This window comes from Sturnira hondurensis, unplaced genomic scaffold (genome assembly GCF_014824575.4).
Source record: "Sturnira hondurensis isolate 20B ecotype Veracruz unplaced genomic scaffold, ASM1482457v3 Scaffold0025370, whole genome shotgun sequence".
In the NCBI taxonomy this organism is placed as follows: domain Eukaryota; kingdom Metazoa; phylum Chordata; class Mammalia; order Chiroptera; family Phyllostomidae; genus Sturnira; species Sturnira hondurensis.
The window spans coordinates 8,128,468-8,200,556 of NW_028098001.1; the positions used below are offsets into that span (position 1 = coordinate 8,128,468).

At 38.6% G+C, this 72,089-nt stretch overlaps 1 protein-coding gene and 1 non-coding gene across 2 annotated transcripts; both read left to right on the forward strand.

Annotated features, from left to right (window-relative positions):
* Positions 1-30,948: 30,948 nt before the first annotated feature.
* LOC118982411 (U6 spliceosomal RNA) lies at positions 30,949-31,050 on the forward strand. Its single transcript, XR_005065538.1, has one exon. It is a non-coding gene; the product is annotated as a U6 spliceosomal RNA (small nuclear RNA).
* Positions 31,051-33,999: 2,949 nt separating this feature from the next.
* Positions 34,000-38,933, forward strand: LOC118982382 (60S ribosomal protein L32-like; the record flags this gene model as incomplete). Its single annotated transcript, XM_037039445.1, has 2 exons — positions 34,000-34,011; positions 38,565-38,933. Coding segments are annotated over 2 exons (381 nt in total), but the record flags the coding sequence as incomplete, so codon positions are not given.
* Between the last annotated feature and the right edge of the window lie 33,156 nt (positions 38,934-72,089).

Genomic DNA, 72,089 nt, shown 5'->3' on the forward strand with positions numbered 1-72,089 from the left:
TGGTTTTGTCCATGTGTCCTTTATAGATGTTTCTGAAAACCCTTTCCCCTTTTCCCATTATCCCCTCCCACCCCCCTTCTGGTTGCTGTCAGTTTGTTCTTTATTTCATGGTCTCTGGTTATATTTTGCTTGCATATTTGTTTTGTTGATTAGGTTCCACTAATCAACAAAACAAATCCACTAATAGGTGAGATCATATGGTATTGGTCTTTTACCACCTGGCAGCATCACTAGCCATTAGAGAGATGCAAACTAAAACCACAGTGAGATACCACTTCACATCAGTAACAATGACCATCACAAACAAATAACAAGTGGTGGAGAAAAGGGAACCCTAGTACACTGTTGGTGGGAATACAGACTGGTGCAGCCACTGTGGAAAACAGCATGGAATTTCCTCAGAAATCTAAAATTGGAACTGCCTTTTGACCCAGCAATTCCACTGCTGCTGGGATTATACCCTAAGAACCCTGAAACACCAATTCAAAAGAACCTATGCACCCAAATGTTCATAATAGCACAATTTACAATAGCCAAGTGCTAGAAACAACCTAAGTGCCTATCAGTAAATGAATGGATAAAAAAAACTATGTACATTTACACAATGAAATACTATGCAACAGGAAGAAAGAAGGAGCTCCTACCCTTTGCAACAGCATGGATGGAACTGGAGAGCATTATGCTAAGTGAAATCAACTGATGAGCTCTTTAAGCAAAAATAGCAAACACCCAAATAACTGACATCTTACAACAGTATTCAACTTAGGATATCATACACTTTTTCAATTTTCCATTGTTTAAACCATGGATGGAACTCCTCTTTTGGAAATTTCACCTTTGTTCTCTAAAGTTTCTCCCTAAGAGAGAGCACATCAGTTCCCATGAGCTTAAATATTATCTTTCTATTGCTGACTTGCAAATTTCTATCTCAAACCCCAAACTCACTTCAACCTCTAGATTGTACTCCAGTTGCTGCTTATGTGGCATCTCCTCTTAGGTATCTCAAGACTAAGATAGCCTACTGAATGCACAATATGTCCCATGGCAAACTTCCCCATCTCAGCAAATAGCCTCAGCACTTAGCCCATTATTTAAATTAGAAACGTAGGACCAATCTTCTTTATAGGGTGTGTGTGTGCACACATGCACATGCATGCATACCTGTACATGTGCCAGAAGAGGTAATTTTTCAAAATGTAAATATTGAAGGGCATCTTGGTAATCATCTGTTCTACTACTAGGCATTCTCAATGTTCCAGAATAACACTCTGGAGGGAGAAATGATTCTTGCACAAGTTCAGTGCTCAGTTATCAGCAGAATAGTGACTAGAACCCAAGTTTTAGAACCTGGCTTCAAATCTAAAAACCTCTTTCTTTTTCATTAATTTGACTCTTGAGGTGATTCCATACACCATACCAGTTACTAGGTTTTTTCTATGGCCTTGCCTAGCTATTTCAAGGCAAACTTTGCTATCCTAGTTTACTGTTAATTGTGTAGCCTACAAGAACATTTTCAAATTTTTAGAAAAACTCGAACTTGACCTGAAGAAAATGCATACCAATAAGAGAGTTGTGTTCCCTCTAAATCTCAAGCACCCTTGAGATGTTGCTCAAGCCATTCCATCATTTTAATTCATAGGCACAGATGCTGCACATATTTTACACATTAGAGATCAGTTCTTCAATTTTGAATGCAAGCTGTTGGAGGTCTAGTGGCACACTACAGTTAGTTCACATCAGAAGGATGACTTCTACAGTTAGTTCACATCAGAATTTAATATATTGTGATTAAACTGAACATAGTAAGTTTTTGATTGCTATAACGAAAAGAAAAGCTGGAGGGAAGATGGCAGCAACATAGGAGGAAGCAGAGTCCACTTCACCCTGAGCATAGGTGCAACACCTAGCCAATCTTCTGAAGAACAGAGAAAACAGTCAATGGTATCCTAGCATATATGAAGTTTGGAAATCAAAGATTGCAGAAGACATTAAAAAATCAGTCAGTGAGACAAGAAAACCTGGAGCTGTGCAAAGACCAGAGTTAGACACAAAGAGGGATCATTGTGTCTGAGACCAACAACTGAGACAGTCAGACAAATTTTACTCTGCTATTCCAAAGAACTTGCAAGGTGGGAGCTGTGAACACTAGTACATATGCTGGAAGAGGAAACCTACCAACAAAGGAACCACCAACAGATAACAACAGAAGAAGGTGAAGGAGAAAGTAGAAGCCACACTGACTTTAATCCAGGACAGATCTGGAAATACAACTAAGTGGTGGAGAAATTACCCAGAGCAAACAATTGAACAAGAGCAAGAGAGAAGCCTTGAAACCTTGTACACATAGGAGAATCAGTTTCAACACACCCTGTCCACACCTGCACAACAGAATAAAAGGTGTGGTGCATGAAGCAACCCTCAGTTAACCAGCTTGAGGGAAGGGCCCACCAAAGAAAGACCCAACAACAATCAAAACCCAAAGACATTCAGAGAACCAACATAAATGACAGCCCATGAGCAGCAAGCTCAGGAGATTAAGGAGACTGCACCACTGAATCCCACAGATCTTCTACTGTAGAAGTTCACACCAGAAATCCAGGGAGTCAGAAGAAATCAATTTAAAAAGCAGAGGCTAACAAGAAGAGTCTCACAAACAGTGGGAAGACAAAGAAACAATCCCCAAATGAAAGGAAAGGAGGAAGCCTCAGAAATAATACTAAATAAAATAGAGACAAGTCAACCATCAGATATTGACTTCAAAAAAATGGTTATCAGGAAGCTCAATGAGCTCACAGAGAATTACCAGAAACTACAGGGAAAATACAATGAACTCACTGCAGGCTATATCAACACGAAAAAGAAAATAGAAACTATCAACAAAGGCGAAGAGGAAATGAAGAATACAATTTCTGAACTGAAGAGTAAAAGAAATCAAAAGTAGGTTAGATGAAGCAGAGGATCAGATCAGTGAGCTGGAGGACGAGATAGAAAAAAGCACCCAGAAAGATCAAGAAAAGGAAAAGGGGCTCAGAAAGAATGAAGAGCAATTAAGGTAAGTACAGAACAACACGAAACATAATAATATCCATATAATAGGGATACCAGAAGAAGAAGAGCAAGGGACAGAAAAACCTGTTTGAAAAAGTAATGATGGAAAACTTTTCTAATTTGATGAGAGGAAAAGTCACATAAATCCAGGAAACACAGAGGTTCCCAATCAAGAGGAACCCAAAGAGGCCCACTGCAAGACACAACATAATTAAAATAGAAAAATTCCAAGACAAAGAGAGAATCTTAAAGGCTGCAAGAGAGAAACAGGAAGTAACATACAAGGGAGTCCTGATAAGGCTAGCAGCTGACTTCTGAATGAAAATACTCTAAGCAAGAAGAGAATGGCAAGAAATATTCCAAGTAATGAGAACCAGAGGCCTGCAACCAAGGTTACTATAACCACCAAGGGTCTCAATCAAGATGGAAGGCCAAATAAGGAGCTTCCAAGACAGAAAAAGTCTAAAAGAATACACACCCCACAAAATCACTCTGCAAGAGATGCTAAAGGGACTGCTTTAAGAAAAGGAAGAAAACTTGAGAGAAAGGAACACAAGTACAAAAAATGGCAATAAATAAGTACCTTTCAATAATAACCTTAAACACAAATGGATAAAATGCATTAATCAAAAGACATAGAATAGCTGAATGGATAAGAAAGCATGATCCACACATATGCTGCCTACAAGAGACCCACCTCAGGACAAAAACCCTACACTGACTGAAAGCAAAAGGCTGGCAACAATTTTTTTAAGCAAATGGACAAGAAAAGAAGCCGTAGTAGCAATACTCATATCAGACAAAGTAGACTTCAAAAAAAAAGCTATAAAGAAAGACCCAGAAGGTCACTTCATAATACTCAAGGGAAGAATCCACCAAGAAGACATAAACATTGTAAATGTATATGCACCCAACATAGGAGCACCCAAATACATAAAGAAAATCTTGGAGGACCTCAAGAAAGATGTTGATAGCAACACAATCATAGTAGGAGATTTTAACACACTATTGTCAAAATGGACAGATCTTCAAAACAAAGATATTGTGGCATTGGACAACACCTTAGATAAAATGGACTTAACTAATATATAATGAGCCTTTTATCCCAAAGAAGCAAAATACACATTCTTTTCAAAGGCACATTGAACACACAAAATCATGGAAATTGAATAGCATGCTACTAAATATTGAATGGATCAAGAATAAAATAAGGAAATATATCATAAAGCTCCTGGAAACAAATGAAAATGAACTCACAACAACCCAAAACACAGCACAGGCAGTCCTGAGAGGGAAGTTCGTAGTGATACAGGCCTACCTAAAAAAGATAGAAACATTTCAAATAAACAACTTAATCCTACACCTACACGAACTCAAGGAACAACAACAAAGACAGCCCAGAGCAAGTAGAAGGAAGAAAATAACCAAAATCAAAGCAGAATCAAATGACATAGAGACAAAAGGCACAATTCTAAGGGTCAATGAATCCATGAGCTGGTTCTTTGAAAAGATAAACAAAATCGACAAGCCTTTAAGCAGGCTCATCAAGAAAAAAGAGAGAGGATCCAAATAAACACAATCAGAAATGAAAGAGGAGAGATTACAACTGACCCCACAGAAATACAAAGGATTGTAAGAAAATGAAGAACTGTGTGCCAAGAAATTTGAAAACCTAGGTGAAATGGACAAATTTCTAGAAAAATATAATCTTCCAAAACTCAATGAAGAAGAAGCAGAAAGCCTGAACAGACCAATAACAGCAGATGAAATTGAAGCAGTAATCAAAAAACTCCAGACACACAAAAGCCCTGGGCCAGATGGTTTCACAGGAGAATTCTTCAAAGTATTTAAGGAAGTGCTAACCCCTGTTCTTCACATACTATTCCAAAGAATCCAAAATGATGGAAGACTCCCAAACTCTTTTTATGAAGCCAGCATCATCCTAATCCTCAAAACAGATAAAGACACAACAAAGAAAAAAAACTTCAGGCCAATATTGCTGATGAACATAGACACTAAAATCCTCAACAAAATATTGGGAAACTGCATCTAGCAATACATTAAAAATATCATACATCATGACCAAAAGGATTTTATTCCAGGGATACAAGGATAGTACAGTATTTGCAAATCAATAAATGCAATACATCACATAAACAACAGCAAAGACAAAAACCACATGATCATATCAATAGATGCAGAAAAAGCTTTTGATAAGGTACAGCACCCATTGATGATAAAAACACTCAGCAAAGTGGGGACAGAGGGAGCATTTCCCAACATAGTAAAGGCCATATGTGAGAGATCTACAGCCAACATCATACATACTCAATGGGCAAAAACTAAAAGCTTTTTCACTAAAATCAGGAACAAGACAAGGTTGTCCACTTTAACCACTTCTATTCAACATAGTATTGGAAGTTTTAGCCACAGCAATCAAACAAGAAAAGGAAATAAAAGACATCCAAGTTGGAAAGGAGGAAACAAAACTGTCATTGTTTGCAGATGACATGAAAGTGTACATAGAAAATTCTATAGACTCGGCAAAAAAACTACTTGACCTAATAAATAAATTTGGCAAAATAGCAGGATACAAAGTCAATATCCAGAAGTCAAAGGCACTTTTGTATACCAACAATGAAATATCAGAAGCAGAATTCAGGGAAAAAAATCCCATTTGATATAGCAAAAAGAAAAATAAAATACCTAGGAATAAACCTAACCAAGGAGGTAAAACCCTGTACTCAGAAAATGATACAACACTGAAGAAAGAAATCAAGAAAGACAAAACATTTCATGAAAAAAGGGGAAGGATTTACAGGAACTAGTATAAAGGACACATGGACAATAACTAAGGGGTGTGGAAATGGGAGGGAGGTGGGGAGCACTGGGAGAGTGGGCTGAGATGGGAGTAAAAGACAGAAAACTGTACTTGAACAATAATTAAATAAAAAAACTATTTGAAAAACAGAAACACACAAACAAATGGAAACATACACCGTGTTCATGGATCAGAAGAATTAACATTATCAAAATTTTCATACTACCCAAAGCAATTTACAGATTCAATGCAATACCTATTAAAGTACCAATGACATACTTCACAGAACTACAACAAACACTTCCAAAAATTCTGTGGAAACATAAACAACTGCAAATAGCTGCTGCAACTTTGAGAGAAAAAAGCAAAGTAGGAGAGATCACAATACCTTATACCAAACTGTATTACAAGACCACTATAATCAAAACAGCCTGGTACTAGAATAAAAACAGGCACATAGACCAATGGAAGAGAACAGAGAGCCCAGAAATAAACCCAAGTTTCTGTGGTCAATTAATTTTCGACAAAGGGGGACAGCAACATAAAACGGAGTAAAAATAGCCTCTTCAACAAATGGTGTTGGGAGAACTGTACAGCTACATGCAAAAAAATGAGACTTGAGCACCAACTTACACCATACACAAAAATAAATTCAAGGTGGATAAAAAATTTAAATATAAGCCATGACACCATTAAAGTTCTTAGAGGAGAACATAAGCAAGAAAATCTCAGATATTTCACACAGCAATATTTTCACTGATATGTCCCCTAGTGCAAGGAATATAAAGGAAAGAATAAACAAATGGGATCTCATCAAAATAAAAAGCTTCTGTGTGGCTAAAGAAAACAGTATTAAGATAAAAAGACAACCAACTGTATGGGAAAACGTGTTTGCCAATGATACGTCAGACAAGGGTTTAATCTCCACAACATATAAAGAACTCACATGACTCTGCTCTAAGAAGACAAGCAACCCAATTAAAAAAGTGGGCAAAGGACTTGAACAAACACTTCTCTGAGGAGGACATATAGAGGATCCAGAGACACATGAAAAGATGCTCAGTACTGCTGAGAAAGAGATGCAAATTAAAACTACAATGAGATACCACGTCACACCAGTCAGAATGGCCATCATAAACAAAGCAACAAACAACAAGTGTTGGAGAGGTTGTGGAGAAAAGTGAATCCTAGTTCGCTGTTGGTGGGATTGCAGACTGTTTCAACCACTATGGAAAACAGTATGGAATTTTCTCAGAAATTTAAAAATAAAAATGCCTTTTGACCTGGCAGTTCCACTGCTAGGATTGTATCCTAAGAACCCTGAAACACCAATCCAAAAGAACCTACGCACCCCAATGTTCATAGCAGCAATTTACAATAGCCAAGTGCTGGAAGCAACCTAAATGCCCATCAGTAAATGAATGGATCCAAAAACTATGATACATTTACACAATGGAATTTTATGCAGCAGAAAGAAAGAAGGAGCTCCTACCCTTTGCAAGAGCATGGATGGAACTGGAAAGCATTATGCTAAGCAAAATAAGCCAGGAGGTAAAAGACAAATACCACATGATCTCACCTTTAACAGGAACCTAATCAACAAAACAAACAAGCAAAATATAACCAAAAACACTGAAATTTAGAACATGCTGACAGTGACCAGAGGGGATAGGGGAGAGAATTTCAAGGAAAAAGGGTGAAGGGTTTGCAGGAACAATGATAAATTACACATGGACAATAACAGAGGAAGTGTGGAAATAGGGGAGGGAGATGGTATTGTGCTGGGGTGGTGGGAAAGGGAAGAAAACTGTACTTGAACAACAATAAAAGAATTTTTTAAAGAAAATCTAACATTAACTTATATGGATTCTTAAATAAAATTGTCCAAGATTGGCTTAGCCTATGCTTGTTGTAGGCTCCTAAATCACAAACCTAGGACAGATCACTGTAGAACCAACCTTATCTATTAAGAGGGGCCTCAGAGCTGAAGAGCAAACACTGAAGACTGTGTGATAAAGAAGAGAACGCTTTTAGTTCTCAGATATACTGACTCTGTAAGGCACAGATGCTTATTAGGACAACACTGTCCTATTAGAAAATAGTGCAGACCATGGATTCAATTCACATATGTAACATCAAATTTCATAGTAGCTACATTAAAGAAAAAGAAATGGAATTCATTTTAACCATACATTTTGTTTAACCTAACATATCTAAAATTTAGTTATCACTTCAGTGTGTTATCAATATAAAAATTAGTAATGAGGCATAGTGTATCCTTTTTGGTATTTAGTTCTAAAAAATCCAGAGTGTATTTCAAGTTTATAGTATATTTCTGTGTGAACCAGCTACATTTCTAGGGCTCAGTAGCCATGTGTAGCTAGTGGCTGATATATTGGGAGTATAGTGCCAGACAAATGTTCCTCTAAATCTCAGAGATTCCTAAAGCAATGTGACCACCTCTTTCTTCATGAAAGGAAATTCACACATTCTCCATTGGCAGGACTGGACTCTGGGCACTTTCTTTTTCCGCTCTCTAATTAAAGAGATATCAGAGCAGGGCTGTTTCTTAGGGTTCTGCTTTTGTGCTCCTGAACTTCTTATTTATTCTGCTTTGTGAGCATAAGAGGTACACTCGCTCTGCTTGTGTGGGAGTTTCTGGCCTTACCTGGGCTTACAGATAAAGCTAATAGGATTCTGCCACCACTACAAGGCTCACTCCCTCATCCTAACCCTGTTTCAGGCCCCAAACCAAGGGTAAAATGGCAAGTCCTGCATCTGTCAATAAATAGGCAAAGATATAACTCAGTTTTTCCCTCTGTAAGTGCACACAAATCACAAGACTTGTTCTCCAACTATGCTGTCCTGCATTTCCCTACTGACCAACTGTTTAGCTTACTAATTAGAACTAACATTTATTGTGTGTTCCATGTGTAAAATTTAATTTGCTAAGTTCTCATAGTATAATTTCATGGGTGCTATTATTAACCTTATTTGATAGATAACCATAAAAGAACTCTTTAGGTACATCAAGTACTTTGGCCAAGGTCACACAATCCAGGATAGAGCTGGAGTTAGGCCCAGCTCAGAAGCCTATACTTATAAGCACTATGTTCTACCCTGACCTGCTTTCTGGCTTCTGAAATTTCCTATTGGTTTCATGATCCACATCTTGTCCTAACTTCCTAGACTGGCAGCCACCCATCCAAACAAGCTCCAAATCTTTCCTGACCTAGCTCTCCTCCTGGTACTTTATAACATTTTCTAGCAGGACTAGATCCTTGTCTCTATCTTAATCAGCATCTGCAAGACTCAGATATACCAGATTCAAGACCTTTGGCCATCCACCTCTGCATGGGAAAACAGGGAAGAAGTGCTCAGAGCAGCACTCAATTAATATTTGTTTTCCAAGACTTGCTGACCAAGGTGCTGGAAGCTGGGGCTACAGCATGAAACAAAAATGACATGTCACCTGCATTCAGATAACTTATATTTTAGTGAGGGGACAAAGACAGTAAGTAAATAAACCCAAAAACTGAAGACAGTTTTATATAATAATAAGTACTATGAAAAAATAAAACAGTGTGTTATTGTAGATCCAGTTGACTCTTCCCTGAGGAGACAGAACCATTACATATCAGCCAACATGTCAAATGCTCCCCCATCAAACACCAGATCAGCCACCAAAACCCCTGGAAGGGCTGAGGATATTTTTGATTTGCAAGATCTAAATGTTATCTAAACCTACCTCATGCCCCAGGCAGCACAGCTGGGGCTACTAGTCAACATTGCTCAACACCCAGAACTTTGTACCAAAAGCTGCCTACAGTCAGCTGCAAGTGCCTTGGTCACTTTATTTCAGATCTCCTACAGGGCACAGAAAGTATGGTTGAAAAGGCATAGTCTGTGAGTCGGGCAGACTTGGCTCAGATGCTTACGAAGCTGTGTGGCCTTGGAAAAGGTCTATAAAATAGGTATGTGACATCCAACTTGCAGAGGCTAAGGTGAGAATTTTTGCCATACCTGTTTCGATGTAGAAAATCACTGCTTTGTTGTCCCTTTTTGTCACCAAGTAGTAAGTACAGCTATCGTCTGTTGCTCCATCCTGAACCCCCACTTTGACTATAGTGGACTTTTACTTTCTATTTTATTAACTTTTATGTAGTTGATATTTTTAACGATCAATTTGATCCTTTTATAGAGATGAAATTATATTACATACTGAATATCATTTTTTAAATATATTTTATTGATTATACCATTACAGTTGTTCTATTCTCCCCCTTCATTCATTTTTTTAAATGTGTGTTCTAATATACTCCTCTGGGAGCACTGAGATTCACTGCTCTAGTTTTTTCAACTGGAAATCAAAAAGCTTTATTATTAAGTAGGCATATGTGCTTACCAATTAAAACTCATGGAGCATGACAGGTTTTTGTGCTTAGCAAATGTGGTAATCATATGAATTCCACTTCCATGTACATTTGAGTGAGAAGATGCCTCTCCATCATCCCTGTCTGAGCCCTGCCTCAGAGTTGGAAGTTGGTAATGGTCTGTGACTCAGAGATAGAGTGCCAGTGACTTGAAAATAAATAAAATGAAAGAAATCAAATTTTGTTTATTTAAATGTTCATGAGCTGTGAACAGCTATATCAAAACAGCAACATCAAAATAGTTCAATCAAAATGTACAGTACCCTTCCATACAGTACATGTAGAAAATGGCACATATGTTTGAGCACATAGTAGGTGCACAATAAATAGTGAATGTCACTATCATTTTCTTTAACTGTTACAACTCTAGATTTCTGGTACTGGCAATGAACTCGGCAGACATTTTCCAAGCACCTAATATGTTCCTGATACTGGCCCTCCACCTGCAGGAGCAGATATGAGCAGAACTATGTCTCCAGCAGCTAGCTTTCCTTATTTCCCTGGAGCCTTCCACCAGCTGACCCAGCAATGAAAGAAACTCTGCCAAAGCTAGCATAAGGGATGCAAGAACTTGACTGGAATGTTTTGTTTGAGCTCCAACTCATTTGTTATTGTATTTTCATTTGTGTTCTCAGCTGCTGCTATAGTGTGCATTATTTTTAGAAGCTAAAAAATATGAGTAAGTAAGGAGAAAGAAAAGGTGGTTTACCCTGCTAAATTTTCAACATTTAGAGAACAACAAGATTCTAAAATGCTGGGGGACATTTAGAGAAAAAGGTTAAGACAGAAAAGATAGCTCTCTGCTTCTGGTGAATTTTGGAAATCGTTTTGAAAAATGCAATGCATAGACCTGGAGAGCAATTAAAAACTAAAACATCATGGCTATCTGATGGACTCCACATATCCTGCAGAGCCAGGGTACTTGGTTCTTAGAATTGATGGAATTTTATGTTCATGACAATAATCCGGGTCAGTTAAGGTATTTACTGAAGATGAAATATGCTTCTCATTATACGTGAGACCTAATTTATTGGAAAAACAAACCTGCCTTCAGACTAAATAAAATCCCCTCTAAATCCAGACTTTAAATATGCCTTAAAACATAGAAAATTCAGAATATCCTTGTGAGTAGAGACGAGGGAAAGTCATAAATCACAATCTGCATTTGAACATTGTCGTCTGATTACTTGAAGTATTTTTTAAAATTTTTGAGACTAAGGAAAAGATTTAGTGGAATATTAGCACATAGAGAAAGGATGGATAGATTAGGAAAAGCAAAAACTCAAAGTCCATATTTCAAAGAACACGGGGTAGTGATCAGCTGTGCAAAATCAGAGCAAAGTTAGAGTTTGGAGGAGGGTAAGGGATGGATCTAGGTTTTGTGGGCCATAAGATTCATATAAATGGGGCCGGGGGAATCTTCTTTAAAAGACAAAATTTTAAAATTACACATTAACAAAATTAGGTTCTGGGCTTTGGAAGGGGCTCATGCAACAGAGGGTCCCTGAAGCTTATGCTTCCTTAGCTCCATGTTAAACCTCCCGCATTTTAAAAGACAAAGAGAAAAGCATTCACAGACCAGAACTCAAGAGGCTATCAGTTCTGATCTCATCACTCACATTCATTCTTTGTAACTATGAGTGAGTTATTTATTCTCATTGTACTTCCATGTTTAATCTGGCAAATGATGCTTGTGATATCCAAAAAAATGAAAAAGAGAAAGGTGAGACTTCTAGTCAAGATGGCAGCTTGGTAAACATGGGTCAGCTCCTCTCACAACCACATCAAAATTACAACTAAATTATATAATAACCATCACTCAAAACCATCAGAAATAGAGTTGAATGGAAGTCTGACAACTATGGAATTAAAGAAACCACATCCATCCAGACCACTAGGAGGGTCAGAGACATGGAACAAGCTGGTCCCACATCCACGTGTGGTGGACAAAAATTCAGCAGGTATATCTCGTGAATGAGGAGTTCGAACCCCACACCAGGCACACCCGCCCAGGGTTCCAGTGCCAGGAATATAAATCTCCATAACTTCTGGTTGCACAAACCAGTAGAAATGGAGTTGGTGGAAGAAACTTCTTGAGTCCCAAGCAGTTTACCTAAGAGAACCTGCACACAGACTTATTCCCTTGGAGCTCTGGTACCAGGGAAGCAGCTTGAAAGTCACCAGTGGTATACAGGGAGGAACTGAAGTGTCTGCATCAAGGCAAAAGCTGAGAGACAGCTTTCTCCCAGGCAGAAAGAAAGGCAGAGCCACAGAGTCAGCAGGCATGTTCCACATTTGAGACTCCATCAACTTGGCTAACACTGTTTGCCACTGCTCTGGAGATCCCCTGAAGGTATACCTCACTCAATTTATGTCTGTTAACAGTGGCTTTTTACATACAAAAGACTGGTATTGGTTCATGCTCTATACCTTCCTAAATCCCTGCAATCAAGCAACAGCTGGCTTCAGAGAGCCCAAGCCATCATATCCCTTGCCAAGTGGCTCCAGGCCCAGCACTAGCAGCTGCCAGCCTAGATTCACAGCTTGGCCCCACCTGGGAATCTCCAAGCCTAGCACAAGTAGCAGCCACCTCGGATTGCTTTATAAGTCAAACAGGGTGCTCTGAACAAAACATAGGTTGGGCTGAAATGGCCAGCACCACCTGGGGAAACCCCAGGGTCTGTGAACCCAGTAGACAGCTACAGGCCACACTGAAGCACCATCACCCAGCCCCCGCACAGCTGATCCTCCATGGAGGAAAGAGGTTTGTGGTCAATGGTCACAGCCAATCCATGCAACTGATTGGCTTCAGTAAATCCCTCCCAATGATCTCCCAGCGGTAACCAAGGCTCAACTACAAGAGGAAGGTATATTCAGCCCACAAGACGGGCGAATCTTGAGTACCCAGCTTGGGTGATAGGGGAGGCTGTGCCACTAGAACCTACAGGACACCTACTACATTAGGCCACACAACCAAAACACAGAGTCAAAGCAGCTTTACCTAATACATAGAAACAAACACATGAACACTGCCAAAACAAGGAGACATGGCCCAAATGAAACAATAGATCAAAACTTCAGAAAAAAGCTAAACAAAATGTAAATTAGTCATCTATGACATGCAGAGTTGTTTTTTAAATATATTTTATTGATTATGTTATTACAATTGTCCCATTTTTTCTCCCCTTTATTCCCCTCTACCTTGTACCCTCCTCCCATCATCATTCTACCACCTTAGTTCATGTCCATGGAATATACATATAAGTTCTTTGGCTTCCCCATTTCCCATACTATTCTTAACCTCCCCATCTATTTTGTACTAATTGTTTATGCTTCTTATTCCCTGTACCTTCCCTGCCAATTGTCTCCCTCTCCTTCCCCTCTGATAACCCTCCATGTGATCACTATTTCTGTAATCTTTTCCTGTCCTAGTTATTTGCTTAATTTGTTCTTGTGGGTTTTTTGTTCAGTTGTTGACAATTGTGAGTTTGTTGTCAATTTACTGTCTGTACTTTTGATCTTCTTCTTTTTCTTAGATAAGTCAACATTTTATATAATAAGGGCTGGATGATGATGAACTTCTTGAACTTGACCTTATCTGAGAAACACTTTATCTGCCCTTCCATTCTAAATGATAGCTTTGCTGGATAGAGTAATCTTGGATGTAGGTCCTTGCCTTTAATGACTTTCAATACTTCTTTCCAGCCCATTCTTGTATGCAAGGTTTCTTTTGAGAAATCACCTGATAGCCTTATAGGAAATCCTTTGTAGGTAACTGTCTCCTTTTCTCTTGCTGTTTCTAAGATTCTCTCCTTATCTTTCATCTTGGGTAATGCAGCCATCATGTACCTAGGTGTGTGCTTCCTTGGGTCCAACTTCTTTGAGACTCTCTGGGCTTCCTGGACTTCCTGGGAGTCTATTTCCTTTGCCAGACTAGGGAAGTTCTCCTTCATTATGTTTTCAAATAAGTTTTCAATTTCTTGTTCTTGTTCTTCTTCTGGTAACTCTATGGTTTGATGCTGGGACATTTAAAGTTGTTCCAGATGATCCTAAGCCTCTCCTCATTTTTTTTGAATTCTTCATTTTGTTCTAATTGAATATTTATTTCTTTATTCTGCTCCAAATCATTGATTCAAGTCTCAGTTTCCTTCCCATCACTATTGGTTTCCTGTATATTTTCTTTTATTTCACTGTTCATAGCCTCCATTTTTTCCTCTATTTTGTGACCATACTCAACCATTTCTGTAAGTATCCTGATTACCAGTGTATTGAACTCTGCATCTTATAGGTTGGCTCTCTCTTCATCACTTAGTTGTATTTTTTCTGGAGGTTTGATCTTTATTTTCATTTGGGCCATATTTTTTCCTGGACTACCTGTTATGTAGTAAGGAGCAGAGACTTAGGTATTCGCCAGAACAGGGCAACCCACATCACTTTGTTCTGGTGTTGTATGCTGGGGAGGGGGTCTGAGAGGGAATAGTACTGCTTGCTCAGCTCTGCTGGCTTACAGTCACTTCCTCCACTACCCACAAGCATTTTGGACTCTTCTGGCACTGATTCCAAGATGGGTAGTTTTGTGTACATTCTAGGACCCCTTTTTCTCTCCAACAAACTTTGCTGTGAGGCTGGGGGCTTCTCCTGCGATCTCAACCTCAATCATTTTTTTCAGTCAGAGTTTCTGAGGCTTTCTTTCCCTATGCTGTAAACCTGGCTTGCATGGTCTGTCTTACTCCCCAGTTGTTTCTCCCAGTTTATCCACATGCGAATGTAGGGTCACCCAGTCCTCCAGCTTGCCACCTTACCTGGTGTGCCACCTGACACCTTTCCCACCCCAACCTCCAGCTGTTGCCTAGCCATAAGTCATCTCTACCTTGGCTACCCATCTCTATCCCTCCTACCGCTCTCAATGAGTGTTTCCTCTTTAACTCCTTGGTTGTCAGACTTCCATACAGTTTGACTTTCTGACAGTTCTGGTAATTTTTTGTTTTTAAATTTGTTGTTGTCCTTCTTTTGGTTGTGCAAGAAGGCAAAGTGTATCTACCTACACCTCCATCTTGGCTGGAAGCCCTCGATGCAGAGTTCTAAACACTCCTTGTAAGGATGGTCAAGGAACTTAGTGAGGACCTCAACAGCTAAAATAAGATCCAATCCAAAACAAAGGAAATGCTAATTAAAATAAAAAACAATTTACAGGGAAACAACAGCACAGTGGATGAAGCCAAGAATTAAATAGATGATTTGGAACATAGAAAGCAAAAAACAACCAATCCGAACAAGAAGAAAAAAAAGAATCCAAAACATAAGGCTAGTATAAGCAGCCTCTGGTACCATTTTAAGAAGTCCAACATTTGCATCAGAGGTGCCAGAAGGAAGAGAGAAAGAGTAAGAAATTGGAAATCTATTTGAAAAATAATGAAAGGAAACTTTTCTAATTTGGTGAAAGAAATAGATATGCAAGTCCAGAAAGTACAGAGTCTCAAACAAGATGAATGCAAAGAGGCCCACTCCAAGACACATCATAATTAAAATGCCAAAGGTTAAAGATAAAGAAATAATCTTAAAAAGCAGCAAGAGAAAGGAGGACTGGAAAGGTGACAGAGGAGTGAATGGAAGCCACACTATCCTCCTACCAGGACAAATCCAAAATTACAACTAAATTGTGAAGAAAACACGGGAACAAACAACTTCTATTTGACATAGTATTTGAAGTCCAAGTCACAGCAATTAAACAAGAAAAAGAAGTAAAAGGTATCCAAACTGGAAAAAGGAAAGTAAAACTGTCATTATTTACAGATGACATGATAGTATACACAGAAAACCCTATAAACTCCAACAAAAATATTACTGAACCTAATAAGTGAATTTGGCAATAGTGGGATGCAAAGTCAATATTCAGAAATCAAAGGCATTTTGGTACACCAACATCAAAATATCACAAACAGAAATCAGAAAAAAAATCCCACTTGTTATACCAACAAAAAAAATAAACTAAAGCACCTAGAAATAAACTTAACCAAGGAGTTAAAAGACTTGTACTCAGAAAACTACACAAAACTGAAGAAAGAAATGAAGGAAGACAAAATAAATGGGAGCATTTACACCATATTCACGGATTACAAGAATTAACATCATCAAAATGTCCATACTACCCAATGCAATTTACAGATTCAACACAATCCCTATTAAAGTACCAATGACATATTTCACAGATACAGAACAAGTATGTCAAGTATTTGTATGGAACCATAAATGACCCCAAATAGCTGTAGCAATACTGAAAAAGAAAAACAAAGTAGGAAGGATCACAATATCTGACATCAAACTATATTACAAGGCCACAGTAATCAAAACAGTTTGGTACTGGTATAAGAACATACACACAGATCAATGGAACAGAATAGGGAGCCCAGAAATAAACCCATGTCTCTATGGTCAGTTAATATTCCACAAAGGGAATACTCATAAGCAGTATTCCCATAATCTTGAGAATTGTCCCACATATGGAGAATCACACTTTGTTATATATCTTGGCATCCTTCTGGCTTTGTGTTCATTTATTACATACAGGAGTGAGACATCCAGTAGCATGACATGGGGCTTGCAGCATGCATGAATCACCTCAACCTTAAATAAAGGCGTGTTAGGCATTCCCTAACGGCTCTGAATTTTCTTCCATCTGCCCGAATCCCATGTGAATCTGCTGGCCTTAAAAGGCTGCAAGACAATTGGTGCCATTGGCAGGATTCCTTGCAGTATGGTATGAATGTGGAGGAGCCATTGGCCTCCTAGGAGACAGGTTTGAAGGGTGGCTGGTCACCAGTATGTGGTATTCAGTGATGAATCTCCTGGCAGCATGGGCTCCTCCCCAAAATTGGCCCGATGTTAGATGAAAGGCTGCAAAATGATCAGTAAAGATTATTGGGCCCCCAATATACCTTTTTCTCTATAATTTTATTGGCATCATTATATAATGTACACATCTCTACATTCAATTATTTATTTAACTCAGCCAGCAACTGCTGAGTGCTGGGAATAGTGAAGTGAACATGACAGGTAAGTTCCCTGCTCCTTGTGCTGTTTCATTTCAGTTGAGGGTAAGAGATGATAAATGAATAAGAAACAACTACTGCAAAATGCAGTGATTCCAGCTAGCAACAATGTCTGTGGAGAAAGTAAAACAGGAGACTTCTGGCCAAGATGGAGGTGTAGGTAGACACACTATGCCTCCTCCCATAACCAAAATAAGGATGACAACAATTTACAAACAAAATACCAACCAGAACTGACAGAAAAGTGAACTTGAATGGAAGTTGGACAACCAAGGAGATCAAATAGACACAATCATCCAGACTGGTACATGGGGCGGAGTCAGGCTGGTGGATGGAGAGGGGTCCTGGCACAAAAAGTGGTGCCACCGGGCATGAAGGACATCTTGGGCATGCAAGATGACAGCTTGTGGACCATGGGCATGCAGGTGAATGCCCTGGAAGACCCTGGGCACAGGGTGGCAATGGGCAGACCCAGAGAGGCAGTGATTGTGAAGCAAGGCACTACCTGCAAGGCAGCTGACCAGGCAGTCCCATATTCGCGCGTAGATAAAGCAGGAGAAATTGTGGAGTGAGACAGGCCGTGCAACCCAGGGTCCCAGCACTGGGAAATAAACCCTCAAAACATCAATTGAAAACACCTGTGGGGGTTGATGCTCATGGAGAGACTCCCAGCCTCACAGGAAAGTTTGTTGGAAAGACCCACATGGTCCTAGAATGTATACAAGCCCACCCACCTGGGAATCAGCACCAGAAAGGCTCAGTTTGCTTGGGGCAAGGTGGAGGGGACTGAGATTTAACAGAGAGTGGAGCAAGTGCCATTGTTCCCTCTTGAACCCCGCCCCCACATACAGTATCACAACCCAGCAACTGGGTTGCTCTGTCCTGGTGAACATCTAAGGCTCTGGCCCTCATATGTAACAGATGCCACAAGACGAAAAAAAAATGGTCCAAATAGAAGAACAAATAACAGCTCCACAGCAAATACAACTAAGTAATGAACAGATAGCCAACCTATCAGGTGCACAGTTCAAAGCACTGGTGCTCAGAATGCTCACAGAATTGGTTGAATTTGGTCACAAATTAGGTAAAAAAAATGAAGACTACACTAAGTGAAATGAAGGGAAATGCACAGGGATCCAATAGTGATGGGAAGAACACTGGGACTCAAATCAATAAAGTTGACCAGAAGGAAGAAAGAAACAACCAAACAGAAAAGAATGAAGAAACAAGAATTCCAAAAAAAAATGAGGAGAGGCTTAGGAACCTCCAGGACATCTTTAAATGTTCCAACATCCAAATTATAGGGGTACCAGAAGGGGAAGAGGAAGAGCAATAAGTGGAAAATGTATTTGGCCAAATAATAAAAGAGAACTTTCCCAATCTGGCAAAGGAAATGCACTTCCAGGAAGACCAGGAAGCTCAGAGTCCCAAAGAAGGTGAACCCAAGAAGGCACACACCAAGGCCCATCATAATTACATTACCCAAGATTAAAATGAAGGAGAGAATCCTAGAAGCAGCAAGAGATAAGGGGACAGTCACCTACAAAGGAGTTCCCATCAGACTGTCAGCGGATTTCTCAAAAGAGACCTTACAGGCAAGAAGTGGCTGAAAAGAAGTATTCCAAGTCATAAACTCTAAAGACCTACATCCAAGATTGCTCTATCCGGCAAAGCTTTCATTTAGAATGGAAGGGCAGATAAAGTGCTTCTCAGATAAGGTCGAGTTCAAGGAGTTCATCTTCACCAAGCCCTTATTATATGAAATGCTAAAGGGACTTATCTAAGAAAAAGAAGATAAAAAATATGAACACTGAAAGGACAGCAAACTCAGTTACTAACAACCACGCCTAAAACAAAAGCAAACCAAGAGGATAGCTAGATCAGGAGCAAAACCATAGAAATGGAGATCACATGGAGGGTTAGCAACAGGGGAGTGGGAGGAGGAGAAGGGGGGAGAAGGTACAGAAAATAAGTAGCATAGATGGTAGGTAGAAAATAGGCAGGGGAAGGGCAAGAATAGTAGGGGAAATGTAGAAGCTAAAGAACTCATGACACATGGACATGAACTAAAGGGAGGGATGTGGGTGGGGGGGTGTGCAGGGTGGAGGGGAATGAAGGGGGTAAAATGGGACAACTAATAGCATAATCAATAAAATATATATAAAATAAAGTGATCAAGCTTTTCAATTTAAAAAAAAACAGGAAATTGGATATGTGAGAAATTTATTAGTTAAATTAGCTTCTATATATCCTCATTGTGAGACATGCAGAGGTGAATGAAAAAATCATAACCCTCAGGGAGCTTATCTAGTATAATGAGTAAGACAAACTCTACAGTGTGAGGAAGCATCAAATATTTTGAGATAAAATAAAAGGTTTGGTGTTCAAAGGAAGGAGCAAGAATAAGAAAGTTCACCTCAAGGAGCTGACATCTGAGTGAGGATTCAAGGATGAAGAGGTTCTATCCAATTATAAGAGTAAGAGGATTAGCACATACCTTGTGAAGTTTTAATACTCAAATCTGGTGATATAACATCCCTGTCAAGAATTAACATCTTTTATGCCCAGACAGAACATTTTAATATTTTTCATTTTTAATAATGTTATCTATACATTTCACATAGCTATAGTACCATCATGAGAAAATTTACTACAGTGAATTTTATTTGATGTACAAGAGCTGTAAATACACATCAGCATTATTTTTCACTAACTATGACTTAGTTACAGGAGCTCCCAATTAAGTTGCAGTTTATGAATATGTTGAAATTGTTTCCCCTAATGTAAAAGCTCATTTGCATTGCTAAGTAGCTTTAATGTTATTTATTTTTTAAAGCATCTTGAATGTTTGGGCTGCAAGATTATTTGCCTGCAAGCCAAAATAATTTAAAGATAATGTTGCTGTGATATTTTAAATTGCCTTAAAACATACCAGAGAAAAATAAAATTATCTTTCTCTTCATGATAGAAGGTCCTTTTCATGACCCCCCCATCCACAATTTTAATAAATCTTTTTTTTCCTATTGACTATTCTTTGAAATTGAAGATATAAACCTAGTAAGAGTTCCATCATCCAAGGGAGGCAGTTTCTAATTCTGGAACATCTCCCCTTCTTCATATAAAGTATCAAAAAAGAATCCTTGAACCAAGTGTTTGGGAGGCTTGGTCACTTTTTAAAACTGTTGATGTTGCCCTTTTCTGTTGCTGTTGTGATTTATTTTGTTTATGTTTTATGACTTAAGAACATACACAAAAACATTATCATATATTCCTCTCAAAATGAGGACTGTGACTCTAATCTGTATTTCAATTCCACAAGACCCTACAGAAAGGGAAAGAAGAAAAGTAAAGGAGAGGAGAGGAGAGGAGAGGAGAGGGGGAGGGAAAGCAAGAGAGGGAGAAGTAGAGAGGGAGGGAGGGAAAAAGGGGAGGGGAGGGGAGGGGAGGGGTAGAGAAAAAAGAAAAGAAAGAAGGAGGAAAGGAAGGAAGCAGGGAAAGATTTAGCAGCCAACACACTTATTCTAGTGTATGAAGGGTCCGTGGACAAAGAACAGAGTGGGGAAGATTGAATGTAGGAGGTGTGGGTAGGTAGAGCAAGGGAGAGTATTGGGAGAAAATTGGGACAACTGTAATTGAACAATAATTTAAAAAGGAAAAGTAAATAAACTTGTTCTAGAAACAGGTGGCAAATTTCAAGTTTCTGTTCAAAGAGAACAAGCTTCCTTCTATTATTTTCTTCCCCAGTCTACTCCTTCCCAGTTATTGTGTTGTGGTATTGTGGTGGTGCTGGTCATGGTGGTGTTGGCCATGGTGGTGATGGTTCTAGCCATATTCAGCTCCCATCATTATGGCCACAATCTTAAGAATGAGGCATGTATGTCCTTGGCAATGCCAACTGGTGGGAAGGAACATTTAACCAGGACCAAATAAGATGAGACTAGGAACTGACCAGAGCTGAACCAGCAGTACAACCATAATATCCAGAGCAAGACCCATGGTTCATGAAGCTCATGGGAGGTTGTGACCTCAGGATCTTTCAAGAGACAATCTTGCAAGTCTATGACCATCCAAGGAAATCTTATATCATGGTCATTCAGTGACTGCTCTTTAGGAAACTGGAGAGTTCTTGATCCTATAGTGGGGACAGGGAGATATAACTGCATAAATATGCAGGAAAGACTGGAACTAATGGCCAGAAATTCAGAAACTGCCTCAGAGACATTCCATTTGTTCTTCAATTGAGAGAATGTACTACTTGAAGTCAGTTTGCTTTGTCATAACAAAGTTTACAGGTTTGCCAATGAGACACCTACTTCTCCTGCCTAAATAAAATTCTAACCAACATAGTTGCTTTTCTAGATTAATCAACAAAGATGAAATACTGACCTAAGAAAGAAAATAGCAAAACTGCCTTTGTTCTCAAAGAAAGAGAAAGGTAGTGAGGTTAGAGTTCCACTTGAATCATATTTTCTTGCATTTGTGAAAAATCATTTGCAAGAAAATTTCTAGGATAATGGAACACAAGATTCCATGGAGTGTTGTCAACAAAAATCTAACATTCATTTATCCTTCTACTAGTCCATCTCCCAGTCATGATAATGGCCTCACTCCCACGTCCCCAACCCAATTACTCCCAGTGCATACAGTCTGTCCCACTCTCCTCTCCAAGTGCTAACTCTGACTCTGATACTCCAGGGTCCTCTTCAGCCTGCTCTTTCCTGAGTCACCTTCCTTCCCCAAACTTCAGTTCTAGACTCACTTCCTGGATCTCCAGGATTACTGGCCCTTGAATCCCTACTAATATTCCCTGACCATTTCTAGGGACTCTTCAGTATTTCATCTTTAGCTCTTTCTTGGCAATTGTTTGCCAGACCTCTGACACTGCTGCAGTCTTCAATAGGCACAATTTCAAGTTCTAGTCCATTCAACTTCTACTGAATATGAAGACAAAGCATCTGTCAATAAACTCAAACCTATCCCTCATCTTCTCCATGAAAACAGTGTCATGAGCATCCTGGGCAATTTATGACTCTTGGTCATAAGCAACCTAAATTAGCAAGAAAAGTGGTGTTAAATTAAGGAAAGGAATGTCTCTATTCTCTACCCTGCATCTGATTGATGAGATCATGCCCAAGATTTTTTTCCTTTTTAAAGAGAATCTGAAGCAAGTAATAAAAACAAAAATGTTCCCACACTTTGAAAGACTAGTTGATAATGGAAAATCTTAGAGATGTTAAATGCCTCATAAGAGACTTAATGGCTGAGGTGTCCATGAACATTTAAAAATATAAACTAGGCAAAGAAGTAAAGAAGCATTTGGAGAAATGAAACAAACCAGATTAAAAAACCAAACTAAGAAAAACATTATATAAAAAATAATAAAAATAATGGTAGTTCAGTACTAAGAACTAACTTTCCAGGGGAAGTTTGTTTCTGTCATATCAATTGCCCACATAAAGCAAATTGACTATAATCTAATAAAGCTCTACCCAATAGAAGTAACAGCACATACACAGAGCCCTCGAGTAGGAGAGAGGTGAAAAGGCAACATTATAACTTGTCCCTCTAGGAATCGAGTTTTGCTCACTCCGATCTAGGTAGACATGATTAGATTTTAATGTAAGCAATGTAAGCAATCTAAGCCAAGAAACTAATAAAGGAGACTGTTAATACATACTACAGCCCCAGCTGTACAAGATCACTATTGAACTCCAAATAACTATTTATTCATAAAGTGATTTTTCTTTAGAAATTGTTCCTCAGTCTCATCTGAAAAATGTCTTGCCTTACTAGCTTTTCCAATTACAGCAGCTAAAACTAGAAATAAAATTACAGTCTTGCCTCCCTCTTCCAAAATCAGTGGTAGATGGAAATAAAATGTTAGCTTTAATGTAAGAAGTCTTGGGTACCAGTCATGATCTCACCATTGTCCAGAGACCATAGAGGCTTTATGGCCCTGGACAATTCACTTCTCTTGATCTCCTTCCCTTCATTCATTGAATGGCAAGGCTCTTGCCCTTTCTATATCATATATTGCCACGAGTATCACCTGAAATGATGGCTGTAAAAAGGATTACAGACTAGAAAAGTCAAGGAGGGCTGCTCAGGAATGCCTGCATTGAGTCTGAAAGAACAGACAGCAGAGATGTGGTAAGAGTCATTTCAGGGAGAGGCAACATGAATTCAAGAGAGATGACTGAGTTCCCAGATAGCCATAAATAGTTACTTCAGTATGTGTGGGTCCAAAAATCTTAGGGAAAATGCACCTGAAAAAGGGCTGGATCAAAAAGGTCCTTGTGCGCCAGGCTATTGTCTGGGAAGAGTTGTGCTAAAGTTTGACGTCTTATAGTTTCTCTCTGTGAAAGAATTAGCAAGAGCGGGAGCTCCCTAAGGGTACATGGTTACATGTTTTTCATTATAGGATAAGTTGAACATGGATAGAGACTAGAAAAAAGATCATCAGCTGTGTACTGTTTTTTTTTCCAGAGAATTTTTGCTATCAAATGAAAAATATTCTGTATATAACTTCACATCTACTAAGCCATGGCAATGAATTTATTATATGAAAACATTAATCGCCATGGCTGGTGTAGCTCAATGGATTGAGTGCAGGCCTGTGAACCAGATGATCGCGGTTCGATTCCCAGTCAGGGCACATGCCTAGGTTGCAGGCCAGTTCCCGGCAGGGGCTACTTCCCAGCAGGGGATGCAAAAGAAGCAACCATACATTAATGTTTCTCTTCCTCTCTCCTTCCCTTCCCCTCTAAAAATAAATAAAATATTTTTTAAAAAAACCATTAATCACTTAGATGATCAGATAATTGATTCCTACAACAATCAATAGTCAAGGGCCTCAGATAAAGCTTCAGTTCTCTTTCCCAAGGCCTTTTAATTCAATAGTCAGGTTTAACAATCTTCTCCTAATATTAAACAACAATGATGCCCAGACTTTTAATTCAAAATTACACCTCCACCCAAATTAAAAATGTCTTTGTCAAATGCCTTCCCATAGCAGACATTGAGGTAGGAACTTTCACATATAACATCCATTTTAATTCTGCTCAAGACATGGTTTCTTCTTTAAATTTAACACCATAAAAATAAATGATAGCCTGAGAACTTCATAATATTGTCTGAGAAAATTAGCATAGCCCTAGATGGTTCTCCCCCCCACCACCAAAAATAAGAGTAATCAGTTTAGAAATAGTCCCTGGTCAGTGGCTCTAGCATTATCTACCTCACTACCCCTAATATTTGATCTTCTGTTTTGAAATCATTCTCAAATCCTCATCCATGCTGATATTGCTGTTTTTGTTCTCTTTTTCCTTAAGTTGCAGGAGAAATGGTTAAGCAACCCATTCTATATTAATGTGTCTCTCCTATTTTTAATTGTATAAAAAGCCAATAGCAAAACACATCCTCTCAGAGTCCTGACTTGTACTTATTTTCACAAAATTCTGGCAACTCATAACACCAAAGAAAAATAAATAATCCACAGGTACACTGAAATAGATCAGAGCTGACAGATGAATCAGCCATAGCCGAAAGTAATAAAAGTCTCTTCTTTCACCTTCTCTCATTACCAACTCGGTAACCACAAGATCCTCTCTGAGAATATACAGACTTAAAAGCTCTTCTATATTATTATGAGTCTATTTTTTCCTAGGACATCTCCAATTATGGAAACATAATATACCAAAGAAAAGATAACATTAAAATTATTAGCCAAGCTTTCAGCAGTAGGCTAAAATTTCTGATATGCTGCAAGAAGTTTCCAAAGTCTCTGACTGCTGACCCTAAAAATATTTCCATGAAAGTAACTTCTGGGAACAGTATGCATTGTTTAGTGTTCCATACTCATTGACCCATCATAGCTTTGTTAAAGTAGGCAGTTAGTTAAATATTAACAAGAGTAGAAGGAGTGAACAGAACAGTCACAGTAGGTAACCAGCATCCTTCCCCAGGATTACTGAGGGCAAGGAAGAAAATGGCCAGGAAATTCCTTTTGCTAAACTTCTGTGCCCAGTAGAAGTCAAATGGCAAAGCAGAACTGTGAAGCATGCATGGTAGGATCCAAACACTGACCCTACAAGGGGGAGAGCACTAGCCTGGGGAAAGGACCACAGTGAGGAAAGGCACAAGCCCCAGAAAAGCCAGGAAAGAACGTGGGCAGTTTGAAAGAAAGCTTGCTCTTTCCCCAAAGCCAAGAAAACATATGGGAGCTAAAGAAAGAACCCAGCACTTACCCTCCCTGAAGCATGCTCATGCCCTTCTTTCTCCCACCACGTACTTTCACCTTCTTTTCTCCTAAACCCTAAGGGTCCTCATGAACCTGTTACCAGAGGAGCAGTGAGCAGCGGTGGACTCTGCTTTTGCCTCTGTAACTTCCTTTCCTGAGTCACAAAGCCACTGCCCTCTAGCCTGCCCACCCTCTGCCTCTGGGGGAGTGCAGTATCACTTTTCCTTCTAATAAATCCTACCACTATCACTTATAACTCTTCCTACGTGAGTGTCCCTGAAATTCTTTTCCCGTGACACTGCTGAAAAACCTATTACCTCCAGTAACAGCTTGATATGTCTACAGTTGTTTTCTTGTCAAATTCTCTTCTTGAAGCTTTGATTACTTTCAGTATTGCCTTCTCTTGAGCACACCTCATATCTCCAAGCAGTTCTTTGGCCTAACTTTTTGTCTTTGTTTTAGCCAAAGTTAGTTTAGGAGCAAGAAATAAATATTTGAGCTTGTTCAAATAAAGAGGATCTTGCAGGATGTGGCACTGAAAGAAAAAAGCCATCAAAAATCAGAACACTTTCTAGGCCTCTTGGCCTGTTTATTTATCTCAATCACTCTCTCTCCCCACCAATCTCCTCACTCCCTCACCCAACTCTGGTTCCCATCTGTTTCTCTTAGTCTGCCCTTTCTCTTGTCTACAAATAGGCTCTCTTATAGTTTTTCTACCTGCCCCCAACTTTACTTGAAAGTGGTTTGGGCTTTAAGGGCACACACTCCACCCCCCCAATACCACATGACCTCAAGACCCAGCACCCACTATCACAAGCTGAGTCTTTTGATTAGTTCTTGAGAGGAAGAATCTTTGGAGCACTTCACAGACAATGGATGAACTCCGCTGGAATAGGTGGCCCCACAATCTAAACTGCTTGACCAGGGTATAAGTCACATAAATACTTAAGCACAGCCTTGTACAAGGCTATGTATGGTGTAGTTCCAGAGAAAATGATGTGGCAAGAGAGCCCCCCAGTGTTGTTTTAGAGGCATCCCCAGATTCCCTCAGGAAGATAATGATCCATGTAATTTCTCCACCATAGCCCCAAAATGGCAGAAACCGGATGAAACTGAGTGTCTTGGTAGAACTCGTCACATTGAACTCAGCTTCCCCACCTCAAATGTGCTCTTTGCCCCGGGGGAAAAATTAAAACCCCTTGAGTTAGGCAATATTTTCCAACACAAAGTCCCTCCCTGCTTACTGTCATTATGACATTGGATTTAGATGAAATTTCTCTGGAAAAGCAAAGCAGTTTTTAGAAATATTACTAAGATATTTCAGATCATTATCTTGTCAATAAACTTCTTTCTTTACAAAGAAAAAAAGATAGTCCCTTAGAGATTACCTGAGCTACTTAAAATTTTAAGTTAAATGTTAAATAAAATTAATCAAACGCTATAATATGTTAGGAATAGGCTTTGGCTTCTACTACAAGCACAGCTGATCCCTCCCTGGCTATTGACATGCACCTGCGAGATTTGTCAGCCCAAAGGGAACAAAGCCTGGAAGAAGGGTGGTGAGCAACCTCAGCCCGAATCTGGCACCCCTTCACTTGTCTCCCCCTTCCTCTCCCATTTGCAAAGCTCCCAGGGTTTTCTGAAGCTGAGCCTGAACTACAAGCGCCAGACACTGCCACCCGGAGTCTTTTCCCTTTTGTTCTGGCCACCTCATCTGCATCCCAGTGCCTAGGTCTGTCTCCCTGAACACCTCTCTGAGCAACATTGGTCGATGACCCTTCATGAACTCCAAAACTATACCTATTAACACAAATCTCCTCAACCAGTTCTCACACCCACTTCCTGTGTCGCACCTCAGACCCGTTGCTGGGCTGATTTTCGTGACTCCAGATTCTCTTTTCCACTGAGGTTTATGATGCTCTTACACTCAGTGCAGGTCCAAATGCCCTGACCCCTCGGCTGACCAAACCCTGCATATCCATGGCACACTCCCCTCACACTAAATTCCCAGTTCTGCCCACTCCTGCCTTTTCACTTACTGGACTAAGCATTATTAATTGAGTAAATGTCTCAGAGAAATTAGTTGATTTGCTTCTAAAACAAGAACTAAAGGACTCATTGAAAGTACTACACATGTCTCAGAACATCTACCAGACTGGTCAAAGTATGCAAATTTGAGCAAGGAAAACTGAACTCATGAAGAGACAGTTGTCAAATGTTTAAGTCTGCTTCTAAGAAAATGCCAACGTGAACCATGCTGCCTCTGCAAATTCCATAGGCTACTGATAGAAACAAGTAACATATGTAACCAAATGAAAAGACCAGAAGACTAGTAAGCAGAGATAAGGGATGACTTACTCTTGCAGATGCAGATTTTAAACTGTATTATATAAAACCACACTTAAGAACTGAATCTCTGGAAAAATTATTAAAGTTGTATTTAAAATTTAGTTCATCAACTAAAATCATTTGGTAAAACTGGGAATGTACTTTGAATAATAATAATGCTCACATCGTAGAGTAAAAAAATTCTTATGAATTGTGGCTTGAATTTTGGACTTGGTAAAGAACTTCAGTGTAAATTGACTGAAACAGCTCAAACTTTGGAATATTAAGTCCTACTAGTGTTTCTCCCACTATCTTGCATTCCATTTTTAAAGCCCTCAATGGGCTAATCCACAAAAATTTGAAAAGCACTTTCTAGTATTTTATCATTTTATTATCTAATGAAATTCCTAATATCCCTTCTAGCTTTAAGTCTTATTTAAATGAGAAGAAACTAATCATATCAGACGAGGGGATTATGAAAAGCAGGTTAAGATAAAGAATATTAATAGCCCTCACGTTTTAAAAAGTGTCTTTGTGTTCTACTTCAGCTATATATGTGCCACTGAAAGACTGTTTTCCCCTGACTAACAAAGTTTGGGAATAAAATGAAAGAAAATCTCTTTGTCTAATGGAGGAAATTATTGAGAGACTTGCTGTATTAGTCTGCTGTGGCTGCCACAACAAAGTACCACAGTCCGAGTGGCTTATGCAACAGAAATTTATATCCTCACAGATTTGGAAGATACAAGTCCAAGATTCCAGTGTCAATAAGTTTATTCTAAGGCCTCTGTCTTTGGTTTGCAAATAACTGCCTTCTTGCTGGGTCCTCACATGGCCTTTCCTCCGTGTGCACACATCCCTGGGTATATGTGCATCCAGATCTCTTCTTTTTCTTTTAAAGATTTTATTTATTTATTTATATTTAGAGAAGGGAAGGGAAGGAGAAAGAGAGGGAGAGCAACTTCAATGTATGGTTGCCTCTCACATGCCCCAAATTGGAGACCTGGCCTGCAACCCAGGGAATCGAACCAGCGACCCTTTTGTTCACAGGGGCCCATGCTCAATCCACTGAGCTATACCAGCCAGGGTCAGATCTCTTCTTAAAGGGAAATTAACTCTACTGGGTAAAGGCCTACCCTAACAGTCACATTTTGACTTAATCACCTCTTTGAAACTCTTATCTCTGAATACAGTCACATTCAGACTTTAATATATGAATTTTGGAGGGGCATACTTCAGCCCCTAGCACTTGTCAAAAGACATTTATAAATTAAGAATTAATAATTATTAACCAAGCTGAGTTTCTCAACAAGGGAGAAAGTACCTGAACAGCTTCAACAGTATTATCCTGCTGGATCCTTAAAACAAACGTAAGAGGTGCCTGTAAAGGCCCCTACAGCTACAGAACACATTGGAATGCTGCTTTCGCTGGTGTAGCCATCAGAACTTACACCCCCATTATTACAACCCCTTCTCGAGCTCTCCACATTCACTAAAGCTGCAGTTTGAGCTTTCTGTCCTTAGAAATCTATTTGTATAAATGCAGTCCAAAATGGATCATGGGGATAAATCTTTTGTTATTAAGTATTGTATTTTTAATTTAGAATAAAGATAAGAACAAATTAATGGGTACAGATGCTCATCATAAATTCTTTTTAAAAACTAGACCAGTTGCTTACATATTTTAATCATATGAAGTGTAACTTGAAAGAAATAAAATTACATTAAGAATTCTTATGTTAGTCAACAATAAAAAGGTACCATCAAAGAGTAAAAGGCTAATTAAAAAGAACAAATGGGATGAAATATTATCAATAATAATAATACTTAGTTATTTTTTGACAAAAATAACAAAAGTATATTTATAATTCATTGTAAATCTAATTGTCACTTAAAGAATAGAGAAAGAAATACTGCATTCATGAATAAGAATTAAAATAACATATAAAATACATAGAGCTAATGAAAATCCCAAATATATAAAGAGAGGCAGAAAGTCACCAATAAATCAAATACAAATTATTTGTACCTTGGAACAAGAAAATTAAAATTGCTTTAAAAGATTGAAAGGAAATGCCAACAGGCATTTTACATCTCAATTGATGGACATGTAAAATGGTGAAAATAAACTATAAAGTAACATCAATGTGACTAATAGAAGTAAATAAAATAGATTTTTTTTCTCTTTGAAATGAGTTCTTAAAGGGATTTGAGTGGGGAAAAAAATTAAAACAAAACAAATAATACTAGCTAAAGTATTAGCTTTAGCTAATAGTAGATAAATAGTAGCTAGTAGATAATTCTAGCTAATAGATACTAAAGATAGTATCAAATAAGCTATATATTTGTTTCAAATCACTGGAAACCAAAGATAATTCTATCTTAGCTAATTCTAGCTTATTTAAACTATGCTTTTAAATTACTGTGGAAAAATTTATTGTAGTCAGAATACTACACACACATAAAATCTAAAATTTAGAATCTTTCAAAAATATCATTAAAAATTATTTTTAAAGTTTTTAAGATTTAACTCATAAGTACACAAAATGTTTTCAATGTTTGAGTCTTTTATTTCTATGCTAACAAAAGATTGAAAACTGGTGGATTCCTCTCTGGAGAAACTGGCCAACCCTCGTGAAAAGATTTAAAGATGCTGAGAGTTGGTCACCCAACCAAAACAGTCCAGACAACTCTTCCTAGCCTAAAACTCACTGGTTAGCCTTCTCCACCCAAATATATAGTTTCCTGTCTGTTTTTACCACTTTCATCTTAAAGAATCACACTCTGTCACAAAAGATGGCAAAGTGAGAATATAGAAAAAATTTTTAAAGAAAAAAAACCCTCGAACAAACAGAAAATATAGCCTGGAACCTTCCAAATATAATAATCAATTCTCCTCTGAAGATAAGAAAAGATACCGTATCCATGAAATAAAAGTAGGAGGCTGGAAAAACAAAGCCCCTTCAGAGAACAAAAGAGATCTCTTGGAAATTAAAAATACAAAGACAGAAATAAAGAATTCAAAACAGAGTGCTCGCTTCGGCAGCACATATACTAAAATTGGAACGATACAGAGAAGATTAGCATGGCCCCTGCGCAAGAATTCAAAACAGAGACAAGGTCAAGATGGAGGACTAGGAAAACATGCTTCACTTCCTCACACAACTACAGGAATAATTACAATTAGACTACAAAACAAATATCACCAAGATTCATCAGAATGTCGAACTGCATGGAAGTCCAACAACCAAGGATTTAAAGAAGCCTCATTCATCCAGACAGGTAGGAGCGGTGGAGACATGAAGTGGCATGGAGAGGCAGCAGAACAAGTGGTCCCACATTCATGTGTGGTGGATAAAATCAGGAGATCAGGAGAGATACCTTGGAAGAAAGAGATCCCAGTCCCAGGCCAGACCACTCAGCCTAGGGTTCCAGTGCCAGGAGGGTAAGTTCCCATAACTTCTGGCTATAAAAACCAGTGGGTGGCAAAAGAAACTGGAGGATTCTCAGGAGACTCCTCTTAAAGGGCCCACAAAGGTCTCAGGACCTATGTAGACCTACCCACTCTGGGATTAAACACCAGGGCAAGAGCTGGAAAGGTACAAGTGGCATACAGGGATAAAGTGAAGTGACTGGCAAAGGGTGAGTGCTGGGAGACAGCTTCCTCCCAGGCAAATCTCCAGAGATCAGGCAGTGGCATTGTCCTCTCTCTGAGCCCCACCCTGCACAGAGCCACAAAGCAGAAATGGGTTTCCCTACTTTGGCTATTACCTAAGGCTCCACCCCACACAATTTACAGGTGCCTTTTCTGCAATAAGCCATGCTACTAAAACAAGGAGTCAAAGCAGCTCTACCTACTACACAGAAACAAACACAGAGAGGCTCCCAAATTGAGGAGATAAAGAAATATGGCCCAAATGAAAGAACAGGGCAAAACTCCAGAAAAGGAACCAAATAAAATGGACATAAGCAACCTATCAGATACAGAGTTCAAAACACCGGTTATCAGGATGCTCGAAGAACTTATTGGGTATAGCAACCGCATAAAGAAGACCCAGGCAGAAACGATGGTTGCATTAAGTGGAATAAAAAAAAAATCTACAGGGAACCAACAGTGGAGGGGACAAAGCCAAAAATCAAATCAACAATTTCGAACATAAGAAAGAAAAAAGCATTCAATCACAACAGTAAGAAGAAAAAAGAATTTTAAAAAATGAGGATAGTGTAAGGAGCCACTGGGACATCTCCAAATGTACCAATACTCAAATCATAGGGGTGCCAGGAGAAGAGGGAGAGCAAAAAATTGAAAACTTATTGGAAAATACAATGAAAGAAAAATTCCCTAATTTGGTGAAGGAAATAGACATACAAGTCCAGGGGCACAGAGTCCCAACCAAGTTGGACCCAAAGAGGACCACACAAAGATACATCATAATTAAAATGCCATAGGTTAAAGATAAAGAGAGAATCTTAAAACCAGCAAGAGAAAAGCAGATAATTACCTACAAAGGAGTTCCTATAAGACTGTGAGCTGACTTCTCAAAAGAAACTTTACAGGCTAGAAGGGACTGGCAAGGGGTATTCAAAGTGATGTAAGGCAAGGACCTACAACCTAGATTTACTCTATCCAGCAAAGCTATCATTTAGAATAGAAGGGTAGATAAAATGTTTCCCAGACAGAGTAAAAACTGAAGAAGTTCATCATCATCACCAAGCCATTACTACATGAAATGTTAAAGGGAACTGTACAAGAAAAATGTCAAAACTATGAACATTAAAATAATAACAAACTTACAACTATCAACAACTAAATCTAAAAAAAATTAAGCAAGCAAAACAGAAATTGAATCATAAATATGGAGATCATGTGGAAGGTTATCAGCTGAGAGGAAGAAGGGAGAGAATGAATGAAGTAAAAGGTGCAGGGATTAAGAGATACAAATTTGTAGATACAAAATAAACAGGGAGATGTTAAGAACAGTATAGGAAAGGGAGTGGCCAAAGAACTTATACGTAGACCCATAGACATGAACTAAGGTGAGCGGGGAAAAGTGCTGGAGGGAATGTGGATACTAGGTGAAGGAGGGCGAAAGGGAAAAAATTGGCACAACTGTAATAGCATAATCAAGAAAATATATTTTTAAAAAAGAATTCTAAAGAAGCACTGGAAAATACAGTTGAAAAATATCTCAGAGACTAAAACAAGAAAATAAGAAAGAAAAAATAAAATTAGAGCATCCGCTGAGGGTTTTAACATCTAAATAAAAGGTATTCCAATCAGAAAGAGCAGCGAATACTCTGTGTTCTAGAGCTTTTGTGTATTTTTATGAAATAGTGCATATTTTTTAGAACAAAGACAGTTATTTAAATTCATAACCCTTTAGATTTGTCTGTTGAGAAGAAACCTCGAAACAAACCAGAAAAGATCATTCATATTCTCCCTGCATTTCCTTCCAACACATTGAAGTTCATTAATCAAACCAGGAAAGAACTAATAAATTAGTTTTCTCTTTCCCAGTGATGCAAAATAGTTTCAATCATCTAACACAATTCTTATATGCACTCACTACTGTGTTTCTCAAAGGATTTCATCAAGGCTCATCATCCCCACCTTCAGCTGTGCCTAAGCATCCCTAAAATCCAGTCTCTTCAGACAGAATCCTCCCGTCTTCTAGCAGGTGTGAAAAGGCCTTCATCCAACTGCAGGGGATAGAGCAGGGATCTGGGGTCTGAGCTATCTCTCTCTCTCCTTTTTTTTTTTTTTTACTTTTTTGTATTGGTGTTCAAGTACAGTTGCCTCCATTTTCCCTCCACCACTCCCCTGCCACACACTTTCTGATCCCCTGTCACCACTTACAGAAGTATCTGATACCTTTGATCCTTGCACCTTTCTGATATGCCTTTTATTTTATTAGACATTAGACCAGGGGTGTCAAATTCATTTTCATTGGGGACCACATCAGCCTCATGGTTGCCTTCAAAGGGCCAAATGTCATTCGACTCCTTAATAGTTAAGGAGTAGTTACATTTATACAGTCCCAAAATTATTTCAGCCCTTTGAAGGCAACCACAAGGCTGAGGCCCCTGGTGAAAATGAGTTTGACAGCCCTGTATTAGACATTTGTGCATAAATGATAAATTCCTGTAACCAGTTAATTTCCAAAAGGGTTGCAAAATATTCCTAGTCCCAAGTGCAAAAAGGGCTATGGTTACTAGCAGACACATATAAAAGACTAAATTCTTTGTAAGAAGGATAAAGATGCCTATTTTTTTCTCTTACAGACACATACATATGTGTGTCTGAGGAAGCCTCAGTTTTACAACTTTAGCCAACATCAAGAGGAGATACAGATTCATAAATGTTTATTACTCTATTTTACAACTGAAATTGTCACAGCCTTTTAGATATTTCCACACACTTTCAAAGACTTTCCAAAATAATCCTTGGCTCTCCAGCTTTCAGCTGGGAGATAGAAGGCCAACCAAGTCACCCAGGATCTCACCCTGCAGACCGCTTCTGGCATCCAAACCAGATTCTTTTTTTAAAGATTTTATTTATTTATTTTTAGAGAGAGGAAGGGAAGGAGAAAGAGAGAGACATATGAGTATGTGGTTGCCTCTTGTGCACCCCCTGCTGGGGACCTAGCCTGCAACCCAGGCATGTGCCCCGACTGGGAATCGAACCGGCATCCCTTTGTTTCTCAGGCTGGTGCTCAATTCACTGAGCCACGCTAGCCAGGGCAACAAACCAGATTCTTTAGAATGCAAGACTCTGAAAGAAAAATTCTTTTAATCATTTAGTTCATTTTCACATAGTAGTTTTAATTTATAGGAACAAATTGTTTTAGTTTCTAATTTTAAAATAATAAAGACCTTTTAACCAATGCAGACGGGCAGGTAAACAGCCATCAAACCTTGACACATGAGCTCCAAAATTGAACACACCGGCCACTCTCTCATTAAAAAATTCAAGGGTGGGTAGTAACCGCATCAGAACATGAAAGCTGGGGACACACAAAAGATTTTAAAGCTACACTGGTTGTGACATTCTTTGATCCAGGAACTGTTTCTTTTTTACCTTGCAGTTTTATAAAGTGAGTATACCTTTTTTTTCTTGAGACCAAGACAAATAGTAAAGATAATTTCATCGGCAGTCAGAAAGACAAATATTCAGTGCCACAGGAAATGGCATGAATACATTGTTAACCCACAGTTGAGACAGACCATTGGTCCAACTAAACTAAGGTCTGCTGATGCTATAACAAAGATATGGGTAGCTCAAATGCCAGGAAATAAGAGAAAATAAACAAACAAAAGGGTCACACAAAAGGAGTCATCTAGATTGCTTGTTATTTCCTCTTCAACGAGATTGATACCCTGTCTTTGATAGTGAGATCAAAAACCAAAAACATATTCCAGTATTTCTGCCTCCACTACTGAAGGCAATAGAAAAGCTGTTTTAAAAACAAAACTAGAGTTAATCTATAACTGAGAGAAGTGAATATGAGATATTTATTACCAGCGGGTAAGATTCACTCAGAGGTCAAAAAGGCAAACTCAGGTTCTTGGGGACCATGAGACATGCATCTCAGACAACAAAGTATAGTTGACTCTCACAGTTGGGACCATAGCTGGGACCTATAGATCCATGCCAACCGGGCAAGGGAGACTAAGAAACAAAGGTCAGCATTAAAAAAGGTAACTTTATTTGCAATTCTATATTTTATATTTCAAAGAACTGGGCTCTCGATATAAGATATAGCAAATGTTCAAAATTTTACAAAACCTCCAAGTTTCAATTAGTCTGTTTAAATTCTTAATGGTAGAAAATAATAGTTACCTCCACACAAGTACTGTTTTCAAAGATCTTACGTATGTGTCGGTATCAGAATTTAGTTAAGGAGTCATCCACTTACAGGAAGGGGACTCGAGGCTTCCTCTATCTTACAGCCTGGAGGGAAATACGGTGTTCATGTGCACAAGTGCGTCCCTCTGTGTGCAGTTAGATAAAATGGCAGCTGGGTAAGATACCTGCTTTCCTTCTATAACATAATTGCACTTTTTGTTCAAAGTACTTCCTGTGTAAAGACTCACATCATAGCTCACACTGCACAGAGCTTTATTTAAATGACAATTATGTATTAAGACCTATCCTAAACTTTGGAAATATAGCAGTTAAAAGAATAGACCGTAGCTGGTGTAGCTCAATAGATTGAGTGCAGGCTGTGAACCAAAGTGTCGCCAGTTTGATTCCCAGTCAGGGCACATGCTTGGGTTGTGAGTCAGGTCTCCAGTGGGGGCTGCATGAGAAGCAACCACACACTGATGTTTCTCTCTCTCTCTTTCTCCTTCTCTTCCCCTCTCTCTAAAAATAAGTACATCTTTTAAAAGAAGAATAGAAAAAAAACCCTGCCCTCATCTTTGAAAACTGAGCCATGCTTTACTTATAACATCCCTCAACACATCTTGCTAATGTGTATGCGTAATAGATGCCAAGGAAGTTATTGCTAAATTGAATTGATTTTTTATTAGAAGTTGACTTCTAAATGAAGTTGCATTGTAGCACTGCTTTTGTATATGAGTATTTGGGAGCAATTATTTTATCAATCATATGTGAATTGTTTAAAACTATTTTTCATGAACACACAATACACTCATCAAGACTAATGTTGGTTAGAAGGAATTAGCTAAATTGTTAGCTACTAAAACATAGCTGTTGTAATCTCAGTCTTTAAACAATTTCCATTGCTGGGTCATTACAATTAAATATCCTCATATTTATTCATAGATACTTGAATCCTTCTTTTCAAATTAAATCATTAAGGACTTCTATATAGTGAAATTTATTAAGACCTTTTTTCCTCACCCACAGCTTGCTCAAAATGAATACCCAATTTTTTTCTCAGTCCCAAATATTGACAGAATTTCAAATCAGCCAACATTGGTCAAACTGTGGGCAACTCCAAGACAGGGGCTATCTCCTCAAAATGTCCAGCACAACCCCTGGCACCGAACAAAATCTCATTGTTAAATTGGACCAAACTTACTGCTTTTGACTAAGAATCCTGTCATCACACAACACTGCAACTGATTGCAGATTCTTTTCTTCAGAATCCATTTTAATACTGTCTAACTTATAGGATGACATGGGAACTTGAAAATAAACATATTTTATGTTATTCAGTTAGACTAAAAATTAAACACCTTTTAATTTTATTTTTTTAAAGATTTTATTGGTTTATCTTTAGAGGGGAAGGAGAGAGGGAGAGAAATATCAATGTATGGTTGCCTTTTGTGCGTCCCCTGCTGGGAAATGGCCTGCAACCCAGGCATGTGCCCTGACTGGGAATCGAACCTCGGTCCTCTGGTTTGCAGGCTTGTGCTCAAGCCACTGAGCTACATCAGCCAGGGCTAAACATTTTTTTAAACAGGAAAAATTCTTGAACACATTTCCTTTCAAGGCAACTCAAAAGTAGCTTCGGTTTTGTAATCTTGGTTTCCTAGATTATATCGGATGCCTCAGGTGGTTTCTTTTCTGTTTCTTTTTATTTGAGGAACAAACTCGAAACCTTCATAATAATTCCTTTGTTCTGTTTACTGTGGTAAACAACAGAACATCATTTCTATTTCCCCTAGATACCAAGCCATTCTTCCTCTTAATACAGGAAAAAGTACCTCCTGTCTAAAAATGTCTTGCACCAGCATTTCCTTGTAAAGAGAAGTCATTCTAAACATATGTAGTGGGATAAATGTCCATGTGTTCAGATGTGCAAGAAGCAATATTTCTATGTTATTTTATAACAAGATAACTTCCTTAAAGCCTCATTTCATATGATGAGATTTAATATAGTATTAGTCAACAGCCCTCCTAAAGTTAGGCATTTCAGGTAAAAAATAATAAAATTTAGTTGAAATATCAATCTAGGACTCCCCATCACCACTTTTTCTCCACACTAAGTATCTTCCAGGTTCCTGAGGCAGGGATTACTCAGGATCATGGTGTCAGGATGTGGCATTTGTCCATGCTGGAGGACGCATTGTCCAGGTCAGATTCTCTGTAAGTACTGAATTCCCTGTCTTAAGAACTGGACTCGCTGTTATCTCTACAGGCTGGATTCATTTCCCATACTAGTAACCTGTGGCCTTTGGATGTGGTCAGTTCCCCATACTGAGACCTGCTACATATACCATCCACACTGATCACCTCTACCCTGCTGCCCTCACGCCATGGTGAGGACCGGAACTCCAACAGTTTCCAGGCAAGAAGACACACCTCTCCTCTCTACCCACACCCAATGATGGCTCTATTGCTAATCTCAGTGGAGGGGCAAGAAACAGGGCTTTTTTTCAGAAATCATCAATAATCTCTAAGTATCTTGCTTACATTTCCAACAATTTTTGCCTCATCCCTGCCTTTTTGAATATTCATATAGGTTGGAAGACAGAATATTATTATTTATGACAAAAAAATTGATGACCCAAGAGCTCCACTTTTGAAAAACCAAAATTAAAGTTGTTAAAGTTAAAAATTATTGTCTCTATCTTGGCCTTCAAAAGAACATTTAAAAAATAAAAACACCAGTCTTTTCCTCAGTGCTACCTACAGAGGTGACAGCTATGGCTACCCTCAGAACCTCTCTTGAAACCCAAGATTGTTAAAAAAGAAGACCAAGAACTTCACCTGGCACTACTCAGACCAATATGTCAAAATGAAGCGGAACTGGCAGAAACCCAGAGGTACTGACAACAGGGGATTCAAGGGCCAGATCTGGATGCCCAACAGTGGTTATGGGAGCACCAAGAAAACAAAGCACACGCTGCCCAGTGGCTTTCAGAAGTTCCTGGTCCGCAGCATCAAGACACTTGAAGTGCTGCTGATGTGCAACAAATCTTACTGCGCTGAGATTGCTCACGTCCCCTCAAAGAATGGCAATGCCATTGTGGAAAGAGCCGCCCAGCTGGCCGTCAGAGTCACCAAATGCAATGCCAGGCTGTGCAGTGAAGAAAGTAAATAGACAGATTGTGTACACATTGTATTTGTGTTAATAAAGCCTCAAAATCCTGTCAAAATAAAATAAAATAAACACCAACCCCTAACCTTTCTCTCCTTCTGGACTTCCACAGTATCAGCCTACCTTGGAGACAACAATCTTACAATGTCCCAGCTACCTAGACTGTGGGAAAGTTGAGATACATGCATGGCTCAGGGTCCAGGCTATAAAAAGAAGCAAAGTAAGTTATTTCAAATACAGGAAGTTTAATACAGGCCATTAGTTAGTGTGAAAGGTGTTGAAAGTTAATAGAACAAAAAATAAGCTTTGAGATAACTCTAAGAGGCAGCCACCATCCCTAGGTCTTGGAGAACAAAAAAGAAAAGATAGGTGTTACCAGGTCCTAGAAGCTCAGAAGAGGTCTGATCAGTGAAGGGATGTTGCCAGAAGGTGCACAGACCTCAAGGGTGGGCCCTGCGTGGCTGGCACTAGTACCTCAGAGGGGACGCTGCAACCCAGTGCTTGAACTCCTGAGGAGGGTACTGCAGTGGCTGGCTCTCAAACCTCTGAGGAAGGCACTGCTGCTCGGATCTTGGATTCCTGACGTTGCTCATGCAACAACTGGTGCTCAGAGATCTAAGAAGCACTGTCCAGCTAATTTGGACTTTTGAGGGGCTGTGCATGCCTCCCAGTGGCACCACATCTCTGAAATGAGGCTTCTTCATGGGGGCCATTTTCCAGTACTCTGAGCAGGTGCCATACATCTGCTGCTTAGACCTGTGAGGGGACACCTTGCAGCTGCTACATGGCATACAAAAACAAACAAACAAACAAAAAACACCCCACAGTACTTGTCCACTGCTCCTGGAACTCCTGCTGGTAGAAGAATGTTTACAGGACTTGGGATCGGGATAAGTGTCCCTTCTCCCTTTCTCAGGCTTTCCTGTCTCCTGCCAGTTCCTCCCACTGCAGCTGCAAGGGAGACTTCTTGAAAATGTAGTTCACAGACTCAGCCTGGCATCACAGAGCCAAGTATAGAAGGGTGAGCGTGAGTTAAGAAATACTAGGTTAGCAGCCAGCTTATAAGTACAAAAGGAAACTGTATCACTGGAAAGAAGAACAATGAGGATACTTCAGAGTGTTGTAAAGGAGATACTTTTCAAGCAAATAGAGGTACCACAGAACCAGAGGTACCTAGACCCAGGCATTAGTTCTCCCATCTGCCTTCAATCAAAGAAGCATGTAATTTTTATTTTTATTAACAAAAGGTTGGAATTTAATGCCTTAAGCTATTAGATTGCTATTATTGTTAGACACTAAGTAGGCACCTTCATAGAATGAAACCTTGGAACAGGTTAAGTTTTACTGAAGAAACAAGGGGAGCAAAATTTTAACCTCTGCCCACTTGAGCAAGGCCTGCAATGGGAAACCTCAGGACCTCTGATCTGCATCATCTGCACCACAGCCTGGTGGGCAAAGCCAAATCAGAAGAGGCAGAATGGAGCCAAGCTGACCATCAACACAATTTTTATCTTACAGTTCTTTGGCCCTGACCAACTGGACATAGCCTGTTTACTTCCAGTGACAAACTGAGTTAAACTGTGGCTATTCTTGGGCCCCCACCTGATTTCTAGCTTCTTATTCAGGCTCTCACTGTACCTTCCTTTGTTCTTATTATGATTAATTTTAGGTCTCAACTTGGCTAGGCAATAGTACCCAGTTGTTTGGTCAAATAGTAGTCTGTATATGGCTGTATAAGCATGTCTTGGATGCATTTAACATTTCCAATCAGTAGACTTTGATTAAAACAGATGATCCTCCCATTATGCGAGTGGGCCTCATCTGATAGCTGAGGCTTTAAGAACAAAGATTGAGGTTTCCTGAAGAAGAAATTCCACCTCAAGACTGCTTGACTTTCAAGCTTGCTGTCCTGTGGAATTTAAATCCAAGACTGAAACATAAACTCTCCCCTGAGTCTCCAGACTGCCAGTGTGCCCCACAAATTTCATACTTAGCAGCCCCACAACTGTGTGAGCCAGTTCCTTAAAACAAATCTCTCTGTGTATGTACACATGTGTGTGTCTATCCTCTTGGTTCTGTTTCTCTAAAAACCCCAGGCCACAGACTCCTCACTCCCTCCTGTCGTCCCCCAATATTATTTCTAGTCATCTTTGGTTACCACTATTTGGGGCTTCCAAGTCTAGTTGTCAACACAGTTTCTGAAATACCCCTTGCTGGGTTAAGTATGTTTTGACTTGTTCTATATACTTCCCAAACACTTTCAAGGTTTCCAGCAGCCTTGACCAGCCTCCCATCCTCCTGAGTGACTAAAAATGGAAAGTCATTTATCATCTTCTGACTCCTAATCACCAAAATACGGCCTTCCTAGGGCCTTCGCATTCCAGCCGAAATTATTTATTTAGTTGCTGACAGCCTTCACACTGAGCAGCTGAGGCACTAGAGGTCTGTTGATAGGAGGGGATGGGGTCTGCACAGTAACCAGGCAGAGTGAGAATTGTGGCCATGGGCTTCACCTGCTGTCCCACTGACTATAGGGATATCTGTCATGGAGGAAAGGATTATGGGTTTATATATGTATTTTAGTATAACTCAAAAGATGAAAGTACTGTTCAAATGATGAAGTATCCAGCTATAAATAAATTGTTTTTTACTTTCCCTGAGAAAAGAAAAACAAGCCTTGGGTGTTTTCAGACTGATTACAAAGGTTTTGCTCTGAATTTTATTGAAGCAGATGCATTTAGCTGCTCTTTATGTGGCTAAAAGCCATGCTCACCCAAATCACTCATATCTTTCTGTCACTCTAATTGCTTCACAATTCACTTTTAGAAACTCTTAACAGCTTTCCTCTCCATTATGAAACAACACAGAGAGAGCCGAAGCTGGTGTTCAAGCACGCAGACTTCCCTACAAGCATCTCAGTGCCCAGACTGGGAAAGCTGAATATTTACTGAGCCTCATTTCTCCAAGGTCAGCAGAGACCTTTTGCTAACCAAATCCAATGACCTTTGATCTGTCCTTAGTCTATCTGACCTCTTCCACTCATTTCAAAAACATTTACTGAGGGTTTACTGGGTATCTGGCTCTATCTAGGTGCTAGGGACAAAGACACGGTTTCTGCTCCCAAATGAAGTAAAAGAAGGAGAGAGATTAAAATGTGTGTGGCAGTTCCAAAAATTACGTGAATTAAAGGTATGTGTGAAGCAGCACAGAAAACGCCCACCTTATTCAGACTGGGCTCTGGAAGGGTGGCTTGTGGAGGAGGTAGCAGAAAGTAATTCATAACACATAAGTAGGAACTAACTCATTGAATGAGGGGAAGAAAAGTGACCCAGGAGAACTTACTTATGTAAAAGCAGCAAAGCATGAAAGAGCAGGAAGCATTCCAAGAACTTCTAGAAGGCTGACTGGAGGAAAATGAGTGTGTGGGGAGTATAGACAGATAGGAGGCAGGGCAAAATGGGGTGTGGGGGAGGCCCCGAAAGATTTTAAAGGAGCACTCTAAGAGTAATATGGAAATAGACTGTTGTGAAAAAAAGGGGGGAAAGTAGGAAGATTCTTCAGGAAGTTATTAGAATAGCCCATGGGAGAAATGATGAGAACCTGAACTATGGAACTGGCTGACTCATCCTGCCATTAAATGAGATGCCACATGCAAGAACCCATCCAGCTGGTGAGAGGATTCCGTGTGACACTTTGAGAAGCAAAGTTTTTGCAGAGCAAACAGATACAAGGTTCCGGCTCGAATGTAGATATGGGAAATGAGTGTATGCATAGCAATTAAAGGAATTAGTATATTTAAAATCACCATAGAGTGTGAGTCAGAAGAACAATGACCTGAAGATGGAACTTTTAAAAGGAATGGCATTTCTTAGAAGCACAAAAGGTGATGAGCCTGAAGAACAAAGGAGCAGTCAAGAAGAGAAAATCCAAAGGATAGCAGTATCAAAGAAGCATTTAAAACTATTGACTACCGCCCTGACCACTTTGGCTGAGTTGATTGGCCGTCATCCGCAAAGCGAAAGGTCACTGGATTCAATTCCCAGTGAGGGCATGTTCACTGGTTACTAGTCCAGTCCCCAAATAGGGCACATATGAGAGGCAACTGATTGATGTTTCTCCTTCACATATTTCTCTTTCTCTTTCTCCCTCTCTTCCCCTCTCTCTAAATATAAATACAATCTTCTTAAAAAATAAAAAAATATAACTATTGACTGCCTAGGAGAGGATCTGTATAAAAGCTGATAGGCTGTGGGTAATGAAGGTAATAGTTTCAAATTATGTGCTTTGTTCTTTTGCCCTCTTGAGTCAGCCATATTTCATTTGAGGCATCGATTGCCTATGAACAATTACACTTGTTACCTAATAAATGGGAAGGAAGGACAAAAAGAAAGCTAGTTTTTTATACCTTACATATGATTGGATATGCAGCAAGCAGTAAACCTTGTTCAGCAGGTTGTCATCTTGAAAAAGAATAGGCTGAAGGACTTAGAATATAGGGCTTACTAACATGGAGGGCTACTCCATACTCCTACGGACAACCAGGACAGGAAAGGGAAGATATAACAAAGAAGAAATAAAAGAGCTATCTGGCTGTTTCTGGCTGGGGGAGGTGAGGGAGAAAGAGAATGGAAGGTGTCAATCTTGCACCTCCCATTTCCATTTCCTAGACTTCAGGGAGATGTTTGTTATATAAGTGAGGATAAGCTCAATGATAAAGATATAGGCTATTAGCCACCCACTGATTTTCTTATGGGCAACTCTGTGAAAAGAGCACCTTTCAAGTTGTCCCCTTCCCCCAAATACAACCTGGGTCACAGCCACAGCTCCTCAATGGTGCAATGTATACATAAAAAGAAAGGTTCAGAGGTTGAGCTTTCTCAAACCTCTTGGTCTCTGCATTTGTGCAGCTGAGGAATAATATGCCTGCCAAGGGGCTTGTGGGGCACACAGCACAGTGACCTTACAGAGTAGACTTAATAAACACTGGGGCAGCAGGATGGGCAAAGGCCAAGGCAGTCACTTAGGAGCAAAGTGAGGCTGGGTCAGCCGGGAGCACTGCTGAACCTTTGAAAAGAAAACAAAGTGACATTGGCTGTAGACTGCCTCTAACAGGGCCAGCAGCACTCACTCAGCCAAGAAACATTGCCCTGACAGCAGCAGATCACTACAAGCTTATATCCCAGGACAAGGAGGAGCCATAGAAGCCCTCCCCCAACATACCTGGATACCTCCTCTGGGGAAGAAGCAAGAGCTGGAGAAGGCCACCTGAACGACTGAATAAATATTTGTCCCAAGAAGAAACAAACAAACAAACAAAAAAGCTCTCCTAATATCATACTGACCTTTGTTTATCCCAGGTGACACATTCAGTCAATCTGTTCTCCTACTACACCATAGATAAAAGCTCAGGAAAAAGATGAAATTCATTGTAGATCAAATAAAGAATTTATATTTTTCTTCACATTAAAGTGTAAGCTCAATTTGCAACCTTGCTGTATAGGTAAAAATAGGAAATAACATTTTCCAAAGCCTATTCCACAGAACACTGATTTTTCATAATGTTGACAGATATTATGCAGGAAAAAATAATAATAAAATGTAAAATCTATGGTCACTTTACATTGGGCTAAAAATAAGCAAAAAGTGTTTAGCGCAAAATCTTCTAAGAGTATTTACTTTGCTTACAAAAATTCTGAATCTCCAAGAGAGAGCAAGAGAGTATGCCTCATTTCCCATGCATTTGTCCACAAAATTTGTTTCATTGAACACATCTCTGAAGACTTCTGGAAACACTTAATCTAAACACTAGCATTTAAAAATGAAGATGCCTTCAAATCTTTAGAACAGTTGGGATCAGGAGCCCTATAGTCCACTGTTTTCCCCTCTACTGTGGTTTGTCTGTCAGTTGGACTCGAGCTATTGCTAAACAGGGAAGTATAAGACTAGCACTGAGCAAAACGTTGAAGCTGTGCAGACTAACATTTTCTGAGCACAGAATTTCAGTTTCCTCCACTTTGGGCACATTTCCTCCTTCCCTCCTACCAGAGTTTTTGTTTGTTTATGTTAAAGTACCTCCATCATTTATGGACTGTGACAGTGGACCAACCACACAAGTTGCCTCCTCTTTTTCACGAGAATCAGAGGCAGTGTGGTGCGGTGGGTCAGAGCCTGAAGACAGACTGCCTGGGTTTGTCTGAATCCTGCTTCGACACTTCCTAGCTGAATGATGTTCTTGGAAACATTACTTAGCTTCCCTAAACCCAATGTCCTCATGTGCAAAGTAGACTAAATATTTTGTCCATGGACCATAGTTTGCCAACACTTGTTCTAGCGCATGTTTATGTGAGAAATGATAAGTAGGTTCTAAACTAAAAACAAAATCCAGGCTTCTTTTATACACAAGAAAGAATGGTCATAGCAATTTAGACTCTGTCTAATGTTCTCTTTACTAATTTACTAATTCTTAAACAATTAACTTTTTCTAAATATTTTAATGCTTATTACAAACACATCAAAAATATTAATTTATTAAATAAGATTTCCCCAGACATTTAGATATTGATTTAAAGTAACTTATTGTACTCCTTATAAGTCTGTAATATATCAGCCCCTAAAAATTCTTTAAACACCTTAAAATAATATACTGATGCAATGCTTCTAGAATTGACTAATACAGATATTGGAAAACTATTAGAAAATCACTTACTATATTGGTTTAAATATGTGTATTGCATCTCTTTTATTTTAATAGACATTTTCCTTTTTCTTATCCAACTACAAAGTTTCTCATTTACCCTGAGTGACAAGAGTACCTTCCTGACCAGGTAAAGCTGAAAATAGGGTTTCAAAGTCTGTAACTGGACCTAAAACCACACATCTCGTGTCATGTTCCTGTCTTGTTCTACCCAAGAACATCATCCGCTTGGATGTGTCCATTTTCATAGGCAGACTTCCATTGCATAAGAAACTGTCTAAATTATTAGCTCTAATTTTCTTTTTGTGACCTAAACTTTTCACCCAAAATGATGCATATTCTGAATATCCTGTATCTATAGAATAGCTTATATAGACCTACTTTGCAACTGTTTTTTTCTCCATATACTTCCTTCAACAATCCAGTCCTTCTCTGTTTTGTAACTACTGGTTGGAAAAGTAGAACTTTGAAGTCCAATAGGGCCTGGACACAAATTTTCCCTAGAATCCTTGGGCTTTGAATAAATATACATAGATCTGTAGAGAAAAGGAGGCAAAGCAATAATGTGGAGTCATTGTATCTGATGTGCCTACTTTCAAGATTAAATAAAAAAGAAAACACCAAGTAAAGACATAAAATTTTAAAATCTCTAGCTCATTTAATAAAATGAGACTTGGAGAATTTCATAATTTAAGTTCCTTATTTGGAAATTCATTCACACTCACACATGAAGAATAAGACCAACACGATTCATAACTTCTGTTTGATTTCTTTAAAGTTGTTTAGATATTATTTTAAGAGTCTGATTAGTGTGTCAGTGTGTGTGTGTGTGTGTGTGTGTGTGTGTGTGTGTCATGGATCCTCACAGAAAAACCTTTGAAGGCAAGAACCACATCTGCTACTTTTTATATCCTAAAAAAAGTTCTAAAATTCTGTGTTCACCAAGGAGTTAAATAAATGTTACTAAATGATTGGCCCTAAGGATCTCTTGGAAGTTTTTAATAGTTGACTTTAACAGCTTCGTTAACTGTCTGTATCCACAGAGTTGACATCAGCTTAGAATACATAAATCCTTCTGTTCTACAAGACCCATAAAAATATTGAAGTTCCAGTGGTGGGGTCTTAAATGTAAGCCATAAAGAAAATTATTTCTACCCTATGTGAGTATATCTGAATGTTCCTTCTTTCTTTTCAATCTAATAAAATATTTGTTAATAAGCCAATGGCATGAATTGAAATTTCCTGGGCCCCAAACAAATTTTGCTCAAAATGACCCAATCCTATTTTCTTGAAATTCTAGAGAACCTTGAACCTGAGCAAGGTTCTCTTGGACCTAAGCAAGTATATATGCCTTGTTCTCAAGCTTTATAATAATTAAATTTCTGAGTAATAACCAGAATATAGCATTTTAACTGCAAAGACACAGGCATACAAATGTATGTCTGCATTTTAGGTGAAATTTTTGCTTGGTAACTCTTAAAGAACTACACAAATTTCCAGCCTAATTGAAATAGTGACTTTCCCCTATTATTGCAGAAAATAGTAAGCTTCTTCACCTGTCATCAGAAAAACATCTCACTTGCCTTTCACCAAAATATCACAACCAATGAATAACATGAGTTTTAGTTCTGCAACATGGAAAGAGTTCTCCCACATAAAAGTTTTATATAATATTAAATTTATTTTTTCATCTGCCACATTGAAAAAGGGCTCCTTGCCAAAAGCATTCAGCTTAAAAGTCACAACTTTACCTCGCTATTTTTAAAGTTCTACCCAGAGGCAAATAACAACAGGAAAAAGAAATGAAACATAACATATCACAGTACAAACTACCATCCTTTGTGCGAAGCCACCTATGGAAGCATTGTTATGTGGACTCTTCACCATTTGTAACATCTAAGCGCATTCTACACACTAGGTCATAAACTCCTTCAAGCCAGGGTTTTATCCATATTTTATAATTTTGTGTCCTCACATTACCATCTTCTCTGGTAATTGTTGCAGAGACTCATACACTGTAGGCAGTGCTTAATAAATAGCCTTTGAAATGTCATTACATGGAATCACACTAAGCCAGCCACCAGCACAAGTATTAGTTTTGATATAGGAAGAGAAAGGGAAGGTTATGCCAACATTCCCCAAACTGTGTTTTCACATATTCTGCAGAAAAAGAAAGAATTTGGTAGTTTACCAGATTCAGTAAAATCCACATACTATATCATCTTAAAAATTCACATCCCGATGTGCATAAACTCCAAAAAGTCTTGTTGCAAACACTGTTTAACGTAATTTTATACAGCATTTCCCGAGTGTGGTTAATTTTATGTGTCAATTCCATTGGGCTGAAGGATGTCTACAAAGCTGGTAAAAAAATTTCTTGATGTGTCTGTAAGGTCAGTTCCAAAAAAGATTAGCATTTGGATTGGTGAACTTTTGGGGAAAATAAGTAAAGCAGATTGCCCTCCCCAATGTGGGTGGACCTCATCAAATTCCTTGATGCCAAATAGAACAAAAAGATGAAGGAAGAGCAATTTGCTCTCTGTTTGAGCTGGGACAGGCATTTTCACCAGTTCTCAGACATCAGCCCTCCTAGTTCTCAGGCCTTCAGACTCAGACTGGGGGTTATTCTATCAGTTGCCCCTACCCTCTTCCCAGTCCTCAGGCTTCTGGATTTCACTAAATCACACAATCATTTTCCCAGTTCTCCAGCTTGCAGAAGGCAGACTGTGGGAATTCTCAGCCTCCATAATCAAATGAGCCAATTTCCCTAATAAGTATCAGTTGTATATGTGTGTGTGCACACATGTGAGTATAATTCCATTGGTTCTATTTCTCTGGAAAACCCTAACGTAGTAAGCATATTTGATCATAGAGCCCTTTTCAGAAGATATGTACTAACATTTAGAAGAACATTAGTGTCCTGTGAAGCAAAATCTCAGAAATAGTCAGTTGTCCTGCTCAAAACAATAATCAAACTTGAGAGGGAAAGCCACAAGTTCCTGGACCCAAACAGACCATGAATTCTCCCATTATTGAATTTACGCGACCCTGTGCAAGTTACTTACCCAATGTAAGCTATAGTTTCCCCAAATGCGGACTAGGCAATAAGGCACCCTTCCTAGATTGCTGTTATCATGAAACAAGATAATGTACTTGTATAACAATGCTTGTCATACAATTTTTTTTTTGTTCTTCCTCATAGGGAGGACTTTCCATTCCCCTTCGGAGGATAGAACAAAGAAGGAAGTAGCACTCCCATTAGGTGAGCAGTAATTGATGGATGTGAGAAAATTAGGATCAATTAGGGTCAGTTCTCTTCTTCTAAAGTCAAGACAAAATTAAATACATTGAACAAAAGTCAGATGTGTTCAAAGATGTATAATAGTAAAAGCAAAAAGATGAGGGCTGGGGGAGACAGTTTCCTACCATAAACATGGAACAGTGAACTTCAGAAGACTATGCCTGAGGATTTTCAAACAGACAAAAAAGTACTTGTCTCTGACTTAAATTCTCTGAACATCCTGTACACTTCAGAGCAGGACAGGCTGAACATCAGGCTTTTCTAAGCAAACAGTAGAGATTTAGGCCTAATTCATCAACTGTGGAAATCTGGCCTAACCCAGATATTCAGTTTCTTTTCTGATAATATCGATGTGTGATAGGAATCTCTCAGTCCGTGACAAAGAACAGCCAGACTGAGAGAAAAAACTCAAAAACACTAACAGTGGAATGATAAATTAGAGAAATTTACTCACCAAACCTTTAACTCCTGCAGTAGACTTGCCAGCACATTACAGAGGGATTTAATTTAGTAGTTGCCCAACATATGGGCAATAATATGGTCTCAGCGGTTCACTGCTACTGGCATGGCAGAGGAGGAGGGAGAAATAATCCTACACTGACAGGCAAGTGGCTGCTCTCACAGCTCATCCACCCAAGGCTTTTTGCAAGAGGACACTAGATTTGTTTTCCTCTTTTTAAAATGTATTTAATTATTGTTCAAGTACAGTTTTCTGTCTTTTACTCCCATCCCAGCCCACCCCACCAGTGCTCCCCTCCTCTCTCCCATCCCCGCCCCGCCTTAGTTTTTGTCCATGTGTCCTTTATACTTGTTCCTGTGAATCCTTCCCCCTTTCCCCTGAAATTCTCTCCCCTCTCCCCTCTGGTCCCTGTCAGCCTGTTCTGTATTTCAGAGGACATTAGATATTTTTAAACTACAGTGTCATTGCAGCTAAAGAAATTGAACATTTTCCATTTTCTGGTAAATAGGCATTAGTTTGTTTCAGAGTCTGATGATGAATAAGTGATAGAAGTCATAATCCAATGCTCTAATTCTTTTATCCCATTTCTTATGGAGAAGGATATGTGCTGCTTGTGATATATACAGTGGAATATTAGAAGGCCAAAACATTAATAGTATTCTAACTCTCCTCTTTTTGAGAAGGCACACATCCAAACAATTTGCTTTCATTTTCAGAATCTTCGTTCTGCACAGTATATGAGGAGGGACCTAAGAATTCTGTATAAAGGCAGCAAAACAGACCCTAAACATATACGCATGGGAAGGTTGGAGCAACAGATTCTTTCTCCAACCACACTGCAAATTGCTCAGGCCTGTGACTCTATCTTGATTACCATCCAGAACACTGTCACCACCATGACTTACCTGCATAATTCTCAGTATCCAGCAGTAATTCATAATTATTGACCAATGTATTGATATTTTTCCATTTTGCAGACTCTGTTTGCATGGTCACTAGAAAAAAAGTACAATAAAATCAAGCACAACAAAAGCATGATACTTTTTCTTTGTGCTCGTTGTCTTTACTATATACAATAGTGCCTCTTCACAATAAATTATGTAGAAAATACTAAAAATAAAGTTCAAATAGTGAGTGTTCCAAATTCTGACTGAGACCAAAAGACTTTAAAAATGTGCAGGCATATTGAAAGAAATATATTGCTGACAAAATCAATGGGGAAAATGTAGAAGGTGAGATATTTATACACTAACAACTCATAAAAGAATAAAAAATAAATTAGTCGACCAAATTTCCAAAGAGATATCTGAAAAAAGTATAACCTATTTATCATATATTTTATTTTGAATAACACAAATATCATATGGTCTCACTTATATTTGAAATCTAAAAAAAAACTAAACGAAGAAACAAACAAAACATACATCATCCTGATGTTTGCAAGCATTTTAAATTACTGAACCTGGACTTCCAAGTTAACAGGGTGACAGATTCTACCTCGTAAAGGAAGTCTGAGAGGCTTCCTTTTAACTTCCTTATAAAATACCCTTGAAGACACGAAAATGTGAAAGCAAGTTTGGGGACCAAACAATAAGAAAAATTCTTAGAAAATCCTGGTGGAATTCCCACTAAGTGCATCATTAGTCGAGGTGGACTGAGAAGTACACTTTTGAATGACATATCACCTACTCCATTGTCTGAAACAAAAGAAAAAGGCCAACCAACACTCAGCAAACCAGTGCTGAAGACAAAAGTAAAAAGTCAAGAAAAAAGACCAAAAGAAGAAAATAATGAGATAATACCTGTGGAGAGTAGAGAACAAAAATCAAGATAAGAATTATAAATGTTCTAATAAAAGGAAAAATAATGGAACAGAAATGAAAAATCAAATAGAAGAAAACTCCTCAGTTGAAAAAAAATACATGAGCTTAAGTGTTCTTGGGGTCCCAGAAAAAAATAAGCAAATGCCAACATTAAATGTGTTCATGTGAAAAATATCATAATTTCAAAAATTAAAAAAAAACTTTATAAGAATCTGGGGGAAAATCTCTGGCCTCCCGTTTCTCTCTGACCCTAAACATACCAGAAGACAGTAGAACAATCAGTTTACTGAATGATGGGATGAAACAGCTGTGACCTAGGATTTTTATTTCCATCTGTGGCAGCAACAGAAAGACTTTCTCAAATGAGTAAGGACCAAAAAAGACACGCCTGTAATACGCTCTGTGTTAAATTTAAATAAGACAAGATTCTCAAGCTCTTTGTTTAAATAAGTAATACACAATTATTTTATTTTACATCAACCATGTGAAATGAGGGAAATAATAATGATCACAAAGATTTCACAAAGGTTTATGCCTTTTAGAAAAAAAGTAATGCTTACATCAAAAGTATTACCAAGGCAACACATTATTAAGTAATATAACCAATTAAAATTACTAACTTTTTGGAGATCAAGGGTTACTGTCAACAATAGTTAATAGCCATCTCTGAAGCCCACATATCTTATAAAAGTCCTTATCTTGAATTAATATAAGCAATAATACTTTTGTTTTTCCCTTTAAATGTAGGGAAAGAGGAAACAAACATTTCCTTCTTACATAGTGCTGTCTTCTTTGATTCGTGATTGGAAAAGTCCATTGTTTCAAGACTACATGTGCCAATACCACTAACAATAAAAGGAACAGACCTCTGAAGTTTAAAGTGTGTCTTATGAAATAGAAAGGACAAGATAATATTATAAGCATCAGAATATGGAGCATATGTTTTGCATCTCACTTTTCCAAGAACACTAATAAGATTTACTCCAGCAATCTGAAGAATGAATCAATCTAGGGTGGATTTCTGCGTTACATTCCTGGCTTCCTTAAGTCGCTTAAGTTCTCTCAGCCTCACTTTCTTCCTCTGGGTATATAATTGAACCTGTATCATTAGATTCCAATGAGAATCAAATGAGATAGTACAGGTAAACTAGTTAACACAGTGTGTGCTACATAATAAGCACATAACGATAAATGTTTTAATATAATCAATTATTGGATAATATGTTTTTCTTATAAAGAAATATATTTGCAACAGTTATCCATTGCATCATTACAAATTATCCCCAAAATGTAGTGGCTTGAAACAAAAAGCATTTATCTCACAGGAGCTTCTGGAGGTCAGGAATCCAGAAGCAACTTACCTGGGTTTTTCTGGCTCTGTATGAGGTTACAATCAAAATGTTGGTTGGGGATGCAGACATGTGAAGGTCGATAGGCCTGGAGGCTCTACTTTCAAGAAGACCCACTCACATGGCTGCTGGATGAAAGCCTTGGTTTCATATTTGGCTAAGGGCAGAACACCTTGGCTCCCAGCATATGTGGGCTTCTGCCTGTGACATGTCAGCTAACTTTACTCCGAGTGTGCCTCCGAGAGAAAGAAAGAAGCCACAGTGCCTTTCATGACCTAATCTCTGAAGTCCCCATCACCACTTCTGCTTTTCTCTGTTATTCCGAAGCACATCACTGTCCTTTCACACTCAAGGGGAGGTGAACTAGGCTCCACTTCTTGAAGATTAAATAATTTGCAGAAATATTCCAAACTGCCATAATTCTATTCATGTATTATATGCATGTAGCTCTAAGAAACTGAAAGACAAAATATAAAAATCCTTTTATACTGAGATATAACTGACATGTATATAACATTGTGTAAGTTTAAGGCATAACATGTGTTGATTTGAAACATTTATATATTGTAATATGATTACCATCTCAGCCTTGGCTAACACAGCTATTATGTCACATAATTATCATTTCTTTCTTGGGTTGAAAATATTTAAGATCTAGTCTCTTAGCACCTTTGAAGTATGTAATACAGCATCGTTGACTACACTGTGCCTTAGATCCCCAGAACTCATGGATCTTCTGACCGCAAGTTTGCATTCTTTGACCATCATCTCCCCAACTTCCCCAGCTCACCCTCACAGCACCTGATAACCACCATTCTGTTTCATGTTTTAAAATTCTGCTTACAAGGAAAACTAATAAAATATATGGAAATAGGCAGGAAAATGTTTTGAAATATGTTTACAATGTTTATTCTAAAAAGTTTCTATAAATTATGATAAAAATAATATAAAGCTATAAAATAATATCCTAAATTTATAACCCCAAATTATTTGAACATATAGAAGATGTTAGATAAGAATTATAATGAGAAAGCATACTGCATTTATTGCTGTGTATAGGAAAAAGTTACAGTTCTGAGATTGATTTTGATGACTGGCAAAATATAAATTCAAATATATATCTGATAAACTAAAATTCAGCCACTAGTAAAATTTTTCTTATAATGTTTTCTGATCATAAAAGAAAAATACCCTCGATGTAGACATAGAAAATTTTATAAATACCAAAATGGTAAAGAAAAAAATCTATAAACTTATCACCTATTAAAAGCCATTTGATTTGTTTCTTTCAGGTAATTACTTGTGTGTGTGTGTGTATGTGTGTGTGTGTGTGATATAAAACATACAAAGTATAATAATATGTATTTCTCCAATATGCTACATAGAATAATATTATACACATATCATATTTTTTTCTTTAATATTTTATAAGCTTTGTCCAGTGTCTTTAAATCTTTTAAAAATTATTTTTAAAGAATGAAGACTATCACATCACATGCATTGTCATAATTAACTTAAAATTCTACTATTGAATATTTTTAAAGATTTTATTTATTTATTTTCAGAGAGAGGGAGAGAAACATGGATATGAAAGAGAACATCAATCAGTTATTTCTTACACATGCCCTAACCAGGGACTGAGCTCACAATCCAATGTACCTCAACTGTGTATTAAATTGGGGACCTTTCACTTTGTAGAACAATGTCCAACTGACTGAGCCACACCAGTCAAGTATTTGGTTTTCAATTTGTGTTAATATGAATAGGAAATATATAATTTATATGTTTCAAATAACTAATTATTTTTATTTGAATAAAATCCTAGAAGAAGAATTTCAGAAAAGTGGTCAGTAAGTGAGTGGATCAAAAAACTATGGTACATTTACACAATGGAATACTATGCAGCAGAAAGAAAGGACACCTACCCTTCATAGTGAAAGACAAATACTATACGATCTCACCTATAAGTGAGACTTAATCAACAAAACAAACAAGCAAGCAACTATAACCAGAGGCATTCAAATAAAGAACAAACTGACAGTAACCAGAGGGGGAGGGAGAGGGGAATAACAGGGCGGGGAAATGGGGAAGGGTCATCAAGAAATTTGTAAAAAGGACCCATGGATACAGCCAAAGGTGGGTAGGATTGAGGGTGGGAGGTGAAGGTGGGTGGGGTGAGGGACAGTGGTGGCAGGAAAATGGAGATAACTGTACTTGAACAACAATAAAAAAACTTAAAGAAACAGAATTTCAGAAGAGTGAGAACATGTTTAGAGACCTTAATTAGTACTGCAAAACTACACTTAAAAAGTTGTGTCAACTGATAAATACCCAAGCAGTGTTGGAAAGTTCTTATTTCTCCAGATCAAAACCACAATGAGACAGCACCCCACACCTGTTAGAATCGCTACTATCAAAAACAGAAAGTAACAGTGTGGTAAGGACATGGGTAACAGGGAGCCCTGTGTACTGTTGTTGAGAATGTAAATTGGTGCTGTCACTATGAAAAATAGTGGCTGCACCAATGAAGTTTCCTCAAAAAATTAAGAACAGAACAATCATATGACCCAGTAATTCTATTTTTGTATATTTATCTAAAGCAAATGAAAATATTAATTCAAAAGGATATATGCAACCCCATGTTCACTGTAGCATTATTTATAATTGCCAAGTTATGAAAACAACCTAAGTGGCTATCAGTGGATGAATGGATAAAGAAAATGTATATACACAAAATGGAATGTTATTCTGCCATAAAAAAAAAGTCTTACCATTTGCAACAATGGGGATAGACCTCGAGAGCATTATGCTGAGTGAAATAAGTCAGACAGAGAAAGACAAATACAGTATGTTCTCATTTATATGTGGAATCTAAAAAAACAAAAACAAAAAACCAAACCTAAGCTCATAAGCACAAAGAACAAATTGGTGGGGATATGGAGGATGGGCAAAACAGGGATGGGTCCCAAACCCACGGGTGGTGGATATAAAACAGAGGACTATCTCAGGAACAAGGGATTCCGGCCCATCACCAGACCACCCAGCCCAGGGTTCCAGTTCCAGGAAGATAAGTCCCCATAACTTCTGGCAGTAAAAACCAGGGAGGTTAGATCAGTGAAAGAAACTATGGGATCTCAGGTGTCTCCTCCTTGAGGGCCCTGCACATGGACTTATTCAGACTCACCTCCTCTGGGCTCTAGCACCAAAGTAGCATCGTGAAGGAGAGCAGTGGCATACTAGGAGAAATTGAAGTATCTGGTATCAGCGTGAAAGCTGGACAACAGCTTTCTCCTGGACAGAGCTGCAGACAGCAGTCATTGTTCCTTTTCTGAGCCCTCCCTCACACAGAGCCACAGTGCAGTGGTACCATCAACCTGGTTCACAGGATGAACCAATGCCGAGTGACCTCAAGCTGGCATTAATAGCAGCCATCTACAGATCATTTTACAACTTATGCCAAGGGGCTCCAGATAGAACACAAGTGAAGGCTGACATTAGCCTGTACCACCTGGGATATCCCAAGGTTGTACACCCAGGGAACAGTTACAGGCCACATCAGAGAACTATCACCCAACCACATCCAGAAGCTATGGAGGGAGGTAGTGGCTGGTCAGGGGTCATAGCCAATCCTACCAGCTATCTGGACTAGGTAAAGCCCTCCCATTGACCTGCTGACAACAATCAAGACTCAACTACAAGGAGAGAATACTCAGTTCACATGGAGGGCACAATCAAGTACCCAGCTTGATGGATATGGGAGGCTGTGCCACTGGACCCTACAAACACCTACTCATTAGGTCATGCTAACCAAGACAGGGAGTCATAGCAGCTCTACCTAAACATGGAAACAAACACAGGGAGGCTGCCAAAATGAGGAGACCAAGAAACATGGCCCAAATGAAAGAATAGATCAAAATTTCAGAAAAATACTAACCAAGATGAAGATAAGCAATCTGTCAAATGCAGAGTTCAAAACACTGGTTATAAGGATGCTCAAGGAATTCAGTGGCTACTTCAACAGCATAAAAATGATAGAATCAGAAATGAAGGAGACACTAATTCAAATAAAGAATAATTTACAGGAAAACAACAGAAAAGTGGATGAAGCCAAGAATCAAATCAATGATTTGGAACACAAGGAAGCAAAACAACCAATCCAAACAACAAGAAGAAAAAATCTAAAAAATAAGGTTAGTTTAAGCAGCCTCTGGGACAACTTCAAGTGTTCCAACACTTGCTTCATAGTGATGCAAGAAGAGAAAGAGCTAGAAACTGAAAATGTGTCTAAAAAAATAGTGAAATAACCCTGGCTGGTGTAGCTCAGCGGATTGAGCACGGGCCCGCAAACCACAAAATCATGGTTTGATTCCCAGTCAGGGCACATGCCTGGGTTGCAGGCCAGTTCCCAGCAGGGGACGCGTGAGAAGCAACCATACATTGATATTTCTCTCCTTCTCTCCTTCCCTTCCCTTCTAAATATAAATAAATAAAATCTTAGGAAAAAAATTTAAAAATAGTGAAATAAAAATTCCTTAATTTGCTGAAGAAAATAGACATGTACAAGGTTAGGAAGCACAGAGGGTCACAATGCAAAGGGGCCTACTCCAAGATACGTCATAATTAAAATACCAAAGATTAAAGATAAAGAGAGAATTTTAAAAGCAGCAAGAGAAAAGAAGATAATTTCTCAACAGAAACTTTGCTGGCTACAAAGGATTGGCAAGAAATATTCAAAGTTATAAAAATCACGGACCTACTGTCAAGATGGCCCTACCAGCAAAGACATCATTTAGAAGCAAAGGGCAGATAAAGAGCTTCCCAGACAAGAAAAAACTAAAGGAATCATCATCACCAAACCACTATTATATGAAATGATAAAGAGACTTATTTGAAAAAAAGAAGATCAAAACTGTGAACAATAAAATGTCAGTAAATGCATATCTATCAGCAACAAACTAAGCAAATAAAACAGAGACAGAATCATGGATACAGAGTGTTTTGATGGTTGACAGATAGAAGGCATAGGGGAATGGGTGAAATGGTGAGGGGATTAAGTAGTATAAATAGATAGTTATAGAATAGTTGTGGGGATATAAAGTACAGTATAGGAAATGGAGTTGCCAAAGAACTTACCATATTTTGCTGTGTATAATGTGGAGTTTTTTACCCAAATTTTTGAGGGAAAAATGAAGATGTACATTATACATGGGTATAATGACTACATACCATGGGTATAATAATTCTATGTATAAAGCACACAAAAATGTGGGTGCCCATTACACATAGCAAAATATGATTCTTGCAGGACCCATGGACATGAGCAAAGGAGGGGGGATCACCATAGGGACTGGGGATATTGGGTGGATGGGTGCCAAGGGGGGAAAATTTGAACGACTGTAATAGCATAAGCAAAAAATACAATTTGATCATTTTATTGTAAAATACTCAACATACAAATAAATAAATAACCAACCACATGGTGGAGGGAACTCTGGAAAATGTGGTTCTAGCTTAGCTAAATTGACAAGTACTAAGTTACTACTGTGCCCACATCTCTGACGTTGTACTGGACTTCAATCACAATGTGTTTCTGCTCTTTGAATATATAACAATTTGTTTCTACCTCAGGGACTTTGTGTTTGGTGCCCTTTTTGCCTGAAGTGCTCTTTCTCCAGTTACTACCTGGCTGCTTCTAATCATTCAATTCTGTACTCATACATCACCTCTTCCCCCATAGAATCTATCTCTTGTTACTGGTTACTCTCTATAGTGAACATTTTTAGTTGCTTGGCCAGCATCAATTTCCCCTCTCCCCTTACTAACAGTACATAGATCTTTTTCCAGGGATCGACACTCTCCCATGCAGCATCTCACTCTCACCTCCAAGAAAGGTCCCTGACTGGTTTAAACTGATCAGAAGATTGTATTCCCAACCTCAGTCACTAATACAGACATGAAAAAGAAACCTAACTAATCATAGTACCTTTTATCAGAATACTATGATGGAAGTCCTGCCAAATATGAACAAGGACTCACAGGACTCTGCCTTTGGCTAACAGGCATCCTCCAAACCTGAGGGCACCAAGCCCGAAGATGAAGGCAACTGCTTGGACGACAGAGCAGAAGAGTGAGACAACTGGGTTGATGTTGGCACTGTTAATCTCTTGGAAAAACCAATGCCCAAACCTTCCTTACTTTTATTTTTCAGCTACATGAACCAATAAATCTCTACATTGTTTAAGCTACTTTGATGGGACTTTTGTTACTTATTGAGGTAAAATTGATGTATAACATTGTTTTTTATTAAACAAATATCATCATAAATGATGCAACCCTATCATATTAAACTGTTTTATTTTTGTCAAAGAAAGTCCTGCTATCTGTAATTATCTTGTTTTCCCTACTTTACATTTTTTTCCTTTTTTAGTTCACTTCCTCCATTGGATTAGTGCTGAGGTGACTTCAGCACACCTCAGAAGTAAAAAACACCTAAGGAATTAATGAGTAAAACGGATCTAGATAAAGTCTTTTCTTTCTATGGAATGTAAAATACAGACAGGTACCAATGGTGCTGTCAAACAATGGCATGTTTTAATTCAGTTGGGCCCCCAATCCCCAACTTGCCTTGCTTTTGTTCTGCCTTGATGGCTTTGAGAGCTGAGCTCTACGTGGAATAGTTGTGAGTGTAACGTAATTGCTAAATGACTAGCATGTCTGTTGTTGTAAAGCACTATGGGTGTTTGACTGAAAATGTATAGCTGATGCTGGAGATTGCTATGTAATCAAACAGCTAACCTTTGAATGTTTCTCAATTCCCGAGGCAGGAGGTGTTGATTTGCCACTTAAGCATCTTACAAACACAGCCATTGTTTCTCCATGAAGGTTTTTAAAGGCCCTCTATGAATATCATCAGCTGGCTGAGAGTTTTAGTTTTGAAAAGGACAGCAACAACAGGGACTCTAGCTAATCCATAGGGAAATAAAGAAATAAAGCTGTTCATCCACCCTGAAGATTTATATTCTAATTTTCCTTCTGCCTTTCATCATTTGGCTTTCACATAGCTTAGGAAAGTGTACAGTACAGGGGTCATAGTTTCTGAAACACAGGCAACCTTTAATGTGCCAGAAGACATGGCAACCGTAAGTAGAAACTCCAGAAACCTGGCAGTTCCCCACTGGGTGCCTCTGCTGCAGGTCCTCTGCACAGCACAGTATTGCTAATCTATTCTTCTCTCCTGTTTGTGGAGCCCTGAAGCACTATAAGATTGTTATGCAGAGCCCAAGCAGTATGTGGCATTTGAGAAACATTAACTGTGCTAATCACATGTACCTAAAGTGTCAGCTAGCCCAAGAAGAATGCCAATTTTTAGGTAGCTACATTCCAACAAATTTTCTCTTGAAACTATTTGTCCCTAGGGTTTCCTCTTAAAGCCATCCCTTTAAGGAGGTAAAATACCATTCTTTGCTATAATAAAGAAAGGTTAAAACTGAAAGTTACTTGAAATAATCAATCCTTCTGATTGCAGATAAGGCTACATTTATTAAAACACTCCATACTAGGAGTTTCAATACTGTGTCCAAAGATCTCTAAGGACAGTCTGATTTTAATATCTATGTCCCTCCCTAATTAGAAAACTCCTTAAATTGCTTATAATTCTGCCTAGGAAGGTAATTTTTAGAATTAAATTAGATAAGAGTGCATAGAAAGAACTTGACAGTGCCTATGCCTGGATGATCCTTTAAAAACGTGAGTTCCCTTGTCTGTTTTCTGCAGTTGGCCATATCCTCTCTTTCTGTACTTATAGAGAAGACCTACTGTTTGTGCTTTAAAATGTTTTCCTAAGTCACTGTTATGGACTGAATGTGTTCTCCAAAATTCATGTGCCCAGAGCAGCTGTATCTGGAGATAGGGCCTCTAATGGTGTAATTAGGGTTAAATGAGGTGATAAGACTTCAGGCTGGTCCAACAGGATTAATATCCTTATGAGAAGAGACACCAGAGAGCTGGCTGCCTTTCCGAGCCAGTATGAGATTTGTGGACAAAGTATTTGTGAGGCTTTTAAAAAAACTATTTTTAGCACTTGCTGAAATGTTTCATACTAAAGAGAAAATTCTCTCACTCAACAAGACACTGATTAGATCTTTAGGTTACTGTTTCCATAGCAACACTCTGTTCTTCAATATTGTATTATTTTTTTCAAGCCTACCTCCTCAGCCAAAAACTACAGTTCATTACATGCAGCCATCCTTTCCAACTCAGTCATTCAGTGACCTAAAATGGGAAAAAATGCTTCCCATATTTTCAGTTTATTTCCACAATTATCTCTCACTTCTTTTCATTTTTATTTCATTAGTGAAGTTAATAACTTGAAAACATTTCACTAAAACTATACATTTTGTGTACTGATATAAGATGTTTAACAATATCAGAATAACAACAGCAGCAACTCCTTATTAACCAAATATTCAAGAACTTCTGTAAATGTCTTCCAAGCTCACTAAGAATGTGACATGTCACAGAGCAGAAGGCCAGGATGATACTTTCATTCATTCATTTATTCAGTAAATATTTAATTATAGCACCAACTATATTTCAGAGGCTGGGTTTAGTATCAGTGACACAACATTGAAAGAGACAGACATGATCCTGAAACAAGTAGAATAAAATGCTCCCCAAAATTGCTCCATTGAGTCTAGCTCTTCCAGAACAAATTGCCCTGCCAGGACTGTGGCAGTTTACCCATAGGCAGCTATAAAACAAGGGTCCAGTAAATAACCTGATCTCTTTTAAGTTTGTTTTTCAGCTCTAAAGCTAAGCCACAGACCTCAGAGACAAACTCAATACCTGGATGGGAAAGTCCCTTCCTGCATCCCATAATAAGTCTTGCACAACCCCAGAATGCTTTGCTTTACTGATACATACTAGGACTTCAGTGGGACCTTGGAATTCTGAAAAAAGAAAATGCCAGCCAACCTATACCCTGATTGGTTAACCCCAGCAACTTCCATATTCCCCAGGAATAAAAATCCCTGAGCCCCATATTCCACACACAGAACCTGGGACCCTAGCTCAGTGTTCTTACCTTCTGCAGACCCTCCATAAATCTGTCTTTGCTTTTATCAGTGTCCCTGGTCTAAATTCCTATATATCGGGAGACAGGAACCCAAAGTTGTAGGTAATAATCCCTGCCCTCAAAAAGTTTATGGTCTAGGGGAGGCAGACAAACATGCCATGAAGCATAGATTTGATGAATGTCCTGGTAAGGAAAGCACGGAGAGTTGTCAAAGAGGAGACTACCACCATCAAGGAACAGGGGAGGCCTTTCAGATGACTCTAAAGATGAGTGAAATTCAGTCATGGGAATAGCATGCGAGGCAGGAGGAAACATGAGGTAGAAGGCTTAGAGGTGGAAATCATGAAAGAAGTTAGGTATAATTGGAGTGAAGTGTGTGAGGAGGAGTAAGGAGATGAAATGTTAAATCTATACTAGATTGTATAGAGCCTTGTAAGCCTATGTATTAGTTAGGATAACTCCAAAACTGTAATACAAAACCCTCAAATTTTAGTGGCTTAGCACAATAAAAGTTCATTTTTTTTTTTTGCTTTCTGAACAGTCCCATGCAAGTGTTCCTGGGTAGTGGGGGAATCCCTCACCATATTCCAAGAAATCAGGCTTCTTCCACTTTTTGTCTTAACCATCCCTTGGACTTACGTGTCTTGGGCATCAAGCCAAAGATCAGGGGAAGGATGTAGAGCCACATGAGAAGATTCCTATAGGCCAGGGCTGGAAGTGGAACACATGAGTCTCCCATTTCATAGCCATGCTTCACTATAAGGGAGCCAGGAAGTGAAATCAACAATTCTATACTAGGAAAGGGTATCATAAAATTTTAGTAGATAGCTCTTTACCTTTGCCACACTATGTTAATGAGTTCGGATTTTTTTTAAGAGAAAAGAAAAGCCATTAAATAGTTTCAAGTAGGTCATAGCATTATCGGATTTGTATTTGTAAAGATCACTCTGGATGCTGGATGGAAAATGAAATAGACCAGAAGTAACTGAATAGTCCAAGAAAGAAATAATTGTGTCATGGACTAGGATGAATCAATGAAGATAAAGATCTTNAGATGACTCTAAAGATGAGTGAAATTCAGTCATGGGAATAGCATGCGAGGCAGGAGGAACCATGAGGTAGAAGGCTTAGAGGTGGAAATCATGAAAGAAGTTAGGTATAATTGGAGTGAAGTGTGTGAGGAGGAGTAAGGAGATGAAATGTCAAAGACTAGATTGTATAGAGCCTTGTAAGCCTATGTATTAGTTAGGATAACTCCAAAACTGTAATACAAAACCCTCAAATTTTAGTGGCTTAGCACAATAAAAGTTCTTTTTTTTTTTTTGCTTTCTGAACAGTCCCATGCAAGTGTTCCTGGGTAGTGGGGGAATCCCTCACCATATTCCAAGAAATCAGGCTTCTTCCACTTTTTATCTTAACCATCCCTTGGACTTACGTGTCTTGGGCATCAAGCCAAAGATCAGGGGAAGGATGTAGAGCCACATGAGAAGATTCCTATAGGCCAGGGCTGGAAGTGGAACACATGAGTCTCCCATTTCATAGCCATGCTTCACTATAAGGGAGCCAGGAAGTGAAATCAACAATTCTATACTAGGAAAGGGTATCATAAAATTTTAGTAGATAGCTCTTTACCTTTGCCACACTATGTTAATGAGTTCGGATTTTTTTTAAGAGAAAAGAAAAGCCATTAAATAGTTTCAAGTAGGTCATAGCATTATCGGATTTGTATTTGTAAAGATCACTCTGGATGCTGGATGGAAAATGAAATAGACCAGAAGTAACTGAATAGTCCAAGAAAGAAATAATTGTGTCATGGACTAGGATGAATCAATGAAGATAAAGATCTTTTAATAGTCAGAATTTATGGAAATTAGTGACTGGCTGGAATGAGTGTCAGAGCAAAATCAAGAATGTCTTCCAAGTTTCCATCCTAAAACAGTAAGTTTAAAATGGAGGATGAGCAGCTTAGCAAAATAAGACTATGAATCTAAGAGTGGTTATGTTAAGTTTGAGGTGGCCTTGAGACTTCTAAATGCTAATGTGTAATAGGAAGCTAGAGAAATAGGTCTGAAGCCAAGAGGGGAAATTCAGGCTAAAGGTGCAGATTATGAAGGTGAAGGCATGTGGATGCCAACCAAAGCCCTGAGAAGAGGTGGTACGCTCAGAGAAGTGCAAAACATGAGACAAGACGGAGCCCACAGAAAAGTATTTACAAGACAAGAATGCTGCTCAACTCCTAGTTTCTTCACCTACAAAACAGGGAAAATAATAGTGTCTAGCTTACAGTTTTCTAAGGATTAAATTGGGTGATAAATATTAATTTAAATATTCATGTAAATAGTTAGCACATTGCCGTCACAGAGAAAGAAATAAGTAAATGTTACCTGCTATTATTAGTAACTTTAGAGAATAAAAACAGAATGTGGCATTGTGAAAATTAAGGAAAGAGACGATTTCAAGAACATATATGTTATTAACAGTGTCAAGTATTGCCAAGAATTAATTTACGGGTTTTTACGAGAGCTGTAGAAAACTAAGGGATGGAATTTACTCTCCCTTGACTTCCTCCTCTGGTCCTTATAATGCTGGACACTCCTGACACCACGGCCGGAGTGGGGATCACCGATCCTTGCTGGCAAGTGCAACGCTCTGACTGCAAATGGGGATAAATTAAGGTGGAAGATAAATAGCCTCAGAATATTCACATGGCTGATTTGACTGCCCAGTTGACAGTGATTTCTCCTCCTCTTATTAAAAGCCTTCATTTCAATCTGCAGTTGTAGAGGTCCAGAATCTATTCTGAGGAATGCATTTCTCCCTTAGCCTTGTTGCCTGGCCCATAAATGGACCCCAGATTTGACCAATGTGAGTCCTACTCCCCAAAATTCAAAATTGTAGGGGAAAAAAGGAGATTTGTTCTTTCTGGAAGCAGGAGGCCTGAACTGTAATATATTATTGGGGGCTGTCAGCAGCCGTATTTTCACTTTCATCTGGACCAAAGAAGCAGAGGATGTCAATCAGCAACGAGACGAATGAGGTACGCAGGAGCAGGGAAAGAAGGCGCTAAAGTTCGATGTTGGGTTCCAGTTCTGTCCTAAGATCTGAGTACAGCCTTGCAGTTGTGATCCATGAGGCACTTTGTGTCTTTTCTTACTTAAGATAGTCGAAAGAGTTTATTACTAAAACCAAAAGAGTCTTAACCAAACACAGGAGATTCTAGGAAATAATTAAATCCACAGTAGAAAGGGATTCCTTTGGGGATTTAACTTTGATAAATCCTAGATCTAATACCAGGTAGTATCCTAGAACAAAAGTGTTAGGCACTATTTTTCAAGATACTGGGCTTGCAGGCTCCCAGGGCTTTTTAGTTTGTCATGAATTGTGATGTTTTGATTGATAATTTATTAGAGGGGGAAAAAATTAAAAGGGAGGCAAGGAGTTTAGATGAAGCTATCATTAAAAAGCTGAGGGGAATATTGTCCCAATTTCTTTCCTCCCAGCTTTCTCTTTAGCAAAAATTCCAAAATATGAATCTCAAATATGATTATTCTGAAGTCATTCCTTGAGAGTGCACTAGACCACTTCTTGGAAAATCAGTTATTTTGTTCTCTGAAAAATATTTTTCAGAGAAACATCCATTAATCAAGTAAAGGGTTTCTGCTCAATCTCCTGTTACAAATTTTCAAAACAAATAAATTAAGTCCTATTAACCTGTTGACAACACAAATAGAACTGAATGCAGGGGGATTTACAAAAGGCAGTTGGAACTCCCATAATTTGCCACCTACTAACCCTGTTCTTTTATACCAAGAATCTAAATTCTCCGAACTCTTCATATTTAAAATGAAAGAGTTGGGTTGGAAGACTTTTCAGGCATCTTCCAACAATACAAATCACATTCTACCTAAATTTATTGGCCAAACACCAGTTGCAGACAGTGTTCCTGGAGGGGCCAGTGGTACACTGAGTTCACGAGTGCACCTCAGTGGGAGAACCACACTACCCTGGTCCCTGCATCCCCAGCTAGCACCCAGCCTGCTTTGTAGCTAATATTTCAATCTACAGCTAAAATTATGTTCTAGCAACTACATTTGCATCCTAAAAAACAGAGCATTAATTAGTGTGAACTACCCAGGTCTAGAATCAAGACTGAAAATCTATTGGCTTAACAGTGATTCCTAACTATGTTCTCTAAATAGTGCTGGGTACTGGGTAGTGAGAAGACTGTGCTGTGGGCATAGCAGAAAGACCACATTTCCTCTAGTTTAAAAGTCACATTTTTTCCTATCTTAACAAATCTGAAATGAGGGTGTGTTTGGAGTTTCTACTGACAAGCCCCAGCTCCCATACATCAGTGTTTGAGAAAGGGTATTAGATGCTTAGGAAAAGATCCTGATAACAAAGCGGAATACTCTTTTAAGAAAGAACAAAATTTAAAGCATTATCTCAGGAGTCAACAGCAAAAATGTTTGGTACCATTTACATCTGATTTTCAGACCTATAATGATATTGAAATGGCTCCGGCTGAAGACAACAGTGGCCTCTTTGGACTGTTTTTATATATAAACTCCCTGCTGTTAACAACTCAGTCTTATTGCAACTCTTTCCTCCTTTGCCTTCTGCAATTACAGTCTTCTGGTGCTTGTATATTCAAGTGTTGTTCTCTTTAATCATGGACCAATTTCTGCTTTTACTCCACAGACTTTTTCTGAACAATTTTATTCCATCCATAGTTTTATATGCTAATGACTCCTAAAAATCAATCATTTTCTCAAGTTCCCCGTATTTCCAATTACCTACCAACATCCTACACATATTAACATGTCCAAATTGTAACATCTTGCTGTCCACACTGCTCCTCTCCCTGACTGTATCCTGCACTGATCTTTCTTTTGTTCTGTTTTATCTTTACATCAAGCAAAGGCTAAAGGTGCCCTTTACTTCCTCCATCTTAACCCATAAAAATAAAAGTCTTTATTCTCTCAATTCAAAACAAGAAAAGATTGGTTGTATTTTGGCTTAAGGAAGAAATAACATTAGAATTAGTTTGATGCACAAACTTATAGACACAGACAACAGTAAGAAGGTTACCCAGGGGATCAGGAAAGGGGAAGAGAAGAGAGTAAAGGGGGTGACAGGAGACTAGATTTGGGGTGGCAAGTATGTTACTGAAGAGAGGTCCAAGGGGGAGGTGCAATACTTGACCCACCAAGGGATGCCAAAAACTGCTACAGAAAACAGAGGCCCCTCCCAAGGACGGTATACTAATATCTACTGGGCTCTTCTGTCCACCGCCAATTGGAAAGACATCTCTCAACACCAGAGATTTGTGAAAAGGAAACAAAATGTTTATTTAATGCTATTCAGGCCTAATGCCTTCCTTAAAATATCAAAGTCTTTAAGGGTATACACCTACACACACACACACACACACACACACACACACAGCGCTCCCTTCTCCCAGTGTCCCAACTCCAAGTACCATAAATCAGGAAAAGAGCACACGTCCGTTTTTCAGGTCGCTGGCACTGTGAGCTGTGTCGCCTGTCCAGGCAGGATCTCCAATTAATCCAAAGTCATGCAGCACCTTCCACTGGCAAGAGTTCTTTGTACCAAGTTCCAGTCAAAGTCTCTCCTGCTTTCCAGGCCACGCGGCCAAAGGGAGCACCCCAAAGCCACGTGAGCCTCTTTTACCAAAGCTGCAGGGGTCCGCACTCCACCAAAAGCATGTCTTTCTTCTTCACCTGGCCGCAGGGATCTCTATTCTGGAAAAGCTGCGTGGTCTTCCCTTTTCACCTGAGCAAGAGGAGGTCTTAACTCTGTAGAAACCGCATGGCTTTCTCCCCAAAGGCTGCTGCATCTGCCTTCTTCCCAAACAGCGTGGCTCTCCCTTTTCACCTGGGCAAGTATGGCCCCATATCCTAGAACCAATCCATTCCAAGCTCTCACGCAGGCACTGTCTCAGAGGATCAGCCCCCAGGTACGTCCTGGGTCAAAGCCACTCCTCCTTGCCCCAAAACTTGGTCACAGCTATTTAACAAATCTATGAAATCAGTTAAAGGTTATAGATATGTTAAATGACCATTCCAGAGGTTAGCTGCAAAACTGTTGCTATGCAAAACAACTCTCAATGGCCCTGCTCCATTTGTCCCTTGGGGGGGGGGGCGGTGAGGACATCTTAATATTTCCTGGACACCCTGAGCTCTGGACCCCATTCCAAATCCTTTTTCTGGGCCCCCCACAGGCTGCACCCTGTATCAAGTACACAATACAATATACAGATAATGTTTTACAGAATTGTACACTTGAAACTTACATAATGTTATTAACCAGTGTCACCCCGATAAATTTAATTTTTAAAAAATCTGCCCTGGCTGGTGTAGCTCAGTGGATTGAGTGCGGGCCTGGGAACCAAACAACTGTGGTTCGATTCCCAGTCAAGGTACATGTCTGGGTTGCAGGCCAGTTCCCAGGAGGGGACCCATGAGATGCAAACATATATTGATAATTCTCTTCCTCTCTCCTTCCCTTCCCCTCTATAGATAAATAAATAAAATCTTTTAAAAAATTCATTTTAAACATCCCAATCAACAAGTGGCACACTTCAAAAAACACACTTTGAAAATAGTTCATTCAGTGGTAGTTTCTGATAGTTTGTTAGCAATCAACAATAGCCTCCCTCTAGTAACCACATTTCTATGGCTACCAGTCAACTAATCCCTACAATTCCTACCAATGGAAGTTCACAAATTAGGATCTCTATGCTTCCTAAAAGCAGTTTGCTTCTCAGGAAAACTACATATACAGGCACAGAAACTTCTTCTTTAATAAGCAATAAATTCAGCTTTTTTGTTATAGATATTAAGTGATGGGTTCCTTCTTCCTCTGAACCCCAAATCAGTTTCTTATCCCTATTAATTCTAACCAAAAACTATTTCTCAGTTTCCTCCGCACTCTCGCGTGTCCTCATCACTTTGAATTGTTGTTCAGTCTACATACCATTCAATTTCCCTCCCAACACTTATTTTCCCTAAATGCAATCTGTTAATGTAGTTCCTCTGTCTAAAGTCATTCAGTGTTCTCTTATTGTCTAAATCAGTAATTTTAAACCAGGGTGCCACAAGAATTTTTAAAACATGTATCTGACTATTCAGTTAAGACACTGACCTCTTTTCCCTTAGACTGTCAAATAAAAAAATGACAGGAGCCAACACACGATAACCATCAAGTGTGAATGCATCAAAGTTATACTTATTGATTGTCTCAGATTGGCAAAAAATATATTTTTGGTGTGCCGTAGAATTTTAGTTGTTAATTATGTGTTCTATGAGATGAAAAAGGTTAAAATCATTGCTCTAAATAAAACCCTCACTTCATTTATAATCTCAACATAATCTGAAAGGGCTTTAATTTTTTAAGCCCTAGACAGTTTAGTTCTCTCTTTCTGCCTCTCTCTCGCTATCTCCCTCTCTCTCAAATGTCCTTTTCCATCCGGACAAGTTATTCTTAATTTTCAAAATCCATTCATTTGTCCCTCTCCTATGAAAATTTTCTAACTCCCTAGAAAAACAAGTTGCCCCTTCATCTAAGCTTTAATTCTTCTATATTTCTATCTCTCTTAAGAAATTATTATACTGAAAAAAAGAAATTATTATGCTGGTTTGAAATAATTTGTTTATAAACTTGTCTCCCTTACTTACTCTGTTTCTTCAGAGTCTGGCCTAAGTAAGGTATCAATAAATGAATGATTAAGCTAGGACTGGAAAGTTGGTTTTTTATAAGTGTATCCTCATTATTTCCCCTCTCTCTAAGAGGAAAGAAAAACATTTTGAGACTACAGGACAGGGATGTCAATCTCATTTTCACCAGGGGGGGGGGTCATATCAGCCTTATGGTTGCCTTCAATGTAATTTTAGGACTGTATAAATGAAACTACTTCTTAACTAGGGGCAAGGAGCTCAGTACTGTCACTGGGTAGAAAAAGGTTCTGAAGCAGCTAAAATGAGGTCAAGGGCCTGATTAGACCCATGGGCATTGTGTTTGCTATCTGTGCTATAAAACTATTTTAAAAAACTGAGAAATTTTAAGTTATTTTTATAAAATCTTTTCTTTTTTTTAAAGATTTTATTTGTATTGGCAAACTGCATCCAACAATACATTAAAAAGATCATACACCGTGACCAAGTGGGATTCATTCCAGGGATGCAATGATGGTTCAATATTCCCAAATCAGTAAATGTAATGCATAAACAAAAGCAAAGACAAAAATCATATGATCATATCAATAGATGCAGAAAAAGGTTTTGATAAGGTACAGCACCAATTTATGATAAAAGCATTCAGCAAAGTGGGAATAGAGGGAGCATTCCTCAATATAACAAAGGCCATATATGAGAAACCTACAGCCAACATCATACTCATTGGGCAAAAACTAAACACTTTTCCACTAAGATCAGGAACAAGACAAGGTTTTCCATTTTCACCACTTCTATTCAATATAAAATTGGAAGTCCTAGGCACAGCAATCAGACAAGAAAAGAAAATAAAAGGCATCCAAATTGGAAAGGAGGAAACAAAACTGTCATTGTTTGCAGATGACATGATAGTGTACATAGAAAACACCATAGTCTCCACCCAAAAACTGTTTGACTTAATAAATGAATTTGGCAAAATAGTAGGATACAAAGTCAATATCCAGAAATCAAAGGCATTTTTGTCTACAGCAATGAAACAGCAGAAGCAGAACTCAAGAAAAAAATCCCATTCGATAAAGCAAAAAGAAAAAGAAAATACCTAGGAATAAACCTAACCGAGGATGTAAAAGACCCGTATGCAGAAAACTACACAACACTGAAGAAAGAAATCAAGGAAGCCACAAACAAATGGAAACATACACCGTGTTCATGGATTGGAAGAATTAACATCATCAAAATGTCCATACTACCCAAAGCAATTTATAGATTCAATTCAATACCTATTAAAGTACCAATGATATACTTCACATACATAGAACAAATACTTCAAAAATGTATGTGGAACCATAAATAACCCTGAATAGAAGGTGCAATTTTGAGAAAGAAGAACAAAGTTGGAGGGATCACAATACCTGATATCAAACTGTATTACAAGGCCACTGTAATCAAAACAGCTTAGTACTGGCATAAAGACAGACACACGGACCAGTGGAACAGAACAGAGAGCCCAGAAATAAACCCAAGCCCCTACAGGCAACTAATATTCAACAAAGGGGGCAGCAACATAAAATGGAGTAAAAATAGGCTCTTCAACAAATGGTATTGGGAGAACTGGACAGATATGTGAAAAAAAAATGAAACTTGAGCATCAACTTACACCATACACCAAAATAAATTTAAGGTGTATAAAAGACTTAAATATAAGCTGTGACACAATTAAAGTCCTAGAGGAGAACATTGGCAGGAAAGTCTCAGATATTTCACACAGCAAAGTTTTTATTGATATGTCCTCTAGAGCAAGGGACATAAAGGAAAGAATAAACAAATTGGATCTCATCAAAATTAAAAGCTTCTGCATAGCTAAAGAAAACAGTATTAAAATAAAAAGGGAACCAACTGGATGGGAAAACATATTTGCTAATGATACCTCAGACAAGGGTTTAATCTCCAAAATATGTGAAGAACTTACACGACTTCACTCTAAGAAGACAAGCAAGTCAATTAAAAAGTGGGGAAAGGATGTGAACAGACATTTGTCCAAGGAGGACATACAGAGGATCCAGAGACACATGAAAAGATGCTCAATATTGCTAGCTATCAGAGAGATGCAAATTAAAACCACAATGAGATACCACTTTACACTGGTGAGAATGCCTATTATAAACAAAGCAACAAAAAATAAATGCTGGACAGGTTGTGGAGAAAAGGAAATCTTAGTGCACCGTCAGTGGGGTTGCAGACTGGTACAACCACTATGGAAAACAGCATAGAATTTTCTCAGAAAACTACAAATGGACCTGCCTTTTGACCCAGCAATTCCACTGCTAGGATTGTATCCTAAAACCCTGAAACACCAATCCAAAAGAACCTATGCACCTCAAGGTTTCTAGCAGCACAATTTACAATAGCCAGGAGTTGGAAGCAACCTGGGTGCCCATCAGTAAATGAATGAATCCAAAAACTATGGTACATTTACACAATGGAGTTCTATGCAGCAGAAAAAAGAAGGAGCTCCTACCCTTTGCAACAGCATGGATGGAACTGGAAAGCATTATGCTGAGTGAAATAAGCCAGGCAGTTAAAGTCAAATACCGTATGATCTCACCTTTAATAAAAAATATTTTTTAAAAATCTAAACTGTCAAGAAATGTAAGAGAAAATTCAAACAAAATGTTAGTAAATAGAAAATGAAGAAACAGGTAATAGAATCTTTATACTTTACATATTGCCCTTTTTCAGAACAAAAGCAGACATTGGATTCTCTA